Here is a 63,449-nt window from a genome sequence, read left to right on the forward strand (position 1 = left end):
CGAGACTATCCTTTTAAAATTAAGGGTATTACATTCTTTCCCCCTAACAAAAGGAATTTTGTCTTCGGAATTCGCCCTTACCTTCTGCCATTATATCTGGAAATATGGAGTAAATGACATCCTCTCGTTCCCGAGTAGATTCAACCTCATTATGATGACTCTATTGAACACGTACTAAAGGTATAACCTTATTGCGAAGAATCTTATCTCGGCGGTCTATAATACGATACGGCGGTTCCACATATGTTGCATCCGGCTGCAACTCAATCTCACCAACATCTATATGCTGATAACAATCCTCAGCTCATAAAAATTTCCGTAACATGGAAACATGAAACACATTATAGACACAATCCAAATTGTCCGAAAGTTCTAAGCGATAAGCTACCGCTCTAATTTGATCCATAATCATAAAAGGACCTACAAATTGTGGTAACAACTTCCCTTTCTTCCCAAAGTGCATTACTCCCTTTATAGGAGACACTTTGAGTATAACCTGATCTCCTACTTGAAACTTCAAAGTACGAGTACGATGATCTGCATAACTCTTCTGCCTACTCTGGGCAATGCGCATGCGATCCCTAATAAGATTAATCTTTTCCGAGGTATCCTTAATGAATTTAAGACCTAAGAATCTACTCTCTCCAACCTCTATCCAACAAACAGGAGAGCGACACGGTCGACCATATAATACTTCAAACGGTGCCATACCAATAGTCTTCTGAAAACTATTATTACATGCAAACTCCACAAGTGGTAAATAGTCCTCCCAGTGACCCTTAAAGTTAAGGATACAAGAACGAAGCATATACTGCATGATCTGATTAGCCCTTTCGGTCTTTCCATATGTCTGAGGATGATAAACAGTGCTAAGATGCAACTCTGTACCCAAAGCCTACTGAAAAATCTTCCAAAACCCTGACACAAAGCTTAAATCCCTGTCTGATATAATAGATAACGGAATGCCATGCAACTTCACAATGTCTATAATGTAAAGTCGCCAGCTGTTCCGAAATAAAATCAATGCGAATAGGTAAGAAATGAGCTGATTTAGTCAACCTATCAACGATGACCCAGATAGAATTGTGATCCTTAAACAAATTAGGCAACCCCTCCATAAAATCTATAGAAATACTCTCCCACTTCCACTCCGGTATAGGTAGTGATTGTAGGGATCCTGGCAGCCTCTAATGATCGATCTTGACCATCTGACAAGTACTACACTTAGAGACAAAGATAGCAATGTCTTTCATCATCCCTGCCCACCAAAACTGCCGCTTCATATCCTGATACATTTTGTCTCCTCCTGGATAAACAGAAAACTCAGAACGGTGAGTCTCAGTCATCACATCCTTCCTCAACTCATCAGCAGAAGGCATTACTACCCGCCCCTTGTATCTCAAGCCTCCATCAGTCCCAACATGATAGAATGGAACATCCCCAGAAGCTATCTCTGCAACCTTGTCAATGCACTACTGATCTGTTAGTTGTGCCTTCAATACCTTGTGAATGATCGAATTTGTAACAACCATGCAAGCAATAAAAGCATCAGACAACTCATCAACGATCTTCAAAGCATTCCACTCAGTGGTGAATAAAATAGAAAGACTCGCATAAGGTCGGCGACTGAGTGCATCTGCCACCACATTCGCTTTCCCTGGATGGTACTATATAGAGATATGATAGTCTTTCACAAACCCTAACCATCGGCGCTATCTCATATTCAGCTCCCGCTAAGTGAACAAATACTACAGACTCTTGTGATCACTAAATAGTTTGAAAGACTCTCTCAGCAAATAATGCCTCCAAATGCGTAAAGCAAAGACCACAGCTGCCAACTCTAAATCGTGTGTTGGATAATTAAGCTCATGAGGCTTAAGCTTATGACATCCATACGAATTTGGTCATTCCTCCTGCATCAAAACACACCCAAAACCTTGCAAAGAAACATCTGTATAAACCAGATATTCTATCCCGCTCTATGGAGTAGACAGAACCAGTGCAGAAGTAAACTTGCGCTTTAGCTCATCAAAAACTTTTTGACAGTGTTCATCCCATACGAACCATACACCCTTCTTAGTCAAATGATTGAGTGGTCTCGCTATCTTCGAGAAACCCTGAATGAACCTACGATAGTACCTGCCAATCCGAGAAAACTCCGAATCTCCATAGGTAAAGTAGGCTGTCCCCACTCTACCACTACTGAAACCTTGGCTGGATCTACCGCTATCCCATTTTCTGACATTATACGACCCAGAAACTTCACTTTCTGTTGCCAAAACTCACACTTCTTAAATTTGGCATACAGCTGGTGTTCACGAAGCGTCTGCAATATTGTGCAAAGATGTCTAGCATAATCGTCCTCTGTCTTAGAATAGATTAAAATATCATCAATGAAGACAATGACAAACTGATCTAAGTATGCCCTAAAGACTCTGTTCATTAAATCCATGAAGACTGCTGGTGCATTAGTCAATCCGAAAGGCATGACGTGAAACTCATAAGAACCATATCAAGTGAGAAACGCTGTCCTAGGAACATCCTGTTCCCTAACCCGAAGTTGATGATATCCAGAATGTAAATTAATCTTAGAGAAATAAGTAGCACCCTTGAATTGATCGAAAAGATCATCAATCCTGGGTAAAGGATACTTATTACAAATAGTAACCTTGTTCAACTCCCTGTAATCTATACACAAACGAAGTGAACCATCCTTCTTCTTTACAAACAAAACTGGTATTCCCCAGGGTGAAGTACTCCTACGAATAAAACCCTGACTGAGTAATTGTTGAATCTGGTCCCTCAGCTCGCGCATCTCCACTAGTGCCATCCTATATGGTGCCCTAGCAATAGGCGTGGTACCTGAAGCTAAGTCAATCACAAAGTCTATCTCTCGACTAGATGGCAACCCTGGAATCTCTTAAAAAACATCTGAAAATTCCTATACAACTGGTATGTTATCCAGTGACACAGTAATCTCCTCCTTAATCTCCTCCTCCACATAGAACAAATAAGTGCTAGAAATCCTGTTAACGTGGCCTAGCGACGACGTACATATTCTAACCAAGTATTATGAAAATAATAGATTTATCAGAACAATTTACATGGGCATGGTAATGAGATAACCAGTCCATCCCGAATATCACATCATAAGAATGTATGTCCAAGACCAATAGATTGCCTAGAAATATAAGTCTACCAATATCTAATGTCACAGGCCTATCACTCTCATGTAAAATGGCAGTATCACCTAAAGGTGTAGAAATACCATAAGGTCTGTCGCATACTCGCGTCGTCATCCCAGATAATGCAATAAATGATTTTAGATACGAATGAATGTGTAGCACTCGTATCAAATAAAACACGACCATGTGTACCATGAATAAGAAACATACCCTCAACAGCTTGAGGCACCTGAACATCCTGTGGCATGGGGTAATACACCCTGCCATAATGCAACTGTTGCGGTGCCTGTCTCTGAGGTTGTGGCGATGCTGGTAAAGCTGGATATATCTGTCCTTGAATTCGTGGAATCTGTGGAGCGGGTAAAGGTAATGATGCCCCCTTTCCCTGCTGCACATGTTATCCCTGTCCTGCTTTAGAACACTGCCTAGAAGTGTGACCAAACTCTCTACAAGTATAGCAACTACCCTGGAAGGTACCAAATTTCCTCCTCCGTTGGTTAGCCTATGGCTGACCCTGTCTTGCCTGTGGTCCCCCATTCTGCTGCCTCTGAATAGGTGCCCCATCTTTGTGAATATCTAAACTACCTTTGTGCTTCTTCTAAGACTACTATCCCTGGAATCTATCCTTATCATTGTGTCGATGTCTATTGCGTTCCCTTTCTCAGCTGGCTGATTAGCAGAGTCTCTGTTATTTCAAACTCATTTTGCATGCTAGAGGCAAACTTTTCACATAGCATACTATTGGTTGATCTAAAGATAATATCATTAACGCAAATTTGAATAACCAACAAGTTGCTATCGATGGTTTTAGTAAAAAGAGTGTCGTCAAATTTTCCTCTAGAAAAACCATTATCAAGTAGAAATCCACTTAGTCTTTCATACCAAGCTCTTGGAGCTTGTTTCAAACCATACAATGCTTTTGACAATTTGTAAACATAGTTTAGACTATTATAGCTTTCAAAGCCTGATGGTTGTTCTACGTACGCTTCTTCTTCAATAAAGCCATTTAAGAAAGCACTTTTTACATTCATTTGATATAACTTGAAGTTCTTATGGGATGCAAATGCAAAGAGCATTTCTATAGCTTCAAGTCTAGCTACAGGAGCAAAGGTCTCCTCATAATCAATTCCTTCTTCTTGATTATAACCTTGAGTAACAAGACTTGCCTTGTTTCTCACAATTATTCCCGATTCATCCTTTTTATTTCTAAATACCCACTTTGTGCCAATGATGGTCATATCTTTAGGTCTTGGAATTATTTGCCAAACTTCATTTCTTTCAAATTGGTTGAGTTCTTCTTGCATAGACAAGAGCCAAGACTCATTATTTTCGGCTTCATGAATATTTTTTGGTTCAAGTCGAGAACCAAAAGACACATAATTGCATATATTACTAATTTGAGATCTAGTGCTTAAACCTTTGGATGGATCGCCAATAATTTGATTGATTGGATGATTAGGCACTTTCTTCCAAGCCTTAGGAAGTGTGTCCTAATGAGAGTGACTTTCTTTTGGATCAGCTTTGGAAAGATCTTCATGAGATAGATTGTTTAAATCAAGATTCTCAATGATCTTTTAAATCTCAATCACATCCTCATTATCATCCAATGAACATTTGAGAGGGGGCAATGGTGATTCATCGAATACAATATGTATAGATTCCACAACCACTAGTGTTCTCTTGTTAAACACTCTAAATACTTTGCTACGAGAATAATATCCTAGGAAAATACATTCATCCGATTTAGGTTCAAATTTTCCTAGATTATCTTTATCATTTCACACGAAGCATTTACACCCGAAAACTTTAAAATAACCAATGTTTGGCTTCCTTTTGTTTCAAAGTTCATAAGGCATCTTATTGAGAAGTTTTCTAATGATGACTCTATTTATGATGTAGCATGAAGTACTAATGGCTTCGGCCCACAGAGATCTAGGAGACTTGTGTTTATTCAACATAGTCTTAGCCATTTCTTGGAGAGACCTATTCTTTCTTTCAACAACTCCATTTTGTTAAAAAGTTCTAGGAACCGAAAGATTATGATTGTATCCATTTTCATCACAAAATCTTTCCACATCTTGGTTTTCAAACTCTCTTCCTCTATCATTTCTAATAGTTTTAATCTTACACTCTTTTTCGTTCTCGACTCTTTTACAAAATTTAGTAAATATTGCTTGAGTCTCATTTATATGTGTAAGGAAAAATATCCAAGTGAATATAGAGTAATCATCAACAATGACAAATGCATAGAGTTTTCCACCAAGATTGGCTATTCTCTCCGGACCAAACAAGTCCATATGAATTAATTCAAGTGGTTTTGTAATCGTTATGTCCTTTTTCATTTTAAACGATGACTTGATTTGCTTGCCTATTTGGCATGCGCTACAAGTTTTATCTTTGGAAAAATTAGTGGAGGCCTTTGACTAATTCATTCTTAGATAGTTTTGAAATCAAATCCATACTAGCATGACCTAACCTTCTATGCCATAACCAATTACTTTCATTTGAAGATACGAGACACTTAACATCTTGATCATGCAATTCACATTAAAGCAAAGTATACACATTACCATTTCTAAGAGCATGAAATACTTCATTATTATCCTTTTTGACAATGCATTTATCCGATTTAGACAATACATCATATCTTTTATCACATAGTTGGCTAATACTGAACAAGTTATGTTTTAAGCCTTTAACAAGTAAAACATGATCAATAGATAAGGAAGAAGATATACTAATAGATCCAATGTCAATGACCTTGCCTTTTGAATTGTCCCCAAACGTAACGCTTCTTCCTTTATAAGGTTTGATGGATAAAAATTTTGATTGATCTCTCGTCATATGTCTTAAGCATCCACTATCAAGAAACCACTTATCCTTGGATGAAGATGGAGTCATCAAGCAAACCTACAAAAAGAATTTGAGTAATCTTCTTTTGGTACCCACATTTTCTTGGATCCATGAAAGTTAGGAAGAGGCATAAATGTTCCTTTTATTGGCCTAATAGGACAATGATTGATATTATGTCCTAGCTTTTTACAATAATTACATTTGGACTTAGAGAAAAGCTATTAACAAAATAGTTGTTCAAAATAGTTGTTCAAAGGTTTTCTCTTTTTCAATAAACAAGAATCTTTATTGTGAGGATCATACCCTAGCCCATCCTTAGCATAAGCATTTCTTTGTTTTCCAAGCATAAGGCTCAAGTTCTCTCGTCCTTTTGTGAATTTTTCCAAAATGCCAATTTAATCCTCAATTATGACTTTTAATGACTCATTTTCAAAAATTAGATCAATTGATGATGATTCTTTAGCTAATTCACATTCCTTTTTCAAACCTTCATTCTCAAGTTGAACTTTTTCAAGCTTTTAAGAAAGAATAAAATTTTCTCTTCTAAGGCTAGCACATTTTTGAACCATCTTGCCTAATTCATCATGTAATTCTTTAAAAGCATCTAGCAAGTAATTATGCGAATCAACCAATTCATCTTAAGTAGTTTCTAAATCAAAAGAGTCATGGTTAGAGTTTACCTTATCTTCATCGACCATAAGACAAAGATTGACCAATTCATTGAGTTCATCGTCACTTCCGGATCCGTTTGAATCATCATCCTCCCATGTAGCTCGTATGGCTTTGGCTTTCTTCTTTCGTCCCATTTCATTTTTGTAAGCATTGCAATTAGATTTGAAATGTCTCGGTTTTTCACAATGGAAGCAAGTAGGCATTTCTCTTTTTCCTTGCTCACTTGATGAACCATTTCTTTGAAGTTTCTGCTCTTTTGATACTTCTTCATTTGAAGGACTCTTCTCACTGTTTTGGTGATGAGAGCAATTTCTTCTTCTTCTTTCTTCTTCTTCTTCATCATTAAGAGCTTTATCAATTACAACCTCCTTGGTAGTAGCTTGAAGAGCTAGATCTTTCTTTTGAGTTTCTATTTCTTCATCTCAATCATTTATTTCTAGATCGTAAGCCATCAAGGAGCCAATGAGTTCATTTATAGGAAGTGTGTTGAGATCTTTAGCCTCTTGGATGGCAGTCTTTTTGGCTTCCTAATTCTTAGGCAAGGACCTAAGAATTTTTCTCACATTGTCGGACGATGTATACAACTTTCCAAGAGCCTTCAAAGGATTCACAATGTTAGTAAAATGAGAATACATTTCACTAATAGTTTCTTTGTTGTTCATGGTAAATAGTTCATATTTATGGACAATTATATTCAATTTGGATTCCTTAACATGACTAGTACCTACATAGGTAACTTCAAGTTTATCCCAAATTTCTTTAGCCGTTTCGCAATCCGAAACTCTATTGAATTCGTCTTTGCTTAAGGCACAATAGAGATTAGTGATAGCCTTGACATTACATTGTACAAGCTTACGGTCATTGAGGGTCCATTCAATATCGGTTGTTGGAACTTTTTCACCATCAATAATTTTAGTTGGAACATGGTCCCCTTATTCAATAGCTTTCCAAACATCTATATCTAGGTCTCTTAGGAATGCTCTCATTTTGATTCTCCATTATTTATAGTCATTTCCATCAAACCAAGAAGGTCTATTATTAGATTAACCTTCTTGATGAAAATTAGTATTGGCCATGATCGTTCTCTAAGATGATTAAATCTTTCACTAGAGATTAGGCTCTTATACTAATTGTTGAACACTAATTGACTCTAGAGGGGGGGTGAATAGAGTGGCCAATTTTTGCAAATTATAAAAATGATTTCTAACTAATAATCAAGCAATAATCAATTGAGATAGTCAACCAATTTATAGCACAAATATAAAGGAGATGGAGATAAGAAATTGCAAAAAATGAGTCGGCGATTTTAGCGAGGTTTGAAAACTCCAACTCCTCGGTTTAAGATCCCACTTAAGACTTCCCTAATCCACTATGGCTTCTCCTTAATGGTGGAGAGAAAACCTTTAAATGAAGTAAGCTTTGCTTCTCTTCCTTGCTAAGAGAACACCCTTCTCCTAGGCTTCTTTTGGGTCACACAAACCCTTACAAGTTTGTAACAATATAAGTGAAATTACAAAATTGTTTCTCTCTCTCTAGGAAGTGTTACATAAATCAAGCTCACACTAGAGTAAGTAGATTAAATAAATAAAGTTCAGATCTCTAAATTGATATGAGAGGAGTAATGAGGAGTAATGCTCAGATGAAGATTTTTAGGGCTTCTTGAATGCTCTTGAATGCACGAGAATGATTTCTTGAATGATCTCTCAAGTTGTATGTTATATCTTCAGACCAAGCCTTTGTATTTGTAGAGAGTTCGAGCTCCATACAACTGTTAGAGGTGGTTGGGAGCATTAAATGAGATTCTAGCCGGTTGAGATTTGAATCTGCAGAGCTGCAACCAAACCAGTCGACGTATAGTAGAAACCGGTCGACGTCTTTGCATGAACCAATTGACGTGTGGTACAAACCGGTCGATGTCTTTGTTTAAACCAGTCGATATGTGCATCAAACTGGTCGCCGTGAATAAGCCTCTTCTGAAATTCACTGCTACCTAGGTACCCGTCGACGTGAAATGTATAGGCGTCGACGTGAACTACTTGATCCTGCATTTTTGGGCCTTTTTCTGCTGTGCCTTGATGTTTTATATATATATATATATATATGAGTGAATACATGGTTAAATACATGATTAGATGACTTGAGCTCCAAATGATTTTATCTTTTACTTTGACAAGATTTACTATAGCTCTCACCATCCTATCTACCATTCTTCTTGAAACCTTTAGTTGAACATGAACTCTTGTAAAACACTTGCAGCCTTTGGATATGCATCATAGTCCACATAATGTCATGAGGTTCCTTTCTTACCCTCTTCATAACAACATTCCTTTTCCTTGCATTTAAACTCAATTGAAACATTGGTGTATAAAACCCCATTAAATGGTTTGTTATCATCAAAATCAATGGAATAAGATCAACAACAATCCATCTCCAAGCTTGGGTTCATTTTCTTCTTCTTCTTCTTTGGTAGAAACCCTAGAGAGAGAGAGAGTAGATCTAGAATTTCTCCTGGCTTTTCGATTCCTAAATGTCCAACCTTTGTAAAAATGGCTCAATTATGTATTTAGAGGTGACTCTTAAAGGCCAAAATGAGTCAGACCTATACATTTAAGTCAGGAAATCTCACAAACCCTGGCTCCTCAAAATTAGGGCCCAAAACGAGAATTAAATGCAAGATCGATCGTGAATTTCCTACGATTGATCGTGTTTTGCCAGGATCGATCGTGAATTTTGCCAGCCATGATTGTTCTTGAATTCGCTAGGATCGATCGTAGATTTACAGGATTGATCGTGATTTCCCACTTTGGCTATTTTTGGAGCTTCCCTTCTTCGCTGAATCTTGCTTGACTCCAAAAAGACTTTAATGCACTAGAATGAACCCTTTTCTGATGCAACAACATGAAAATGACAATAACGCAAATAAGTACTAAATAATGAATAAAAATAGGGCTAAAGTGCTAATGATCATAAGAATAAAGGCCGAAATGTGCATATTTTGGCACTTATCAGGTTTCATTTGGTGTCTTTAAGGTTTTCACCTCAATGTGAGGTAAGGGTGGCTTATACTTGTAATTTGCCTTTTCTTTGAGTCTTTTGGGATGTGGGGAGTTGTAAAGCATGTATATTTGTTAAATGAAAATGTGAGTCTAATAGTTTACTTATTATATGTTGATGTTTATAATGTTTAAGGTGTATAATTGTTATCATCTTGCCTTAAGCTTATATTGGGGGTTTAGAAACGCCAAGCATGATAGGAAGAAGTAAATTTTGAGTATTTTATTGATATATATATATATATACATATATATATTTGCCTAATCATGCTTTGTGTGTAGATGATATCATTGTGGATATTTTGTGCATATGTGTTTATATGCATTTAGAGGATTTGGTTAAATATCTACTTCTGTAGTTTAGACATCCTTGTTGCATTGAGATTATCTTCATCATATATGAGTCATGGTGTGTGTGCCACTTTGGCCATGGGTTCATTGTGGTTATCTTTGGGTTCATGGGTGCATTGGGTGCGTAGCACGGCATCTAAATATTTTATATTCAAGCGCCATTAATTACATGTTTTAGTCTATTTAGCATATCAATAAAGTTTATTTTATAGGCTTTTGTATATTTTGTCTATTTTCAGTGTTTATCTCCAAAATGGAATAAAAGCAAGATTTTACAGGATTTAAATGAACATGGTTCATGGTGAGCTATAGAATCACCAAAGTGGTCCTAAGTCCCTGAACAAACTCAGCCTAAGGAAGGAAGCTGACCCGGGAAGCTAGGCAAGAAGATGAAGTGCACCATTGAAGATCAAGGCTGGCGTCCGGACGCAGCCTCTAAGAGCATTATTGGTGTCCGAACGCCTTGTGTAAACGTAGCCCAAAAACAACAAAGTCAAAAGAAGATGAATTCCAGTAGCTAAGGAAAATTACGTCCGGACACCATATGCTAGAAGCTTGCAACACAAGCACCTCGGCGCGCGCAAGGCACACAGCTTGACAAGCTGCATTCGGACGCCTACCCTGTCATCTGGATGCCAACCTGCGAGTTAATGAAGAGCTTTGAATTTTCAATTATTTTTCTCTTCTCCAACTTCAATGCACGATTTTTGGGGAAGATTTTGACTGAGTCTGGCTAAGAAGGTTAAATACATATTGCTATATTGTATTTCATGATCATTATTGATATTATATTCAAATTTTGTATCAATCTTGGAGAGATAAAGTGAGGAATAGCTAGGGTTCTTGAGTGTTCTTAAAAGAGGCTGCTATGGAGCTGAAGATAGAGGCTTCCTCTTCTATCCTCGGAGCTTCCACCACCACCAGAATAAGCCAAATCCCCTCCTAGGGGATTGAGGTAGCCTTGACCAATTAACCATGTAATCTTTGTATTTTAATTTAGGGAAATAACATTGTATGTAATGGATTTCATGAATAAGATGAAGGTTTATATTGCAATTGGTGTTTTTACATTAACTTGATGTATGATTTAAACTGAATTCATATATATGAGTATGTTTTATATGCAATTCTTATCTTAGAACCATATTTACATATTTATGCTCTTGATATTCTTATAGTGACAATAAGGATTGATTTCATAAAATGGTTTTATAGGCACGTCATGTAGGAGTTTAGATAAATTATGATAAAGGAAGATGGACCATGCTACACCTTTAGATTAACGTAGTTAGGTAGATGATCCATACCTACTGAAGATAGTTTATGCTAGATAATTTACTTTCATGTGCTAAAAATTACAAATTCAAAACCTTAATAGGCCATGCCTAGGGAAGATGGCTTATACAACAACCTAGTTTAGGTGGATGAGCCATGCAAACCAAAGATGGGTAATGCTTAGTTTTGATTTGTATGATTTTCAGGAAATTGTTGTAGTTATTGTATGCTTCTACACATTATTGTTACATATAATTGTTTTCCCCAAGTTGAGTAAATTGTAGACTGTTTATGAGGTCTCGGTGAACTCGATTCCCTAGTCTCATCTATTTTTTAATTCAATCATTTAATTCATTTTAATTCAGTTTTTAATTCATTAAATGCTAAGTGACAAACATACAAATCTTCAAACCAATCTGTTACACTTTACAAACTCAAAATTAATCTTTAAAGTTTGATTGCCATAAGCTAGCAATCTCCATGGATCGATACCCTTTCTTAGCCATTTTCTACTGAATTTTGTGCTACAATTTTGTGGTTTATAACTGACATGCATCAATTTTTGGGGCCGTTGCTGGGGATTGCAATCGGTTTTGTAATAAAAAAATTTAAAGATTAAATTCAGTTTGGTTGTAATTATAATTTTTGTATATATTTTTCTATTTTTAATTTGTTTGTCAATTTCTTGAGTGCAGATTTGAAGCAAAGGGGCTATTTTGGGGTGTTGAACAAGCACTGAAAAATTCGGAGAATTCGCACCCTTTGTAAGTATTTCAAGTTGATTTTTGTTGCACTTAAAAATTTGGTTGTATTTCTTTTACATGAATGCATGTTAGTGGATGTTGGGTCATAGATCTTTGACATTGCCAACCTTAGAAGAACAAGTTGATCTAACTTCATTCAAAAGAACTCTTAGACAACAAAAAAGGAACCTTAGGGATCCCGAGACTATAAGAGAATTGACAACATGGTTGATAATCTTGAAAATGCTAGGGGCAATGTTAGAGTTGAAAATCCTAGAGTCGAAAATGTTGAATTGCTAGTGAAAATGTAGCACCCATGACTCTTAGGGACCATTTCATTCCATCAACATATACATCTCCATCATATATCGCGATGCCTAATGTCGATGCCCACCATTATGAAATCATATTCGGCACAATGCAAATTCTTCCATCTTATCATGGGTTTAATAATGAGGACCCTTATAAACATCTTGATGAGTTCCTAGAAATCTGCTCCACTATCAGGATGAGGGACTTCCCTCAACAAGCACTCCATATGCGTCTACTCCTATTCTTTTTAAAAGATAGGGCAAAATATTGGTTGAACTCCCTTGTTGTAAATTTCATCACCACATAGGCCCAATTGCAACAAGAATTTCTGAAAAAAAAAAAAAAAAAAAAAAAAAAAAAAATATTCCCTATCCTGTGGGGAAAACCAATCAAATAGGTCGCTTCATTGTTAATTTCTCCTAAATAGTTGGGGACCAATTCTATGAGACATAGGAAAGATTTCAAGATCTTCTTAAGAAGTGTCCGCACCACCAAATTCCAAAATGGCAATTGGTACAAGCCTTCTATGATAGTTTAACTGAACCACATAGACAACTCATTGATTCTTCTTGTAGGGGCATGTCTATGTCCAAAAATGCAGATGAAGCTTAGACCTTACTTGAGAATATGAGTGATAATTCTATTGAACATAATTCTCGTCGGGCTCCTACTTCTAGTGTTGGAAAACCCTCAAATCTGTGCCAACCACGAACTCTAAGGGAATAATATTCTCAAGTAGATGCCATAGCCCACAAAGTTTTTCAGCTAGTGGTATCAAAAAATGGTTTGCATTTGTCGGACAATCTGGATATGAAACGACTAAGGGCTGTTATCCATCCAATTAGGACTTGGATGTCCTTCATGGTCTGTGGCTCTTTACTTTGGAGCAGCTTTGATAGTTAGATAGGGCTAGCTTTTATTCCCATCTTGTTTACCAAATGACCTAGGAACTGGCTTGAGGATACCCTGAATGAGCATTTTACTGGATTTAACCTCATCTTCTTTCTCCTCAGAGTGTCGAACACATCTTGTAGATGTTGTAAGTGGTCTTTTTGTTCCTTGCTCTTTACTACCATATCATTTATATAAGCCTCAACTGTCCTTCCAATCTGCTTTTCGAATATTTTGTTGATCCGTCGTTGATAAGTTGCCCCTACATTCTTCATTTCGAAAGGCATTACCTTATAGTAGTAGGTACCACACTCGGTGATGAAGGATGTCTTCTCTTCGTCTGACGAGACCATCGGGATTTGGTTGTAGCCCGAATAGGCATCAAGGAAAGTTAGCCTTTCATACCCAGTTGTAGCATCTACCATTTAATCGATTTTTGGGAGTGAGAAGCTGTCTTTCGGGGCAGGATTTATTTAAGTTGGTGAAATCATTGCACACCCTCCACTTGCCATTTTTCTTCTAAATAACGACTACATTTGACAGCCATTGTGGATATTGTACTTTTCGGATGAACCCTGCTTCCAGGAGTCGGTCGATCTCTTCTGTAATGATTTTGTTCCTTTCTGGGGCGAATCTCCTTTGTTTTTACTTCACCGGGCAGTAGCTTGGGTTTACATTTAGAAGGTGGCATGCCATCCCTGGGTCGATTCTAGGCATATCCTAGTTATTCCAGGCGAAAATGTTTGCATTCTGCCTTAAGACTCTTACCAAGTCTTATTTCTCTTCTGGTGATTGGAGTGGCCCAGTGTAGGTTATTTTCTGCTCTTCTCCTGTGATCAATTGTACTGCCTCTAAGGGTTCCTCGGTCGGGTGCTCTTCTTCTGGCTCCTTATTCTTCTCGGAAGAAGAGGAGCTCAGTAATTGCTATTTCAATAGCTGTTTCCCTTAGTCATCTATCCTGATAGTAGTATGGTAGCACTTATTTGTTGCCAATTGATTTCCCCAGATGTTTATGATTTCACGTCCGTTAGGACCAATGCACCTTGTGACTTGGTGCAGAGTTGATGGGACCCCTTCCATTCGATAGATCTAGCCTCGACCCATAAGCAAATTATAGGTTGGGTGGATGTGCACGATCACAAAATTCTCCTTCAGAGTTCTTTAGGCTGCGGTGACTGATAGCATGATGACGCCTATGGGTTTCACTCTTCTTCCATCGAATCCTACTAAGGGGTCTCTAGTGGGGCGGATTTGATCTAGAGTGAGTTTCAGCTGATTGTACATCTATTTAGTTATAATGTTGGCACTGCTATCAGGGTCGATGAGGACACATTTGACTAAATAGTTTGTTGCCAGAAAATTGATCACCAGAGGATCCTCGTGTTGTTACTGTACTCTCTTGAAGTCTCATTCATAGAAGGAAATCTAAGTTGAGCTCAATCTGCACTCGATTATGTTGACCTCCCTAATCCTTCGTAGTTTGTGAGCTTGCTTGAGTTGTATCATGTAGGAATTTTCTGGTTGTTCATCTTTTTCTGGACGGCCATGAATCATGTTAATAACCCAAATGGGTTGGCTATCTGCTGCAGCCTTTAGGGTCAGTTTGGTCTGCTCGGATGGCCTCTGATGGCCTGGGTTGGTAAGGTATTCAGCCAACTCGCCCTTGGCTATCAAGGCCTCTATTTGTTTTCGCAAACTCCTGCAATCATTGGTTAGGCGTCCAAAATCACTATAGAATGCACAGTGCTTGCTCTAATCTCTTTGGTTCATTGGTTGCTTGATTGGCGGATGGATTTAGAATATTTTCCTACCCTTTTTTTCCTGGTACAATCTTGTCAGCGTGGTTTTGAGAGGTGTGACATTCTCTGTAGTTCGTAACCTCTTCTCAGGTGCTCTTCCTTCGATACTCGGTGGCTCTCGTTGTGCTCTTGAGGTGCTCGGTCGTTCTCTCGGTCAGCTTTCCATCGTAACCAGCGTCGCCCTCTGTTGCCTTGTCATCTCATTCTCTTCGAGTCTGATGTAATTCTGTGCCCTTATATTCAACTCCGACATGCCCGTTTGAGTTTTCTTCACTAGTGAGGAGTGGAAACGTGTGCTCTGTATCTTAGCTATTTTGAATGCCTCCATGGCTGTAGCCTGGTTGCAGTCTGGAATACCTGAAGACTCCATCTTAAACCGAGTGAGGAAGGTCTGGAGGCCTCCCCTTTTATCTGTCGAATTGTGAAAAGACTGGAGATAGTTTTCTTTTACTTCTTGTTTCTGTAGTACTGGGCTAGGAATGCCATACACAACGTCTCAAAGTTTGAGATTGATTTGTGTGGTCGATTCTTGAACCATTCCAATGCTACCCCTATTAGGCTGGATGGGAAGATTTTGCATATAAAGAGATTGTTTCACACTTCTAGAGTCATTTTCCTAGTTGTAGTGAATTAAATGCTGGAGGGGATCCCCTGTCCCATTGAACTTAATGAACTTCAGCATAGTGAACTTTCTAGGTCTCTTGACCTGTTCTATTTCATATGTGAAGGGAGTCTTAACTATAGAGTGGTAAACTCCCATGCTATGTCCTCAGGCATTTGGGTTTTCAGCCCTTTGATCCACTCGTCTACTTTCCTTTAGAATTTCTGTGGAACATTATTTCCTGGCAATTGGTGATCTCCACCTTGGACCCAAGTACTATTTTTTTCTGACTCAGCATGATCTTCCAAGGCTGGATTCCGTGTGGCTCGTGGTCCTCCTAATGTGGAGTCTACCATGATACAGGATTAACTTGTTATTTCATCCCCGTCGTTCCAATCCAGAGCGTCATGTTGCATATTGAGTTATTACAGAGGAGCCCTCAACTGCTAAGGAGGGTTGTTGAGTCCCTGGACATGAGGTGCTGGAAGCGGATCCATCGGTTCGTTCTGATGTTCTGGTTGAGGACCGAGTGATGGATTGACCTGCTGAACGGTAGCCCGGAGCGCAGAGCATTAATTTTGCTACGTTACCCTCGTTAGCTTGCTTTAACGCATTGATCTGCTCGGTGCTAGCCCCATTGGCTTGTCGCAAGATGTCAAATTGTGTTTGCATCTCCTCGCACATTTTTTAAATGATTTCCAGTTGTTGTAACTGTGCGGCATCTGATCCTATTGTCATTCAGAGCGATGTCGCGTGAAAGTGACAGTGAAAAGTTTTCGTAAAGCTTCCCATAGACGGCGCTAAAGTGTAGGTGCAGAATTTTAGAAAATTATAATAAAGAAAGTATGACTAAATAAAAACAAGTTTGACAGAAGAAAATTAGATAATTGAAATCGATGCCTTTTCTCCTCTCATTAGTCTTTTATTTTATGTTTATATAGAGCTTTCCTTGGGACTGTTATTGACGGTTTTGGATGTGGGCATTCATGGTCCCTTAATTCCTGCGATTTCCTTCATGATAGACGTTATGGGTCATTTGAATCCATCTGTCATGGCCACGTTGCGTCTTCTGTTTGGGCCGACTTAAATGTTTTGGTGCCTTTCTTGGTGGGCTTTTGGCTATATTGGGCTTATGGGCTAGTCATTCTCATGCTGGGCCTTCATTGTTTTGTGGACACGCAGCGTGCTGTGAATGGTGGGAGAATTTCCCTCTACATTCATCAACTCCATTTGTTGATTGGGTGCAGCTTCTCTAGTTGACATCCCATAATGGAGTCGCATACAAGATCAGTAATCACTTGTAGGGTATATTTCTATCCGTTTCCCACAGACAGCGCCAAAGTATAGGTACAAAAATTCATCAGTTGTATAAAGTTGAAGAATAAGAGCAACACACTCAAAGAAAATAACAATAATGCAAACAAGAGATTGAGATTTCAATGTATATCCTTTATTGATGGTCTATGCCTCTATTTACACAAGTTTTGGTGGAAGAATTAAGGTTGGACTTGTATTATTTGCCTCCCACGCAACTTCCATATGTGATAGTTTCCTTATACAATTCTTCCATGTAAGACTCCTTCTATAATTTGTAATTTGCATGATTAATGAACTCAAACAGATGATCCTTCTAGATGGCGAGATTTGGGCCGGGCTGATGATGGGCCATCTTTCCAATTGAGCCAAAAAACCAAACCCTTCTATATCTTTGGGCCTTCTTCGTTGGGTTTTCAGAGTTGGGCGGCCCAGAGAAAGTATTGTGAAAAGTTGGGTGGTGACGTGGTCAGTTGTAATTGGACCCCCCCCCCCCCCCCCCACCACACACACACACACACACACACACACACACACACTGATGAAATGCTTCCTACATGAAGAAATTACATAGATTGTCAGGATTTGAACACAATATGATCCCACATATTGAAGCCCAACCTAGCAATTACTCGATTCACATGATCGACCAGTGGTTCAAAAACTATAGTATTGATCTCATCTATTATTAAACCGATAGTAATTTTTTTCTTTCGAAGTCCAGCGTGTGACTGACCTTAGCAATACCTAAAGATAATATTCCATATACTTGAACGAGAATGAGGATTTTTCCTTTTGAAATTCGGTATGTTTTTAACTTGAACTTGAATATTCCAAAGATTTTTTTTTTTTTTTTTTTCTTTTTTTCACTTCTATGTGGTCTATGTTGTATCTTCCACTTTTAACTTCCTGTTTTTTTTTTTTTTTATTATTATTATGTTGTCTCTTCTTTTGATCCTCTGCTCTTCAGAATAAGCAAATTATACCCAGATTTCAAATCTTAAGGGTCTTTTGATTAAGCTTAAAAAAAAAGGTCTTTTGATGAATAAAAAAAAAAAGTGTCCAAAGTACGAATTAATTGAAAACCAGGACCACTTGTTAAATCCTCAAAATTCAAGTACACATCTCATTTATCATTACATGCACAACTTTAACCGACCAAATGATGCTCTACCAAGTACAAGAGTTCCCTACTTCTGTCTAGTTGCACTTAAACACCTACCCTTCTTCTTCATACCAACAAGTAGACAAGATTGACATCTTTAGTATTTCCAAAATTTTCCACAATGACCAGAAATGCAATTACTTGTTTTGAAACAGTTGCAACTGGTGACAATTCACCCTATCATAAGCATCTTGAATATCTAACAACATCAACAGTGGCACACCAAATGAAGGGAGTAATTGTAAGTTGACCTGTTTTAGAAACTCAAAACACTTCACATAATATCCCAATATTAATTATAAAAGACGCGCTCCTTTGAGCTATTTCAATGATGTATTTATAAGAGAATCAAGCAAGTGAAGAGCCATCTGGTGGGATGTTCAACTGATATAAGGCAAGAAACAAGATGCTGTCCAGCCCTGGCTCAACTATGGCAATATGAGAATCCAAGACCGAGGCAAAAGCGAAAACAAAGATTTTTGGTTCCTTGACTGAAATCTCCCAAAAATGATACAAATACTAATGCAAACAAATTTAAGATGGAAAAGAGAGTTTGAATCAAGGTCAATGGTATACAATAATGTGTACAATAATAGCACGACAGACCATATTTGAACCAGAAGAGAGGAAATATTGTAAAGTTCATGGATAGCATAACATGATCCTCACCTGCAAAGCCAAAACAAAAGGTGCGTGTAACAGATTTCTATTCATCAAGTGTCCAAACATTTGAATTGCAATTTTAGAAGAGAGCGAAAATTTGCTAAATGAAGACAGGTTTAAATTGAGAATAATAAATGAGCAAGAGAATTTAGACAATACTCGAAGACATGGTAGAATTGGTGTAATTAAAGTTGTAAAATCCCAGACAGAACAAATTAGTTATTACGTACCCATGGCTTGGCCAGTTCCTATTTGGAAGGCTGAAATTTCTTAACTCTCGCAAAGTCTACTCCTGCAAAAATAGTTTAGCTTATGGGGTCCTGAAGCAGTTCAGGCCAACAGCTCGGTCCTTCAATCAACTCAACTCAATTCAAAAAAAATTCTTATTTCAACAAAACTTAATACAACAAGTCTTGTTCCAACAATGCAACATCACGATTACATGAATCTTGTTTTGCTCTGTTCTACTCTATGACCAAAGCGTCACAATATCTTTCTAATTCAATCCGTTTTAATTTTTGATCTTTCCCTTTCTCCAAGTATTAGCAATAATCTTAATGTAGACCATCACACCATCCTTGCTTGAGGAACCTAGAGCAATTGGAATTAACCTGCTATTGCAGTGTTTTAAATATCACAGCCTGCTGTTGCATTCCTATAATTGAAGCTTCCACAGTCAGCTTTAGTTATATGTTGCTTCAAGAAATAATTTAACTTACACTCAAGTAAAAGAAAACAAGATAAGAGAGCAAGGGAAGTTGGTGAGGGAGTAAAAGATGCAGCTTTAAGATAACTTATTTACATGGTTATAAACATGTTGGAAGCAGAATCCCAAAGAAGAAAACTACTACAAGGGGATTGTTTGCAATTTGGGAATATGATCAAGAGTTCCAGTTTCTGGTGGACTTCTGGCATCCTGAAGAATGAGCACTTTCAGTGTGCCTGATTCTCTCAACCAAGCAGCCACCGGAGCTCCAGTCGATATAAACCTGCCAATATTGCACTTGGCAACCTGAAACGGTGCACCCATGCCAGTGAGAAGTGCCTCAATAGATCGCTTTAGTGTGCCATCACCAACTACTTTGCTGTGTTTGCCCCATCCTGTTAAAATGCTGCACAATGACCATAGCTTTACTCCTCTCTGTATAATCAAGGTGTAATCAAAGAAATTGACAATCATGTATATAATGGTCTCAATGTGATATACCTCAATAGTTTTGGCAACTCCTGACCTTCAAAAACAATAGAACGTATGTTGAGTAACCAGGCATGAACCATTGCACGTGCAGCACCAGAAGACATCAGATGCAGATCTAAGCAAGAATCCGACCATGGGTTCTCCCACACTTGACGCCGCTTCCCTTCAAGCACAACAAGTTGGGCCCCTCGTTTCTGGGGAAAAAAATCGATGAACATAAGAATCAGGTACAAGTTCCTGGAGAAGTGCAGGAGGTTCTTTGGCAAAACCCTTTTTTTCATTAGTAGTTGTTGGTGGGTTTTGAATAGCGGTCCCGAATTCAAGTTGATTATATTTGCCTCTTCTCCATAGAAAGGGGGGGTGAGGGGAGGGGGAAGAATAGATATGCCAAGATCTAAGTGAAAGTTGATTGTTTTATCCACTAAACAAATATTATACTCCGTTAAAACAAACAGGAACATAGCTGTTATAAGGGACATAGAGAAGGGGCCATGCAATATGTATTAACCAAAATTTAACAGTCAATAGAAGAAAACATATTGCCTAAATTAAATGAGACCAGGCTGCAAAAGGTTGAAAAATGAAATTGATAATAATTTCTGCGATTTCTGTTTTCTCCATCAATAAAATCAGAATGTTGCAAGACAGCATATGAGAAACCCTTTTGAGGACATACAATCCGTTCATATCATTCACCTGCTTTCCTGTATTTGTCTATACTACTGGTGATATTTTAATTTAAGTCGTCAACTCAATAATTTTCCAGAAAAAAGTTCTAAAATTCATCCTACTGGCAAAGGCACACACTTGTATTTCTAGAAAGACAAATAAGATGAAAGTTCTTAGAAACAACTGATAGCAGTAACTTTCGAACAAATTACATATTCTCTAACCACAAATCAGGATTTAATCCCATGGAGATGATAAATCTTTTGCCTATATATTCAATGGCATTAATTGTTTCGATGATGTTGAATCGGATCGATAACATGAATAACAATATCTAGGCTATCAAATCGATTCATCATCGAGGGATTATGTAAACTGTCTCTATAAGGCTTTCTATGCACCTTTAACTTTTAAGTATTTTTTGTTTTCCCTTCCAGAATGGGGTGGTTATCATTAACAATAAAACATCAAAGTACAAAGATTAAAAGAGGGCATTCCCCAATGTAATCCTATATACTGTTTTTTTGAAAAGTCAATGTAATCCTATATACTGTATTGAGCCACAACCATAAAATCCTTTGGATTTGTGTTCTAATAGGGCAACCATTTACCATATAATGTGTTCCAATTCAGGAGCAATCAAGCACGTTTGATTAACAGGAATTACTTAAAACTTACCTGACCAAAGTGCCACAGCATGTCAGTCAATGCATTATAAAAGGCAGACGCCGTTGAAGAGTCCATTTGCTTCACCTCATCAAAAAGGGATAGAGCTTGCATCCATATATTTTCTCTGTGGCCCATGAGAAGTCCATGTGCCACACCATAGACTTGATTATCAAATAAACGAAGCTCCTCCAATAACAATGAAGCTTCTTCGAATGAATTACAACGGCTGCAACAGAAGCCAAATTCTAGTATTAGATCACCCATAATTTTCAGCCAAAATTGCTTTAAATAAGAGTAAGCATGAACGTAGGAAGAGAAGACAAAGGCAACAAGCAATAAAATTCTAACCAAAAATCCAGACCTTTAAGTTAAAGGTTGTTAGAATATTAGGTATTTTACTAAAAGGCAATATGGTCATTTCATTGTAATAGCAATTGTATATATATACATATACGTGAGAGGAGAAATGTTGCACTCTTACTAAAAAATTCCCAGCCGAGTTTTGCTTTTCATCTTTTCTGCAAACTCTAAATTCAATATGGTATCAGAGCAGGGATGCGATTGATCCCGCTAGCATGTAAGATTGAAAGCCCTTTGTTGTTCTTGTCATGGTCGTGATTATAATCGTTGTCACAGTCATAGCTGCTAGTCCTCTTTATCGCCAGCATCGTCATCATCACAGCCCATTGTTGCCGTCGCATCTTGTTGTCGTTAGTATCATCGTCATCGTCGTCTCATTCAGTCGTTTTTCATCCTTCTTCAGTCGTTGCTGCCATTGTTGCTCGTCATCAGAGGTTACTGCCACCGTCACCTTCTGGTTTGTAGATCGTACAGCACCATGAGGAAGACATGGTGTGTTTGGTTGTGGAAGTGTGCTGCCCCAGGTCTGTATAATTGAATACAATCCAAGTGGAGCATCTAGATTCAACCCGGTAAAGTGACTTGACCCAATCCAAGTGGATCTTCAGGATTCGGTTAATCTGAATCACCCGGTTTGAACCGACTAATGTAATTGGGTCAACCCAAGTTGAAGAACATGTTTTTCAGACCCATTTTGATCTGTTGCACCCTTCTTTTTTCCAAAATTTTCTTTTTCTTTCCTAACACCGGTCGAAGTCCAAGCTATTCAGTATCAATCAGTTTGCTCTCATCTCAGTGTTCATCTCAGCCTATCACTGCTGGTATCAATCAGTTTGCTCTTCATCTTAGTGTTCCCCTTCCCTTGGTTTAATACAGTATGGCATCCAATGCAGATTTATTTTATTCTACTACTTCCTTCAATTCTCCCATGACTTCCATTAAGCTTAATGGTAAGAACCAAATTTTATGGGCCAAATCTGTAGCCATATTTCTCAATGGCAAGGGTCTTGGTAACCATTTGGTTGGGAGATAAACCGAGAGAATCTAATTCTTCCTTCAGTGCATGGGAAAAAGATGCTGCTAGATCATCTCCTTGATGCTATCTAGTATTGAACCCCAAATCAGTTCCACTTTGCTTTACTTAGATACTGCCAAGGAAATATGGGAGCGGTTGCAGCAATTATATTCTGGGACAGGTAATGTTACTCATGCATATGACTTGTGCAAGGAGTACTGGAGTCTTGAACAGGGTAACCAGAGTTTAGAGGCGTACTATTCGAAAGTTATGGGTGTCTATGAGGAGTTGAATATGTACCAACCTATCACTGTTGATGTTCAAAAAATGCAGAAACAACACCAAGGCCAAAATGTTGTTTGATTTCTTACTAGTTTGTCATCCACATATGAGCCTGTTCATGCCCAGATTTTGGGCGGTCCAACACTTCCTTCTCTTGCTGAAGTTTTTTCCCGGCTTCAGCGAGCTACATTGTCTAGTGGTACATCGGAAACAAGTACTGATCAAAGTGGTGAACGGTCAGTTTTAACAGTCTCACAGTGGGCCCAATGTCTCTTGTTGTTGTCGGGGTAGTCGTGGTGGTCGTGGGGGGCGTTCTACCTGTGGTGGCCGTGATTCAGGGGGAAGACACGGTAGAATATAACAACAATGTACACATTGTGTCTTGACTAATCATATTGTGTCCACGTGATGAGTATGCTCAACTTTTGTCTCAAAAGAGAGCTTTTGTTCCATCCTCCACGGTTAATTTTGCCCAGTCAAGTATTGCACCTACGTGTCTAATGTCCTCCACTCATAATCCTTGGGTCATTGATTCAGGAGAATCTGATCATATGACTGGATTTTCTCATCTTTTATCTTACTTCCATTTTGTAGCTCCCTCTCAGAGTGTTACTCTAGTTAATGGTTCGTCTACTATGGAGTTGATTATGATGAGACGTTTGCTTTGGTTGCTAAGATTTCATTTGTTCGTGTTTTGATTTCTCTTGCTACTAATCTTAATTGGCCTCTATTCAGTTAGATGTTAAAAATGCTTTTCTACATGGTGACTTAGCCGAAGTGGTCTATATGGAGCAACCACCTGGGTTTGTTGCTCAGGGGAGTATTGTCGCAATGTTTGTCGTTTAAAGAAGGATTTGTATGGTTTGAAATAGTCACCAAGGGCGTGGTTTGGCAAATTCTCTGAGGCAGCATTAAAGTTCGGCTTCACCGATGCCTCATTCAATATTTCATCATCGTACTAAGGTAGGTTTTATATTTCTTGTTGTATACACGGATGACATTGTTATCACCGGTAATGACACAGAGTATTGCCAAAGTAAAACAGTTTTTGCAGCAATGTTTCCATACTAAAGATTTAGGCACACTCAGATATTTCTTGGGAATTGAGGTTGCTCGATCTAAGCAAGGTATTAGTTTGTCTCAAAAGAAATATGTACTAGACTTGTTAGAGGAAACAGGTTTATTAGGTAGTCGTCCGGTTGATGCTCCTATAGACCAGAATCATAAACATTTATCCGGTGATGGAGATCTATTTGATGATCCTGGTAGATACCGTCGACTAGTTGGGAAGTTAATCTATCTTATTATTACTCGACCAGATATCTCATATGCTGTCAGTGTTGTGAGTCAATTCATGGAAGCTCCTTGGGTATCACACTGGAGTGCTGTTCTTCGGATTATTCGATATCTCAAGCAAGCTCCAGAACTTGGGTTGTTGTATTGATCAATGGACACCTTAGAGTGGACGGTTTAACAGATGCTGATTGGGCTGGTTCTCCCTTAGATAGGAGATCCACTACAGGTTATTATACCTTCGTAGGAGGTAATCTAGTTACATGGACAAGAAAGAAGCAGACAGTCGTAGCGCAATCTAGTGCTGAAGCCAAGTATAGGGCAATGGCCCATACTTCTAGACATGGTTACAGCATTTCCTTGAAGAACTTGGTTTAACAGTCAAAACTCCTCTTCTGCTATTTTGTGATAACAAAGCAGCTCATTGAAGTTGACTGTCAGTTTATGTTATTGAGTGGGAATATCTCTACCCCATTTGTGAAATTTGAAGATCAATTTGCTGATATGTTTACTAAGGCTTTCAAGTCATAATAGGTTGAGGTTTATCTGTTCCAAGATGGGATTACATAATATATACTTACCAACTTTGAGGGGGGGAGTGTTACTTTACTAATGGGAAATATGGCCATTTCATTGTAATAGCAATTGTATATATATACTTATGTGTGTGAGGAGAGGTGTTATACTCTTACTCACAAAATTCCCAGCCGTGTTTTGCTTTTTATCTTTTCTGCAAACCCTAAATTCCAATAAAGGTTTGAGTGTCAAGAAAGCAAAACGGTGAGGACTCTTACAGGTATTACCTAACTTGGAGAAGAGGGATAAGGTAATGCAGTTTTAACAGCTTGGTTTTATTTTGTTCTAGATGACATAGAAATAAGGCAAGTAAATGACATCCCCATCAAAAGACACAAAAAGAGTCATTGTTTTTAAAGCTGCATTATTCAGATCTGACTATTATCAGAAAAATTATTTACAGCATTAACCAAGCCATTGAATTGATAAAGACTGTTTAAAACTCTTAGCACGATCTAGTGCTGAAGCTGAGTAGGCAATGGCCGATACAGATACTTCTAGTGAGTTAACGTGGTTATAGCATTTCCTTGAAGAACTTTGTTTAACAGTCAAAACTCCTCTTCTGTTATTTTGTGATAGCTAAACAGCACTTCACATTGTATCGAATCCAATGTTTTATGAGAGAACCAAGCTCATTGAAGTTAGACTGTCATTTTATTCGAGATAAGATATTGAGTGGGAATATCTCTACCACATTTGTGAAATCTGAAAATCAACTTGCTGATATGTTTACTAAGGCTTTCGAGTTATAATAGGTTGAGGTTTATTTGTTCCAAGCTGGGATTACATAATATATACTTACCAACTTGTGGGGGAGTGTTAGAATATTAGGTATTTTACTAAGGGCAATATGGGCATTTCATTGTAATAGCAATTGTATATATGTACTTATATGTGAGAGGAGAAGTGTTGTACTCTTAGTCACAAAATTCCCAGCCGTGTTTTGCTTTTTATCTTTTCTGCAAACCCTAAATTCAATAAAGGTTAACAGTCAAGAAAGCATAACAGTGAGGAATCTTACAAGTGTTACCTAGCTTGGAGAAAAGGGGGATACGGTGGTGCAGTTTTAACAGCTTGATTTTATTTTGCTTTAGATGATATAGAAATAAGGCATGTAAATGACACCCCCATCAAAAGACACAAGAGTCATTGTGTTTAAAGCTGCATTATTCAGATCTTATTATTATAAGAAAAATTATTTACAGCATTGACCAAGCCATTGAATTGATAAAGACTGCTTAAAACTCCCGACACTAACTAAAAATCAAGATTGTCTATAAGAGACGGAAGATGTCCTTCTGATTCCCTAAGTTTCAAATATAATGCCAATTAGTATTTCCAAACCACATACGTAATGATGTCAGATCAGAATTACGAAGTTGATGTGGGTGGCAATGGCTCAAAGGTGCAACCACCCGATATAAACATTCTTTTTCTTTTTTTCTTTTTGGATAAGCAAAAAATCTTGAAGTAAACAAGAAGAAAGTTGGCCCAAAAAAATAGAACCCAAATGACAGAAAGCAACGGAAGCACCAACGGAAAAGCAATCTCAAAATCTCTCTTAACCTACACACAGACAAGTTAAGAAGCACAAATACGGATATGAGACATAAATACAATACAACACGGGCATGGAGACACAGTAAATCGTACAAAATTAAGATACAAACATGGCGACTAATAAATATATCTTTTTGTGTATATGATTCAGTATTTTAAGAGTAATATTATTTTTCATCAACCTAATGATAAAAATTCACAAATCATAATAATTAATAGCTATAAAAATAAGTAGTTTATGTTTAAAGAACAACAATTGAATTTACTGCGTGACGACACTAATAATTGTGTTTTTAAACCAAAAATTTTAAATTCTTTATGTCATGAGTACCATATTATTAAAAATGTTATAGAAGTAATTATATTTACACTTTAACTCGTCTTTCTTTTCAGAACTTCCTTAAAATTCCCTTACAATGAACATGTGTGTCAGACACGTGTCCATGCGTATCTGAAAATTTTAAAATAAATAAAAATAATAAAATCCGAAAACGTCATCTGGTGTGTCCAACACGGATTCTTTGACCTTTGAGGTGTTTTTGTGCTTCCTAGCCGACAAGACAAAACAGAAGTACTCACATAATATTTTTGGCTCTTCTATCAGTTTTGTTAAACTACGGAACATCCCAATTAAATTGTGTACTAGGCATTGCTAAATGACTCCCAGCATCAACATTTAGTTTTAGCATATTCTTCAAGATCCTTTAAAAGCATCCTTCATATAGCTCTGTTGTTAAAAGCCAAAAGTCGAAGCAATATTTCCAGAGACATTCTTGAGGGATGCCTTGATGTGAGGCCACAGCAGTAAAACTACAAGGCAAAAGATATAAGAGCTCAACAGCTGAAAGTGTACATCTTCAGAGCCCAGAAAGTGTACATCCTTGGGTCCTTAATTCCCTCTTTTTTTTTCTTTTTCTAGGCTTTGGCCTTTGTGTATTCTTGGTATGCATTCCCCTCTTGAACGCTTTCCAATACATCTTTACTTATCAAAAAAAAAAAAAAGAGCCCAGGACAGGAATAATAGAAAACACGCGCTTTGCACCTCTTAACACCATTTCTTAGATATTTTGGCCTTCTTGCAACCTTTTATGGTGTTTCGACAATGGTTTTCTGAAATTTATTGTTTAAATCTTGTAAATGGGACACGTTCCCCTTTTGAAGGCTTTCTATTGATTCTTTACTCATCAAAAAAAAATTTATTGTATTAAATAAAAATGCACTGCTTCATAATAAACTACTAGAGGCTTAAAAAGTAAAGAAAAAGCTCTTAGGCACAAAAGAAAAGTTCTCAGGTCCCATAAAATGTAAGTTCTATAAGGCTAGGGATTATAGGCAACCTCATAGCTTTCCACTATAGTGATCCACCTTTACGATTTGGTTACTTGGTATACTTCCACTAACTTTATGAGGACAAGTCAAATGTAGCCATATTCCATGAAAGAAGCTTGCTATAATTACAATTAACTAACACGTTGATTTTTTTTTATTTTTGATAAGTAAAATGTATTAAAAAGCGTTCAAAAGGAGAACGCGTCCCGAGATATACACAAAAAGAATCTATGAACTCAAAGAACCCAAAAAGTCCACAATGTCCTCTAAAGAAGAATAATCCCTCCCCCAACCCCAACAAAAAAGGGTACAAATAATAGAAAATTTCAGCTCTTTTATAGAGGACTCCTTCCCATCAAAAGATCTTCTGTTACGCTCTTTCCAAAGACTCCACCAAACGCAAAGAGGGGTCACCCTCCAGAAGTCTCTAGCCTGAGCCCCCACCCATTGGCCCCTCCAGATATCTAGCAATCCTCGAGAAGTCTGAGGCATGACCCAATGGATGCCAAACAAACCAAGCAAAAGACTCCAACATTCATAAGCAACAGGACAATGCAACAGAAGGTGATCCACGGACAATGAAGAGTTCTATTTCAAGATTTTGAAGATGGATTGCAGAGTACTTCATTACGCAATTCTCAAACAGTTGATCACAACATCTTTATTATCTCAACTTTTCATAAACTAGTACTCAAAAGCTTCACGTGTGCACCCTCAAACCGGTTACTATAGCAGGTTCACTCATTTGAGAGACCATTTTTGTTAAGTAAACACTAGGTTTCACAGATTCTTGATCATCCATCTCTATTTTGTTGGAATTATCATTATTTTGGTCCTAATGCTTGAAAGAGAAGAAAATAAAACTGAGATGGAATAGCTTGTGGAATCTTTCCTTGGGAACATGTTGATTTACTACTTCCATCACCAAATCTATATCTTACATTATATGAATCTTTTGCTCCTCATAACAAATAACTCTAAACATGAAAAAGTTCAAAGTTGTTTCTAATAAATGTTTGCAGAGTCTCTTAAATAGAGATGGCAATGAAATCAGAGGTCCATTACCCAGGCCCTAAGAGGTCAAAGTACGGAGGGTTAATTAGACCTAGAGAGGAGATGAATACGTTTTATGGATATCAATTTGCAACTAACTAATTTTTTGAATTATCATTAATCCTTGTGAAATAGTTTGATTCGCAATAACAATCATACGAACACAAAATAGTAAATCGAGTAAAGCAAAGGTATAAGACTTTTATGTGGAAACCCCTAAAAAAAAAAAAAAAAAAAGCATGGGACCTCGTGCAGCAATTAATAATCCATTGACTGAGAATTTTTTTTTTTTTAATAACTAAAAATGTAACTGAGAGATATTTTACAACCAAGTTAAAGGTGGTTTTTCAAATACCACCTTATCGGCAGCATCTGTTACTTCTGTTGTAACCCATCCCTTCTTAGCTGGATCCATGTTCTTTGTTGCCGATTCAGCAGCCACCACATCTTCGTCAATGGCCTTAGGTGGTTCTTCCGTCTTAAGGCTTTCTTCCACTGCCATTGACTAATATGGAGTAGCCTCAAAGACAGCTGGTAGGACAAAAGCCATGTTACAGGCCACTTCGTCAGGAAAACTTCCAAAACGAATTCTGTACTTAGGAGCATGCTTGGGATCCACGTCTGTATCAGTCTCATGCCTCCCGAGTTCAGCCTCATCACCAGAGGCAATGGCTATATCCATGTCCTCTAGTTGATGCTCTATTTTTTTGTCTCTGTTTTCCGCCCCTCAGCCCTTCTATGCTGTAGCCTCCTTTTCTGGGTCCAGGTGAGGCCATGCCTAACCGAAGGCCTTTCTTACAGGAACTTCGGATGTTCAAGTCTTCTCCATCTCTAGGGCGGAGTGATAAGTGGTCTCACCATTTGGAACTTGTCTGAAACATTATCTTTCTGTACCCAAACCTCATATTGAATTTGAGGAATCCTTTCGAAAGTATAAGAATGCTAGCTTGTGCGTACCATCGTGACTCCTTTCTGCCGGATAGACAATGGTCGTACATCCATCAGCCTGTCATGAATACTTCTTCTGGAGGAATGAGGATCCCTTTTATAGTTATGGTGATGCCTTCCATTATCACGGCCCCAACAGTCTGGGCATCAGCCGTGATTGATGAGGGTAATTTATGCTTCTCTTCGCCTTTTTTCCGAATCTGCTATCACCTTGTTGGAAGCAACTGGTTTCGGCCTAACTGGAACTTTTTGCATCTTCTTCTCGTCCCCCAATATCAAACTTCTTTCTTGGAGCCTTAAGAGCAAGGCTGATCATATTACTACTAACAATGGTAGGAAATGGGTCACTGTCCACTCCCATTACTTCCGGTTTCTTTTCTGGGAACTTTAGCGTACCTTCATCAATGGCTTTCTTCAAAACGTTTCGGAATACAAAACAATTATTAGTACCATGATACCAAGAATTGTGGTATTTGCAAAATTCTTTTCCATTCAGCTCATTAGCCGTAGGAATAATATGACCCTTAGGCAACGATATTTGGTTATCGGACATAAGATGATCAAATATCTGTTCTGTTTTGAACAGGTCGAAAGTGTAAACTTTTCCTGAATCGGCTATTCCTTTCTTAGCCGAAGAGGTAGATGCCTGTCCACCACTTATGGAAGATTTTGATTTGATCAAAGCCTCACAGACATAAGGCTTCTTGATGTGAACATCTGCCACATTAGCTTCAAAATTATCTTCCACCTCTGCTGAGAAAACTTCGTAATTAGGATCTCCGTAGTAAGTCCCTTTGGAATAATTCTTTCTTTCTTTTTCCTCTTTAAGTATGGACTCAAATCTATTGGCTCTGTCAGCCAATTCAAATAAGTCTCAGAACTCTATTCCTTCAAACCTCTTCCGGAACTCAAAGTCAAGGCCGTTAAGGCCAACCTAACATACTCCCTTTCTGGAAGAGAAACACGACACTTAAGTTTGGCCCTTCTAAATCTAGCGATAAATGTCTCCACTGATTCATTGGCATCTGGTAAAGCCAAGATATATCGGCCAAATTGCCTCTTATTATGTCCGGTAGAACTGTGTATGGAAGAGCTCCTCCATCTGCTGCCAAGAATGAATAAAATCTGGTGGTAAGTTAATGTACCAAGAGAAGGCTGGTCCCGTAAGGGAATTCGGGAAAAGCCTCAATTTCAACCACGGGCTGGCTCTTGCCTCACCACGTTGAACAGTGAACCTGTCTATATGTTCTACGGTAGACTGGTTACCTTCCTCATTGAAGGTTACAAAATCTGGGACTTTGTATCCTTTAAGGAATTCAAATTCATCAATTATTTCCGGGTATGGCTTCCTATAAGCCGATCCGCTTACTCTTCTGGCAGCTAAACCAAATTCCCGGTCTATCAATTCTGTTAACTGACCTCTATCCAGAAGAACTGGTAAGACGGTTGATTAGCTCTCGACAGCTGGTTGGCCGCTAGTAGAGGATTATTCCCTGGCCAAACTGGTGGATTGGCCATTGGTTTGCCCCCCGGGTACCACAGGTGGCGGCACTGGTGGGAAAGGCGGGTTATTCTTCCATCTTCCATGATTGCCCCCCAGGTCAGGATAATCTCTTCTAGGGAAATTTGGAGGAAATACCTGTGGTCTTTGAGGTGGCTGATACAACGGCTGCTTCATTAATGGCTGTGGAAATAGTGGAAGTTCTGGCCAAGTCACTTGCAAGTTTTGTGGAAGACTCGTCACAAGAACTAGCTGAACAAACACCATAGGTGGAGGTTGAGGAATCGGTTGGGGCACCGATTCTTGTGCACTTGAACTTCCAGCCTAAGCCGGTCGATTGTAAACGATGATTGATAGCTGAAAAAAAATTCTGAGAGAACTTATGATCCAGGTCATCAAGGCGGGCAATCATTTTGCCCAATGCCTCGACCAATGGTGCAACCGGCGATTGCATCTCGACGCGTACTCCTGATTCTTCAGGGCAAGATTAGAACTTCCAGTCTGCACCGGCTAAACTTCCTCCTCTAGCTCTTCATCACCAGTTGCAGGTAAACGGGTAGTCCTTGATTTTGGTGGCATTACAATCTTACCGGGGTCCAGCCGAGTGTGCCAATTAATGTTTGCACAAAATTGGGACACTAGAAGTGCACAGGCGTGCCAAAATCTAGGAAGATTCAGAAAAGGTCGAACAAAAAGGAAATACTTTTGGAATGATCAGGCCATTGTGAAGGGTTTTGATTTGCCTTCGATGAAAGGACTTTGATAAAACTACAATGCTAAACTAGAGAATTGAAGTGCAATACTAAGAAAGTAAGTGCAAGAAAATAAAGTACTTGTATTGAAATTGCATGAAAGTAAATGACAATGTATTGAAGTTTGTTTGATGTCGTTGAGAGAGCTTTACATGTAGTCCTAAGTGCTCTATTTATAGGCATAAGCAGCCTTTACATGAATGACCCATGTCCTATCACAAACTGCCCATTCCCCTTTATCATCTTTTTACAAAACAGTTGTCCCATGTCCAGTAAGCTCAACTTCCAGACCCACGAACTGTAGTCTGTAGTCTTCTTCCAGCGATGCCATGTGTACCACGTTCTGGTCTGTTTGCTTGCCTTCATCGCCTGTTTTATACCTAAATATATATACATATATATATGTGTGTGTGTGTGTGTGTGTGTGTGTGTGTATAAGCCACGTTTTATAATAGGTTTCACCCTTTGGCTTTCCTTTTGCAATTGCCACGTATGCTCTTCCTTTATTTAGGGTTATATAAATCCCTACAAAAGGTAACCTTCAAATTGTTCCCAAAACCAACTCTCTTCCTAAATTTTAGGTACAGACATATCCCCTCCTCTTAAGCAAGTAATTGGCCCACTTCCCTTGTAAATAGGAACTCCAAAAAATAAATATACATTATATTTGCAAGAGTTCGCATTCATGTAGACTTATTGCGCCAATTTCCTCCTTAATAATAGGAAATAAACTAACCATTTTTGTAACAAAAATCCTATTCGCCAACTGTCAATATCTTAACTTGCCACATATAACCTTCTTAATCGTGCATTGACTGCCGAATCAATTTACACGTGTTGGAATCCTGCTTTCTTCCAGTGCTGACACGTATTGACTCAATATTGGACCATGATTTGGTCCATTTGTTCTCTTTTCACTACTCCACGTCATCATTGAAGTGGCCGCCACTTCAGCTGCCAATTTTATGTGCCAACAGGAGGCTATTGGCTTTTTGGAGTAGTTGTATCGCCAGGATATATGTATTTTTTTTTTATAAGTAAAAATATATTAAAAAGGCGGTCAAGAGGGAGTGAACGCTTAACAAAGCAAACAAAATACGCAAAATGCGCCATTACAACGATAAGTAGTCAACAAAATCCAAAAAGCTATCCATAGATGGGCAATTTTTCCCATTAACCCAAGAATAAAGAGAATGCAAAATATTCGCCTTAATAACCCACGCCGGCGACTCCTTTCCCTCGAAAGATCTCCTGTTCCGCTCGTGCCACAGCCCCCACCAAATACAAAGAGGTGCAACCCTCCACGCCTTCCTAATCCGACTGCCCATTGGTCTCCCTCTCCAAGCCTCTAACATATCCATCGTGTTACTTGACACCACCTATTCTACCCCAAAAACATTCAGGACCAAACTCCAAACATCTGCTACCACTTTACAGTGCAACAAGTGATGATTAATCGATTCGCCCGCCTTCTTACACATGCAACACCAATTAATTGTAATTTGGCGTCTTTTTCTGAGATTGTCAAGAGTAGGAATGCTGCCAAGCACCGCTATCCACGTGAAAAAAGCCACCTTCAGTGGAGCTGAAGTCCTCCATACAGCCTTCCAAGGGAAACCGTTGCTTATCAAATTCGTAAGGCTTTGATAAAACAGCCTCACCTTAAACACCCTTCCAGAATCCCCCATCCACACCATTTCATCCCTTCCTTCCCCCTCCACCACTTGACTATAAATTAATCCCATTAAATCGGTAAACTCCAACAACTCCCAATCATTAAAATTTCTGCAAAATCTCACATCCCAACAAGCTCTCCCATTCTTTAGCCTAAAATAATCTGCCACCACAAGCCAACACCACATCCCCACACCAAACATCCGTCCAAAACCTCACATAACGACCATTCCTAACTCTAAATAGTATCCTCTTAGAGAATTCGTCCCAACCCCTCCTAATACCTTTCCACGAACCCATACCTACTGATGAGGACACACCTATAGACATCCAACCTCCCTCCTCTTCCTCAAACCGATAAGCAATAACACGCCTCCAAAGCACGGACCTTTTGCACCCAAATCTCCATAGCCATTTCCCTAACAAAGCTTTGTTAAACATTTCCAACCTGCGAAGCCCCAAGCCTCCTCTTTAAATCGGGGTGCACACTTTCTCCCATTTCACAAGATGGTACTTAAAATCCCCCTCCCCCCCCCCCCCCCCCCCCTCCCTCCCTCTCTCTCTCTCTCTCTCTCTCTAAATCACTATTCTAGGAATTGGAAACAAAGACATAAAATATGTAAGAAGATTAGAGAGGGTACACTTCAGCAATGTAAGTTTACCCCCTTTCGACAAGTATTGCTTCTTCCACCCAGATAATCTCTTTTGAAAATGTTCCACCACTGGATCCCAAACGGCAACTCTCCTCGTGGAGGCACCCAATGGCAGCCCCAAATAAGAAAACGGAAAAGCCTCCACTCCACAACCCAAAATAGCTGCTGACCCATGAATATGATCCACCTCCCCTACTGGAGCAATCACACTCTTCCCAATATTAATCTTCAGCCACGAAACCACTTGAAAACATGCCAAAACACACCTCAAGTGTCTCACTTGATTCACACTCGCATCGCAAAAACCAATAGTGTCGTCAGCAAACAGCAAGTGAGATGTTACAATCTTCAGCAAACAGCAAATGAGATGTAACAATCTGATTTGGCACACGCCCCACCGAAAAACATTGAATAAAGGCTTCCATTACAATAATGAATAGAAAAGGGGACAATGGGTCCCCCTGACGTAAACCTCTCGAACTTGCGAAGAAACCTATTGGTGACCCATTCACTAAGATAGAAAAATGAGCCGTCCAAATACATTAATGAATCCACCCTCTCCATTTAGTTCCAAACCCCATCCTCTCCAACACAGACAATAAGAACACCCAATTCACATGGTCATATGCTTTTTCAATATCCAATTTACACACAATCCCCGGATCACCACTCTTGGCTCTTGCATCAATACATTCACTAGCAATAAGAACCGAATCGAGAATTTGCACACAAACGCATTTTGAGACTCCGAGATGACCCCATCCAACAATATCCTTAACCTAATAGCCAGAATCTTCGCAATAAACAGAACCCACCAAACTAATTGGTCTGAAATCCTTAGCTTCAACCGCTCCACCCTTCTTAGGTATAAGAGTAATGAAAGTGGCATTCAAACTCTTCTCAAAACAACCTTCCTCAAAAAAGGCATGCATTACTCTCATCACAGCCGCTCTCACCACCTCCCAATTCTTTTGGAAGAATGCAATTGTAAACCCATCTGGCCCCGAAGCTTTATCTCCGTCACAGCTCCTAAGAGCTTCCAGCACTTCCTCCTCCCCAAATGGCTTCTCCAAACCCACTCTATCCTCATCAGAAATTGTATCAAACGCAATACCATCCAACCCCGGCCTCCAAGAGACAAACTTTATGAACAACTCCTGATAAAATGCCACAAAACCTGTTCGGATCTCCTCTTCAGTTTCAGCCATGACACCATCAAAACTTATCCTCCCAATGTTGTTCCCTCTTCTTTGAGCGTTAGCTAATCGGTGAAAAAACTGAGTATTTCGGTCACCTTCTTTAAGCCACAAGGCTCTCGACTTCTGTCTCCACGAAACTTCCTCCATCACTGCAATCTCTTCAAACTCAACCTTACACTCCTCCCTTCTACTCCTCTCCAACACTGAAATCCCCTCAGCACCTTCCTTCCTATCCAACTCTGAAATTTCCAAAAGTAGATGATTTTTCCTCCACTCCAACTTACCAAACACATTCCTTATTCCAGACTTTAATGTCGCCCTTTAAGTATCTCTACTTAGCTGCCAATTGAAAGCTTGGACTACCCCTAACATCATAGGCACCCCACCAGTTCATAACCCTTTCTTTGAAGCCATCCACTCGAAGCCACATGTTTTCAAATCTAAAAGGGGATCTTCCTCTCCTAATCCCTCCACAATCAAGTAAAATAGGAATATGATCAGAGATTGCCCGCACACACGCCACTTGTGACACATTTGGAAATTTCTCCTCCATCTCCACTGAAATAAGAAATCTGTCCAGTCTAGAAAAAGAAGGAGAATCCCGCCCACTCAACCATGTGAATGCGCCTCCCACCATTGGAAGATCCAACAACCTGTTAACTTTCACAAACTCAGAGAAATCAGCCATTGCTCCATCCCATGCACCCCTAGAAAATCTCTCACTCGTGTTAAGGACAGCATTAAAATCCCCCCAACCCCCCATCTGCTTCTAATTGTACCCAGTTCCTCCCACATCTCTCTAAGCTCCACATCACCTATAGGCCCATAAACACCCAAAAAACACCACTTCGAACCATCTTCCTCAAACTCAAAAAGTAATGATAATGAATGCCTCCCTTTCCAAACATCAACCTTCGACACCCATCTCCTATTCCCCCAGCAATCTCCACTGCATCAATAACCTCCCAATCCACAAATCTAACAACCGCCCCCCCCCCCCCAACAACACAAACCCAAAAAACTTTTCATAACCTTAGACTCCTCCACACCTAACTTGGTTTCCTGCAAGCAAACCACATGCACTCTCCATTTCCGAGTCAAAGCCTTCACCACCTTCCTCTTCTTCCTCAGCTCATTTAGTCCCCAAACGTTCCAAGACACAACATTGAGCTTCATTGACAACCATCGAGTCTTCCACTCCCCCTCCTTCCCCCACTCCTCTTCACTCTCCCTGCTCCACTCCTTCCCTCATAGTTGACTTCAGAAAACAAGCCTTTCAGCTCTCTCACCACTTTCAAAACAATCAAGCTCTTCTCCTTTCCACTACTTGAAACAACTCCTTCACTTGCTTATTCTCCCCTTTCCAAGTCAGCCCCAGAAACTTGCTTTCCTCTTCAATACCCTTCATAAACTAGTTATCATCTGAACCATCCAACTCCGAGAGCCTCTGACCATCTCTGATCACTGCCAAAGGAGAGTGAAATCCCACCATACTCTCTCCACCCTTAGTCCCGATATCCCATAAAGGATACGAATGCTTCGCAACAACATCATTGTCATCTAAATCATCCTTTTCACTGCCTGCACTGAACTCTGGTCGCAAACGTTCAGATCCTCCATCATCAATCAACATACACCTGCACCCCACCCTAAAATAAGCATTCCTTTGTTCTGTAGCACTCGCCATCAGCTTGATCAAACCCCTCTGTTCCACTGAGTGTTTATACCCTCCATCCTCCCTGACTGAAGGTACTAGACCACTCCCTTCACCATCCACTTCAGGTATCGTCGCAAGCCTCTGGACCACCGGTGGCCTCCCCCTTCCCTCCCTCTCACCCACTATCCTCACCACCCCAGAAGGAGTAGTAGAAGAAGAAGAAGCATGTGTAGAGAGAGAAGAGTTCTCCGAGTTCAAGGCAGAGGACATACCTGGGCCACCACCTCCAGCAACCCATTTCTGTTTCTGAAATCGCGTCTATTTTATGCCTATCAACTGGCTACGAACCAAAAAATCACAGCGTGGTCGGAAATAGTGTCTTGATTCCTAGCCTCTCGCCTCTTGTCCTTCACGCCCCTACCTTTGATAATCGTTGCGAAGAACCCTTCACTGTAAACATCCTTCTGATGGTCTAAAGGCAGCCCTAAAGTTACTCCCATATTGGTCCAGGCCGAACAACTGAGCCCCTACTTGTGCATCATCAAGCCCAGCACTACGAACCTCCCCCACAGGCCCACAATCATTAACCCCAGGTAGCCCATATGACTCCAACCCCACTCCCCCAAACCTTGGCCAATACAGCTGCCCATATCATTCAAACTTCCTTTCCGGCCCACATGAGTAAGCCCATCCTTATACCTCACCCTATCCCTCACCTGGCCCGTCCACCCATTGGAGGGCCTTTGCCTAAACTTCCTCCTCACCATGGGCTCAACTTGAGCCCACCCTACCAACCTCTGGCCCAACCTACCACCTTCCCCAGCCCATTTGAAAACGGCAGACTGGTCACGTGCCCACCTAACCTTATCCCCAACCCCATCAGCTGAAGATAAGGGGATACAATCTGGTTGAGCACCTATACGCTCTCCACATGGATCCATACTCCACTCCTCTTGAACGCTCCTGTCCGGCGCGTGACACCCCCATCGTCTTCCTTCCACATACCTCACTGCTCTCTGCCTTTCCCTTTCCTTCAACCATTCTTGAATTTCAATAACCCCTTTCTCTCCTTTGCTAAGAATCCTGACCCACTTTGCCTCTGTCATAAGATGAGCTGCATCGCTGCCTTCTAAGCTTTCCGTTGTGGGAACAAGCTCTAGCAATACCTCTTCCCAAATCGAAACTCCGTAACAGAACCTATTGCCATGTATGAACACAAATTTTGGGCAATTTGTTCCAACCTTCACTGTAATCCTGACACTTTCAGCATCTCTCGTTTCATCCGCCTCCACACTGGCAAAACCGCCACATAAATCCTCCAATTCAATGAAAAGTCCCTGACACCAGAGATGCAACGGAAGCCCGAATAGCCAAATTCGCTTAAGCCCTCTGTCCTTAAGCACATCACAACAACCGACCCTAAAAGACCATACATCAATCCTCAGTGTAACAGATCCCCACTGTCGCCGTCCTTCCTTCAGCACCCTTTGCGCCTCCGCAGGAGATGGAAACCTGAACAGGAGAAGAGAGTCCGATAATGGCATCACACCCACCCCACAAGACGTATTCCACGCCCGCGCCGCCCACTCCTCAATTCGATCACAACCTCCAACCTCTTTATCTCCGACCAAGCAGGACAACAACATCGATCTTCTCCCTTCAATTGACGCCTCATCAAGATACAGCAATGGCCCTCGATGAGGGATCGCTGCCTTAACACTTCCCCCAATGATCCTCGGGAGCCGTGCAACCTCAAGAAAAGACTTCATTCCATATCATATACGCACATAGCCCTCACAGCCCAGGACAAGCCCTAACCCTAATCTACCAAAAGTCTCCCCTAAAATCGCCCCTAGCATGGTGAAATCACCCCTACAGGCTAGTGATTCTTGACTTTTAAGCGATACAATCGCCCCAACAGGCTAGTGATTTAAAGGCTCTTTTAGGTCTTGTTGTATCGCCAGGATTTGTAGACATAGTTCCTGATTTTATGGTGTGGATTCCATCTTCCAGGGGTCACTTTGAGGTTTCTTTGGGTGTCTTGCTGAGGCTCCAGGGGAAGCGTTCCCATGGAAGGCTATTTGGTGTTCTAAGGCTCCTCTCAAAGTGGCTTTCTTGGCTTGGACATCGATTTTGGGGAAGATCTTGACCTAGAATAATCTTAAAGAGGAGGAGACATGTTGTGGTCAATTGTTGTTGCGTGTGTTGAGAAATGAGGAAACAGTTGATCATCTTCTTTTGCATTGCCCAGTTGCTTGGGACTGTTGGACTTTGATGTTGACTTTGTTCGAGGTTCAGTGGGCTATGCCTAGGTCTTCTAGAGGTTTGGTTAAGGCTTGGAGAGGTTGTATACTAGGGGCCAAGCTCGCGACTTCTGGAGGGTCACGCCTTTATGTGTTTGGTGGTGCTTATGGCTTGAAAGAAATAGGCGATCTTTTGAAGGAAAGGATACCCCTATTGGCACGCTGAAATTCTTCATTATTAATACTCTTTTTTGTTGGGTTATTGGGAGAAGTTGTAAATCCAAGGATGAGATTGTTGAATTTGTGGACTCTTAAAGGCCCCTTTAGGCCTTGTTGTTTTGTGGGATGCGTTCCCCTTTTGAACACTTTGCAATACATATTTACTTATCAAAAAAAAAAAAATAACCACCCAATCAAAGACTGAATTTTCTGATTGAGTTTGGGTTAACCACAAACTACACTCGATTCAACCCCAAGCCTGCCTCAGCAATGGCATAATGTAATTATCTATAGGTAATAGGACATATGTTTATATTCCATTTTAAAATTTTCTGCCTTTTTGGAACAGCAAATTATTTGTTTGTATTTATGTAATTCATCTAATGCAAAGTGAACAGATCATCACCCTTGTCATTTATTCCAACTTGGCAATTATCCACCGGCCAGGGCCTCCTCTTAGGTAATGGACTAAAGGTGGGAAGGAAGAAATCAGTGTGACAACATTGATGATGGATAAAGCTATGAAATCAAGAACAGGCCAACAAGTCTCTAAAGCAGGTATAAAGATTATAGAAACTGCAGATTGTATAGTAAATGTGATAAACTTTTACGGTTTTAATTTTCTGTACTACAACGAACAAGGACAGCATTTTTGAGAATGATGTAAGGGATCAGAAAGAGAAACACACCTGCAAGCATTTAGAATTGCCGAAAAGGTGACAACATTTGGTTTTATTTGCAATTCGTGCATCTTTTGAAAAACTCCCAAGACACACAGAATCTCCTGTCTGCCCCTGTCACTATCATTTGCATGACATGAATTTTCAGCAGCTAACTGCTCAAAAATCTTTGCGATCCTATCATCCTCTGCATGTACATCTCCAAAAACAATCAAAGGTGAAGATTCCATTCGTGACTCGGTGGTTCCAATAGCACCGCGAATTAGACATTCTTCAGCTGCTGACTGACCAAAGGCATTAATTATAGAATTGTAAGTGACGACATTAGGTTGAATCCCTTTCTTCGTCATCTCATCAAGCAATAACACACAGGATTCTACTAATCCTTTTTTACACAAGGCATCAATAAGTTTGCTATAGAAAACAACATCGGCCTTCAAGTCTTCCTGCTTAAACTCTCTGTAAACCTCCATTGCCTCTTGATACAAGCCACCTTTTGAGTACACACTGATTAACGTTGAGTAAGTCAATAGATTAGGTAAAATATGTTTTGCTTTCATCCCTTGTAACAGTTCTTTAACCTTGTCATATTTCCCTTGTTTCCCAAATCCATCCAGAAGCGCATTGTAAGTAACAACATCCTTCTTAATCCCAACATTCTCCATCTCCTCACAAATATTTAGAGCCTCTCCAAGCCTACCGAGGCTCCCATAAATCGCAATCAAAGTGTTATAACAAACTCTATCCGCACTAATTCCTGCATATTTCATCTCATTAAACAAACTCACCGCCTTTTCTAATCTTCCCGCCGTGGCACACCCGCGAATCAGAGTACTGTAAGTCACCTCACTAGGCAAGATACTCTTCGTAGGCATTTCCGCCATTATCTCAAAAGCCGCATCCATGTGCCCACCAGAACAAGCAGCATCCAAAAGGGTATTGTATGTATATATATCCTGATCAATACCTCTATAAACCATCTCACTGAACAAATTCTTTGCCGTCTCCCACAACCCTGCTCCACTACAAACAGCAAGCAGCGAATTATAAGTAATCCTATCTGGTTGAACCCTATTCTTCAGCATCTCATTGAAGAATTGGGATGCCCTTTTAAAATCTGCACCCCCTTTTCCACAAGCATCAATCAATGCATTGTAAGTAACTGAATTTGGTTTCAAACCAGAATTTTTCATAGCCTCAAAAACCCTAATGGCGTCGTCACAGAACCCACTCTTGGCATAAGCACTTATCAAAGCCGAATATGCATAAACTGTGTTCCCATACCCCTCCTTAACTGCGGTTTCAAATACTTTCTCTGCTAAATCAACTTTACCTAATCTACCAAGAATACTAATCATTGCACTGGCTAGCTTACCCTGCTCGCTACGCCTTCGATCGCGACCTACAGCGAATTCAAAGCATCGCATCGCCATGGACCATTCACCCCGATTACCGAGCTCCCGAAGCAAGAACTTGTAATCATCGGAACCACAAAGCTTCAATTCGAAACTGACCAACACACTGTCAATGTGTTTGTCATCGCCGCTGTATCGAATCGCTTGTTGCAGAGCCTCTTCCGCAGCGAACGAGTGTCGGCTTGCGACCGCATTCTTGGGGCGGCCGAAGTGCATCTTGGAAACGAAGCGAGTCGATCTTCGGCCGGAGAAATCAGCAGAAAGTTCCGATCTTGATGGAGCGACGGGAGCGAGAGAAGGGAAATTAGGGTTTGCGGAGAGAGGCGTTGCGGCAGCGAAGGCTGATGGTGATTTGGCAGCATTTCGAGGTGGCGGAGGGCCGTTGAGAGAAACATTTTGGGAGATCAATTTGTGGTGCTGGCGGTGGTTGTGGTTGTGGGGATTCTGACGCTGATTGTTGTGGTGGTGCTGGTGGTTTTGGATTGTTTGGTGGAGCTGCTGGTGGTGGTTTTGGTAGGGCTTTGTGGTGGTTAGAGCGTAGTTGGGTGGAGGAGTAGAAGAGGCCATGAGGGTTTGGGCTAACGTTTTAGAAAGAGAAAGTGAGAGATGTATCTACCATATCTACAAGGTCTCTCTCTAGAATCTAGACTTATAGTATATAGTGTATGTCTGTCTCTCTCTAGATTTAAGAAGGCAGCTGAGCTGGACAGTGAGCTGGGTCGATTGTGGTTTCATTTCGGACCGCGTCATCGTATACGAAGTTTCTTTACTTCTTTTTTTTTCCTTTTTTATTGGCGTGAAATCTCACGCACTCCATTTTATTCTTTTGTGATCCGTCATTTTATTCTTTTGAGATCCGTTTAGTTAGACAAAAATGTGTAATAAAAAATAATAGTGAAATAAAATTCAATTTTCAATATGTATTTGGTTAGCAGAAAAAAATTTCATAAAAATTACAAGAAAATATTATTTTATTAATTTAAATAACATGAAAGAGAAAATAAAACGATTTATTTACCAAAATTATCCTCCTAATTTCAAATATTTAAAAATAAATTAATTTTGTATTAGATGAATTCTCTTTATATCTAATTATTATATTAATTTTTAACAAATAAATAGTAAAATGATTGATTAATAATTATTATTAATTAAGAAGGATTGGATTTTAATTATCAGAGTCTTTTTATTTTGTGTTTTAAATAATAATTATTTATATTCATATGTAAAATGTAGTTTATTTATCATAACATATTCATGTTTGTATTGGAATATTAAATATATCTTTTTTACAAGTCCTCCAAAAAAACACTAAATGGCAACACTCAAAGATAAAAATGATCATGCAAAAGTAGGGGTGGCAAATGGGCGGGTTAGGCCAGGTTTGGGTTGGGTTGAAAATGGACTGGTCAAATATGGGTCAAAATGTATAGAGTCAACCCGTTATAACCCGTGAACCCCATTAAATTTTTTATTTAATTATTTTTTTCCCGAAATGTTTTAAAATTTTATTTAATAACAAATTAAAAAAAAACAATCTCAAACTCAACAATATTTATCGACTCGTTTTAGAGAGAGAAGTGAAGGAAAGAGAAGAAATATTGATGTTTTAAAAATAAATTTTTCTTAAAAATTTTGATCTTTACAAATATGGAAAAAGAAAATGTAATTTGCATGTTTGAAAAAAAAAAAAAAATTTGACCCGTGAAACCCGTCCGACCCGTCCAAAAAATTTATGTTTAAAAAATAAAAATTTCTTAAAAAATTTGATGTTTACAAACATGGAAAAGGAAAATCCGAAAATGTCATTTGTATATTTGTAAAAAATAAAAATAATGACACGTGAAACCTGACCGACTCGCACAAAATTTTGATGTTTTAAAAATAAAATTTTCTTAAAAATTTTGATGTTTACAAACATGGAAAAGAAAAATGTAATTTGTATAGTTGCAAAGAAAAAAAAAAAAAAAAAAATTTGACCTATGAAACCCAACCAACCTGCCCAAAATATTGACGTTTAAAAAATAAAATTGTCTTAAAAATTTTGATATTTACAAACATGAAAAATGAAAATATAATTTGTATATTTGTAAATAAATAAAAAAATTGACCCGTGAAACCCGCCCGACACACCCAAAATATTGATGTCTAAAAAATAAATTTTTTTAAAAAATTTTGATACAAATATGGAAAAGGAAATTGTAATTTGTAATTTGTAAAAAACAATAAAAATAAAAATTAACCTGTGAAACCCGCCCAACCTGCCCAACCCACCCAAAAATTTGATGTTTACAAACATGAAAAAGGAAAATGTAATTTGCATATTTGTAAAAAAAAAATAAATAAATAAAATGACCTGTGAAACCCATCCAAAATATTGATATTTAAAAAATAAAATTTTCTTAAAAATTTTGATGTTTACAAACATGGAAAAGGAAAATGTAATTTGCATATTTGAAAAAAAAATATATAATATAAATTTGACCGTGAAACCCGACCGATCCACCCAAAATATTGATGTTAAAAAAATAAAAATTTTCTTAAAAATTTTGATGTTTACAAACTTGGAAAAAGAAAATGTAATTTGTATATTTGTAAAAAAAAATTTAAAAATTGACCCGTGAAACCCGACCGACCCGATTTCGGATTGAGATTGGGTTGGAACTGGGCTGAGTTAGGCAGCCCAACTTGTAGGCTTAATCGTCAGTGAGAGAATTTTAGAGAGAAAATTGAGTGAGTGCAATATAGAATAGACGTGTATTGTGTGTCTATGTAATGGGTGACCCTCAAATTAAGTGGTTAAAAATTACCCAACCAATTTTTTACCCAGCTTAAATACGGTTCACCCAAAACCATTAAAAAGCAGGCAAATATGGGCAGGTTGATGGTTTGTGACCCATTTTGCCATTCTTAAGCAAAAGTAACATATTTTATAGTTAATGCATAATAATTTTTTGGTTCATCCATAATTTACCAATTTATGAGCGCTGAAAAGTGCGTATTTAAACCCCTTAAGCTTAGGTATTCTGGAACATTTATCTACTTTATTTTACCATTTTGTATTGATTTTGTGTTATATCCATTTTCAGGTACTTATTCCCAAAATAAGCTAATTCAGCCAAATAAGAACATAATTGAAATAATTCTGGGATTAATCAAAGAAAAGAGCAAAGTAGAGCAAAAGGAAGCAAAGGGTAGAATTTCAGCAACTTCGATCGATCTCAAGAAAAGTTCAATCGATCCAACTTTCATCGATCTCAGCACTTCAAGATAGATCTGAGCCATGTTTGTCTCTGTTCAAAGATCTCAAAAGTTCGATCGATCCAACTTCCTTCTTCGATCGATCGAACATTCTTGTCCTTATCCAAATGATTGATCTTATCCAGTTGTACCATCCTACCAACCACTTTTATCCTTTTCCCAAAAATATCTTCAAAATATCTCATATTTGTTTTTATCCAAAAAGGCGCCGCCATTGAGGATCGATCCAACTTCAGTTCGATAGATCTCAGCCATGTTCAATCGATCCAAGTCCAAGGTTCGATCGATCGAACTTCCTCCAGTGCGAAAAAGTTTAATTTCCAGCCACAAAATTTGTCCTTTATCCAATCACAGGGGAATATTTGTTGTACGACCCCAGCTCATTTTGGGTGTCATTTGACCTACCAATATAAGAATAAGGATTACTTTTTGTATCAATATAGAACATAGAGGATCATATTGTATTATCTCATATCATATCATACTTAAAGAACTCTTCGGGAGGAAGCAAAGAAGAAGAGGAGGCTAGAGACACCATTAGAGACCCTTTATCAACCAAGGAGCAAATTTCTTCCATGGAGCTTGCCCTTGAGGGTTGAAGGATATCATCCATGAGTGGCTAGACATCCTCTTGGGGCTAGAGTTAGCCCTAAGCATGTTTTCTACTTCTTGATTTATGTATTTTTGAGGGGATTTGTATTGTGATTCATGTCTTGACACTTATATATATATAAATCTTGTTTCTTCAATGATTTATATGGTTTAATGCTTCTAATTGATCATTTCATTCTATCCATATGTCTATGTATGCTATAATAGATATTCATGTGTTTGTCTCTATTCCTTGTGTTATTGATGCATGTCTATGTGTGTTGATACTTTGGATCTAGAGATTGTCAAGACTTAGTGCTTAATGTTATGTTCTTATGGTTTATTTGATGGTTCATACTCATTGCTTGATGGATTGTGCCTCTCCCTTAGTTTAATTAGTTTAATTTCATGCCATTAGCTTAGTTGTAGTATAGTTGTTAAATGGGAGGACAATCCATGCTTGTTGTTGATGTTCCATACTTATGAAAAGCAAGTAACATGTATCTCTAACCTTGTGATGTGTTTGGATTGTGAGCTTAAAGAAAGGATTAATGGCTTAATTTGATATGTTGTACTATCTACCATGTTGTTTAGACAATATATGCTTAATTTGTCATCCATGCTTGTTGAAACAACCACACACACACACTTTATTGCAATACATGTTCTTCCCCTCATTAATCATTCATTAAAGGTGTAGAAAAGTTATGCTTAGTGGTGATCTCTAAACCCCAAGATCTCTCTCTATCTTTTATTCTCTTTATTGCAATATTACTTACTTTAGTTTAATTTGTATCTAGTTTGATTCAACCAACCAACCGCTATTTTGATCACTCGACCTACTAACCCTAATTTTGATTCCTCAAGCTAGTACGACAACTCAATCCCTTAGGACGATCCCTTCTCACTCATACTACATAGTATAGGTGTTAAGCGGTTTATAAATTTAAATTATGGTACCCACTTGACTCTAATTTCCAAACTCAAAGTTTTATGCATTGTTTTATGCGACCACCGAGAAAGACACCACCAGCTGTGGAAGGAAATTTTCCCACTGATCATAGCACACCACGTATCCACAGAATAAGAATAACCCATCATCGAAATAACCAACCCAAAAACCCAATGTAGTCGAAAACTGTAATACCCCTAATTTTAAAAGGATAGTCTCGGTATTTTAAGTTTTATTTTATTGCATTTTTATTTGTTTATGTGTTTGGTTGCCTGGTTATTTTAATTAATTGATTGTTTGTTTTAATTGAATTGTTTGTTTCATTGTTAATTTAATTGTATTGTATTTTTTCTTTACTTGTTTTAATTGAATTGTTTGTTATTGTTAATTTAATTGTATTTTTATTTTTTTTAATTGGATTAAATTAGAGTTATTAATTATAATGTGAAATTAGGGTTTTAGTTTTTTATGGATCGTATTGGCCGACTAGGGTTTAGTTGGGTTTCCATCTCTAATTACATCTCTAATTACAAGTAGACTTAGGTTTTATATTTGCCTATATATATACTGTTATAAGTCTGAAAAGGGTTTTTGGAACCCTATTCACGTACAGAGATATAGAGATAAACAGAGAGGGAATTGTGAGAAAAACAGAGAGAGTTCAGTTAGGGTTTTTGGCTGTGGATTAAAGGACGGACCTAGGAGGAGGGAAGGGTGAGCAGAAGGAGGTTGACAGTGAACGGACGTCGTCGGAAAACTTAGGAAGACGGCGACGAGGTTTTGATTCAAAATCTCAGGCAAGTTCTATTCTGTCTCTTTCCCCTTGACTTGTGTTTTGTGCATGCCTAGATGATCTCTAGGGTTTTAATCAGATATTAAATAAATCTCGTATGTTTTAAAATCAGTCTTGTATGTTTTTAAATTAAGATTAAATAGTCTATGTGTTGAAAAATTAATCCGTTTCTTCGTATCAACTGTTGTTTCATATGTGTTCTAAGCTTCTGTTGATGATGCATACTGGAGTTTGTGTAACGACCCGGTCATTTGCCTCCCTTTCCTTTTTCTTGAAATTTTACGAATGAATTTTTTTCGTTTAATTTTCTTTTCTGAGCTCTGTTTCGTGTTGCTTAGTGTCATCTCGAGTGCTCAGAATTGGTTTCTGAGACTCTTTCATGTGAATTGACAACTTCCTTTGAGGACCGAGTCATTTTCGCATTTTTCTTTTTTCGGATACTATACGCTATTTCGTCTTTTCCCTATTCTGTCATTTTCCCTATTTCGTCTTATCTCTGCTTGTCAGTTTTTGGCACAACCTCACTTCTCATGTTCGGAGTTGGTTTTTGACTTCACGTGCCTTCATCTTGAGTGGTTTCCTCGAAATACGTATCTTCACTTTTGCAAGAAAGTACTCTGGTTGCTTCCGGTGTCCATAGGGGCATGGATGCAAAGTTCTTTGAATTTATTTTCTTTTCTTGGGGTATTTTTCGTAAATATCTTTTGAAGATATTTTATTTCAGGAGTTTTTAAGAAAATATTTTTGGAAGATATTTTCATTCTGGGCCATAAGTGCAGTTTTCACTTTTTGAAGGGGCCATTGTGCAATTAATGAAAGTTATTGCAAAATGTCTTGTTTTGAGCCTGAATCCTCGTACAAGATTCATTTTCACATTTCGTCGAGTTGTGTACTCTTGGAATTTCCTCCTGGACGATGTTTTCCAGTTTCTGGCCCCGGTTAGCGCCAAACTTGTTTTGGGCATAACTTTTTGTTCGGGACTCGGTTTTTGACGCCGTTTCTTCCGTTGTTCATATTTTATCATTTTGAATCTTTTTTGTTCACAAAGTTTTGCCATTTGAGAGCGTCTGCTCAAATTTTACTTTTTCGGACCCGGCGGGGCCCGTTCGGGGCACTTTTTGAGATTTCTATAAAAGGGGGGTGAGATATTTCATTTTTCATCTTCTTCCCTCTTCATGCATGACCCGGAGCTCCCATGGTAGCTCAAGGGGTGCTGCCATCTTCTCTCTCCTCTTTTGGTTCACTTTTCCTTGATGGAAAGTTTTCGGCCTTAACGTTTGTTGTTCCCCTCGCCGTGCTCTACCTTTCCCCCTTATTAGAATTCAGTTTTGACCATTTCTTGAGTTTGGTTTTGAGGTCAAGTTATGATTTTGATGGGGCTTTCATGGGGGTTATGTTCACAGCGTTGTCCCCGACAAAACCTAGTAGTTTCGTCGGATTCGGAGCCATTCCATTTTGATGGCATTTGAGATTTTCATCTCAAATTGAGGTAGGGGATGTTTTAGGTTTAAATTCTTGTTATATAGCATGCTTGTGATGCTTATACTACTTATTTGCATGATTAAATATAAAATCTAGAGATTTTATTATTTATTTTTCTTGTACAGGATCTAATTTTCCCAGTTGCTCATGACTTGGTTTAAACATGTAGCATGATTTTATATTGCCCATTGATATGCTCATTGTCGTGTATTAAAATTGGAACATTTGAATAAGTATTAAAGATTTTATTTAATATTTATCTTAGGTGAAAGATTAATTCACATGGCCTTAACTAGCTTAAAATCAATATGTGTTAGTATATTAAATTAGGCCTTTGCATGCTCTCCAACATAGTTGAATTTGAAAGTAATTGGAGGTGTTTTGAAAATTAGTAATTATTAATTAATTTGATTAATTAATTTGCCCCGAGTGCACTATTCACTCTATTTAAATTCCGACTTGATATTCTTGACTTACATGCCATATAGCTTCACATATGTTTGATTTAGAATATTCGGTTAGGTTTTCAAACCTTTCATTTAATTAAATTCCTTGTTTAAGATTTAATCCTCATGGTGATATACAACTTGGAATTGAATTGTGGCATGCTAGAAAATTAAGCTTTAGTGTGGTTGTTCACATATATTAAATTGGGATTAATTGCATGAGAATTGCAACTTTTAATTTATATTTAACTTTAGTGAAACGTTAAGTCACATGGTCTTAAATTGAATGAAATAAACTTGTAATGTGATATTACATTAGTCCTTGGCATATTCTCTAAGATATGTTAAATTGAGAGCATTTGGTTAAGTTTGAAAATCTAGAGATCTTAATTAAAAGAATTAATTAAAATCTATTTGGTGATCCCAATAGCTTAATTAAGGTTTTAACTTGATATTTGTATTGGCCATGACTTGTTTACTAGTATATATTAAATTGGGACTATCTGAAGTTGTTTTAGAACCTTATGATTTAAATTAGCATGATTTAATTAAAGTTCTACTTTGTTGTTCTAACAACCTAATTGAGTTTTAGAATGGATATAGGTGATGACCTTGCCATGCCCTTTAACATGTATTAAATTGAGGTTAATTGAAATTGAATCGGAAATCTAGAGAATTTAATTGTGTTTATCTATTTAAATTCTATCAATTTGCTCCATGATCTAGTTGTGTTTTAGAAGTGGTTTCTATATTCAAATCATGGACTTGGACTTGTTGTATATTCATTTGGTTATGTTTTGAACATTGGATAACATAGTTGCTATGTTTGTATTCATGAGAATATGTTTTCCTTATTGAATATATTTGTTGCCTTGTGTAATGATTTGCACACTTCGTGTTTAACATCTTTCATGCATAGCGTGCAACGAATCACACATTGAAAATTCGACATTCATCATATCATATTAGTTGTGGATTTAGAGCATGTATTGTATAGGTTTCCAAATTTGGTTGTGCTTAGTAGATAGTTGATTATCTTGCATATTCCTGTTGATATATGCATTATTGCACAACTTGTTGATTTTGGAAACTTGGGGATGTCGTTGTTTGACTATGGCTAGGACGTGGTTCTAGTACGGGGGATAGTCCCTCTATATATAGTCTAGTGCGCACATAGGGAGGTTACCCATGGGCTAGTAACCCTAAAGTAACTATGTTGTCGGTCTGATCCGGCGTGACGTCCGAGTATCCACTTTGTTTGATTTCGCATTTCATTTTCAAGTTGATAACTAGATGATGTTGTAACTTGTTGTTTCTTATTTGTCGTTCCATTTTAAGTTACAGGATGTTAACTTTGCGAAATTGTGCTTTATGCGTTGTATTGGAAGTTCCAATGTTGGTTAAATTGCATCGATATTGAAAATCGTGTTTTGAGATTCTAATAAAGCTTAGGATTGATCCTATTGATTCATTTATAACATAGACGTTAGGTGGCATGAACCACTACTGTTATTTTATGCTTTAGATTCTAAGTTGATGGCTTTGAGAACTTAAACCTTGTTGCATTGTATAACATGCTCTTTTGTTGTTGAATTACATGGATAATGTGATTCTTGTTAACTTGTATTCAAATATGCTTTTGTTATGTTGTATGGATTACTCTAGACCTAGTTCAATTGTATTGAAAATGCAATTCATGTTAATATATGTTCAAGCATTCTTCTTGTTGTGTTCTTTAGATTATCCCAACCATGATTCGTTTCATACACGTATGTATATCACGATTCTTGTTGCTTAGACTCTAAGGTAGCTTAGGATGCTCCCCGAGTCTCACTTGGACATAGACGTTAGGTGGCATGAGCCACTTTAACATGTTTCACCTTAAGGTGATAAATTTGTAAAATGCTAGGTCGATGCATGCTCATCTCCTACGAGTAGCTTTATATTACTCACCCCTACGATACTGGGGCATATTTCAGGTATGAAGACTTGGTTCGTGAAGCCTAGCATTCCTTGGATGTCGAGTAGCTTTCAAGTTTCCATTTCATGCAAATGTTAGCATGAAATGTCATTTTATAGACTTGTATGTCAAAATATGTATGTTTGATTCCATGTATGTAATGTGTACTTAAGTACACTCCTTTCAATGTATTTGATATGTATGAGATGAGGCTGGAAGCCAATGACATATATATTGTATTCTATGCAACTTTTTAACTTCATGAAATGTTATGAAAAACTTGAAAAATCGTAAGTCATTGCTTCACCATGGTTGCATCGGGTGTGGGAATTCCATTTTCATTCTTTTATAGGGTCTTATTAATCTTGTATTAAATGTGGCCAAGGGCCAAACTCATTTGATCCCGTTTTGTATTTTTGGATTCTATGTTTTCCATTCCAAGTCCATTTTTGCCTTTTTGCCCGTTGGGGGGTCGGATTTTGCATCGGCTATATTTTTAAGCCATGGACCATTGTAGCGCGTCTAAATAGGTAAGTTACATTTGCGTGCATAGTCGTTTCCGGGCAAAACCTCATCGTTTGTGTTTTGAGCCTCTTGTGAATTCATTTCGCATTTTTTTTGCATATTCTGATCTAGGGGCATTATGGACCTTTCACCTCAGTTTTATTTTCTTCTTTCAAAATGGTCGCTTAGAAAACGTGATTTTAGGGGGGGGGGGGGTTTCTTTTTCGTGTTTTTCCAGAAAAGGTTGTCTTGGTGCCGGAAATCGATCGCAAAGTTTAGTTTTCTGTTATGCATATAACAACTTTTTAATCCTCTTGCCCTTTTCTGATCTAGGGGCATTCTGGGTACTTTATAGTGTTTATTTTTCATTTTCGCCCTTGATCCGAGTAGAAAACGTGATTTTAGGGGGGGTTTCTTCTTTGTGTTTTTACCAAAAAAAATCATCTTGATGCCGAAAACAACTCGCAGATTTGGAAAATCTGGTCGTTCCAGGTTTTTCCGGAAAAAGTGCTGATCTAAGGGGCATTTCGGGTATTTCACTTGTAAAATAAAATCTCCTCTTGACATGGTCATGTAGAAAACATGATTTTGGGGAGGGGGGTTTGTTCACAACTTTTTGCCAAATAATGTGGTTTAAGTCCTCAAAACCACATTAGAAGTCCAAAAATCTGGGCAAGTCCTGCCCAGATTTGAACCCAGAAAATTGTTTTTTTTTAAACTTTGAGGCTTCATATCTTTTTCGTCTCGACTCCAAATCAAGTGATTTTTGAGTCTAAGTTTATTAGTTTTTGCTGGTCTATATAACGGTATGCACGATTGCATCAAATTATATCTTAAAAGACCATTTTACACCTTGTAAAGTACCCTTGCCGCACTTATTTTAAACCCAAAAGTTGGTTTTTATGAAACTTTGACGTTTCATATCTTCTTCGTCCGGACTCCGAATCAAGTGATTCTTGAGTCTAGATTCATTAAATTTTCCCGGTCTATCTAACGGTATGCTCTGTTGCATCCAATTTTGTCTGAAAAGACCTTTTTACCCCTTGCGAAATACCCTTGCTGCATTGATTTCAAACCCAAAAATGTGATTTTTATAAAACTTTGGAGTTTCATATTTTCCTCATCCGGACTCCGAATCAAGTGATTCTTGAGTCCATCTTGATTAGTTTTTTGTTGTCCTTCCAGTGGTGTGCTCGGTGGCACCCGAGTCCACAGTTTTTAGAAATGATTATTTTGCCCCTGGGGGCTTATTTGTCATATTTTTGGTCTTTTGCTTCCGCGTCAGTTCTCATTGAGTTCCACGACTTCATGGAAGGTCATTTTAATTTCTTAGAGTCTTGTTTTCTGTTTTTGCTTCCGCATATCGGATCCGTTATCGGGTCAATCTTCGGTTCATCACAGGACACGCTGGCCTAAAAACCAGGGTCGTCACAGTTTGGATGCCTCTGGGACATGAATTGAACCCTAGGAATTGTATTAGATATCACAGAACCTTCTGTAACTGCGTCAGAAGTGAAGAAGACGAACCAGAAGAGGAAACGGAGGAAGCAGTTCTCTATGAGAGAGAGAGAGCCGGCTCCATGGATTGAGGGAGCCGGCTCCCTAGACCACAGAGCCTGCTCTCAAGGTGTGGGAGTTGGCTCCCAATGGTTGATAGCAGGCTCTCAACTTATGAGAGCATGCCCTCATGCCAAACTTGCTACTGGACGTGGTTTAAGGGTCTGTTTTGGGTTTTTGAAGTTCCTGAACTGTTTTGGATGATTTGTAGGGACTCTAAACATTATATTATACTGTATTAGAACCCATATTGCATAATTAAAGTTTTTATGCAAATGGATTTAACAGTAGGGAAGTTTAAATAATCATCTGTACTGTTAACGGATAGAAAGGATTAAATTGTGTATTTTTGTTTTAACAATTTAATGGACTGTAACATGGACTCTAAACATGCTATTAAGCTGTATTAGAACCCACATTACATAATGTCTTTATGCTAGGGGATTTAACAGTAGAGAAGTTTAAATAATCTTGCATACTGTTAACGGATAGAGAGGGTTTATTTGCTTAAATTGTGTCTAGCATTTTAACGGACTGCGATATGGTTTATAAACCTTGTTTTGGATGCATAATAGGGGCATTTAATTATCAGACTTGTTTTATGCTTACTCTGGATTTTAATTACTGAAATATTAAACTCTATTTTGCAATTATGTGGACTTATGTTTTGGATTTTAATTGCTGAAATATTAAACTCTATTATGCAATTATATGGACTTATGTTTGGATTTTAATGGCTGAAATATTAACTCTATTCCGCAATTACATAGATTACCATTTTGGGACTTTAATTGCTGAATTATTTTATTAAATTCTGTAATTACTTGGATTATTGATTTGGACTTTAATTGTTGGACTATTAAACTATGTCTATTAATTACATGGATTTTTGTGTTGGATTTTAATTGCTGAATTACTATAATAAATTCTGTCAATTATATGGATGTTATGGATCGTATGCACCGGTATGGGACGGTGGCATACTAGGGATGGATTAGCTCAAAATGCTAAATCCTACCTTCTTGGAATAAGGGAATGGATTGTAAAATATTGAATCCTACTTGTATTTTAGTCAGATCAACTGAGTAAGTTGAGTGACTTCATGGATTAATTGTTAGTTGTAGTTAAGTCAGATCAACTAAAAAAGTTGAGTGACTAACTGGATTGGTAATCTTATGTCAGATCAATGAACAATTGAATGACATATTCTGGTTTTGGACGGACTTTAGATATATATTTATGGTGCCACGATATGAGCTTGAGTCTCAGGATCGTTGGTTATGGAGCGTATATGCATTGGGATGCATAACTGGTTATGATGGTTGAGGTATACCCTGTTAGGTCTAAATACTTATGCCCACCTTTGGGTGCGTTTTTGCATATTGCCTTCTATTCAGGTTGAGACCCCCATTGTAGTCCAGTGAGAGTCCTTTAGTGTGGATATATATATGTATGGACTAGATAGCGATTGTTGAGATATCTAGGATGTATTTGCGTATCGGGTCTCTGTTTGGATTGTAGTTAGAATAAAACTTGTTCGTGGGCCTGACCCACTATTATTTTTCAGGTAGCGGATGGTTCCAGTCTTAGAGCTTGTTCGTGCTGAGCAGAGACGGTCACTCATTCTTCCAACTACGTAGGACTGCTGGTTGTATTTAGTTTTGGATTTTCCTTTTTAATTTAGTGTATCTTCAGTTGGGTTTTGAATAGAGGTCTACTAGATGGATTCCCAAGTTATATTTTTATTAGAAGTTTGGATGTACCGGAATAGTTATTATATATAAAATTTATTCTGAGGTTTCATTTTTTGGATTATCAGTTTAGCTTTCTTTCAGTAATTTTATTTATTACTATTTATCATAATTGTATTCTGTGTTCGTTTATTGCCATTTGTTTTGATATCCTCAGGTGTTCGGGCATGGGTCTGGCCAAACTACATCCAGAAATTCGGAGGTATCACAAAAACCCACCAAAGAAAGGCACTCAAACATTCAAGTCAGCCCAAGAAGAAGAACGCAACACAAAACATGGCCCAGGACAAGTGTATTCAACGACCCATAACGCATATCATGAAATAAATCGCAAGAAATAAGGACCGTGAATGCCCACGTCCAAAACCGCCAATAAACGGCCCCAAGAAAAGCTCCGTATGAACACATAAATAAAGATAAATAAGAAGAGAAATTCATGGATTCCAACTATTTAATTTTCTTCTATCAAACCTATTTCAATTCAATGATATTTTCTTTGTTATAATTTTTTATTTTTCTTAAGTGTTCTGGTGTTAAAATTCTGCAACTACGCTTTAGCGCCTTCTGTGGGAAGCTTTACGAAAAGCCTTTCACTATCTCTTTTATGTGACATCACTCCGGAATGGCAAGGGATCAAATGCCGCACAGTTACAACAATAGGAAATCATGCAAAAAGTGCGCGAGGAGATGCAAACACAATTTGACATCTTGCGGCAAGCCAATAATGCTAGCACCAAGCAGATCAATGCGTTAAAATAAGCCAACGAGGCTAACGTAGCATAAATCAATGCTCTGTGCCAGGAGAATGAAGGACTCCGGGCTACTGTTCAGCAGGTCAATCCATTACTCGGTCCTCAACCAGAAAATCATAATGAGCCGATGGATCCGCTTCCAGCACCTCATATCCAGGGACTCAACAACCCTCCTCGGCTGCAACTCAATATGCAACATGACGCTTTGGACCAAACCGACAGGGATGAAACAGTAAGTCCATCCCTCATCATAGCAGACTCTATATTGGGAGGACCATGAGCCACGTGAACTCCAGCCCTAGAAGATCATGCTAATTCGAGAAGAAAGAGTACTTGGGTCCCAGGTGGAGATCACCAGTTGCCAAAAATCGACATCCTGACAAAATTCCAAAGGGAAGTAGATGCCTAAATGCCCGAAGACATGGCACAGGAATTTACCGCCTCTATAGTCAAAACTCCCTTCATAGATGAAATAGAACAGGTGAAAAGGCCGAAGAAGTTAATGATGCCAAAATTCATCAAGTTCAATGGGACTGGTGATCCCCTCCAGCATTTAGATCATTACAGCTAGGAAATGACTTTAGAAGCACGAAACGACCCATTTATGTGCAAAATCTTTCCATCCAGCCTAATAGGGGTGTCATTGGAATAGTTCAAAAACCGACCACACAAATCAATCTCAAACTTTAAGACGTTGTGAACGGCATTCCTAGCCCAGTACTACAGAAACAAGAAGCAGAAAAAAACCATCTCCAGTCTCTTCATTGTATGGATTCAAACTTGGTTGTGCATGGAAAGTGATTAAGTGCATTGTATACTTATATATGCGTTGTTATATCATTTGTCGATTTTGGATTCTTGGGGCATAGAGTACGGCTCTAGTGCGGGAGGTACGAGTTCTCCCCAATATGGTGCGCACTTAAGTAGTTATCAACGGGCTAGTAACCCAAAATAGCTAATTCCGTTTGGTTAATAACCAGGGTGATGTCCAAATATATTCTTATTATTTGATTTCGCATTTTAGTTCAAGTTGACAATACTATGAAATTGTAACTTGTTCAGGATGTTCTAATATTGGTTTAAATGCATTAAATATTGTGAATTACGGTTAAAACGCTTCAAAGTTAGTTTTAGGATGATTTTTTAGCTTCACCTTGAAATTAGACGTTAGGGGGCATGATCCACATGTAATTATCTATATTATACTTGCAAAGACTTTAAAATTTTAGGTTATACGCATATGCGTCATCCTACAGAGTAATTCAGATTATTCACCCTAGTTGATTTTGTATTTTTCAGGTAAAGAGGTTCTCTTTATGGATGGCCATTTCCCTTAGTTGGTTATGGATTTGGTGTCATGGACACTTTTGTTTTGGATGCATGCAATGTGTTTAGCATGCCCATTTTGTATATTTTTGCAACCATGGATGTATGGTTTATATTTTGAATCCTTTCATGTAATGAGGCCTTAGAACCACTTGTTATTCAATTCTCACATGTTGTGACACTTGTGTATGTGTACACACACCTCTACATTTTTAAATTTCTTATCAGACTTATGTATGTTGGGATTTTGAGACTTGAGAGGTGTGATGACCCTGGATTTTTCAACCCAGTGTGTCCTGTGATGACCCAAAATGGATCCAAAATGCGGAAGCAAAAGATAGAACAATGGTCTTTAGAGATACAACACTCCTCTAAGACACCAATATGACCCTCGACGAGGTCACGAAACCCAAAGGAAGAAAATGCGGAAGTAACGTTTCAAAAATGGAAAAGAATGAACCTAGGGTCAAAATGGTCATTCCACACTAAAATGGGTGCCACTGTGCACACCATTGGAAAGACAATGAAAAATTAATAAAGATAGACTCAAGAATCACTTGATTCGGGGTCCGGACGGCAAAGATATCAAGTTCTGAAGTCGAAGGAAGGGATACCGTATCCCGGTTCGAACCAAAAACAGACACTACCTTACTAAAACTTGAATAACTTGAGGCACAAGAAGAATCTGAAGCTCTTATTAGTACCATTGGAAAGCTTATTTCGACATGATCAATTTAGACTCAAGAACGGACCAATTCGGAGTTAAAACGAAGAAGTTATGATGATTTAAAGTCGGAGGTGCAGTGCTGAACCAAGACACACACACCCGTGAACAGTACTTTGAGCGCTCGAACAAGGACTTCGAGCGCTCAAAAATTGCCCTAAGAAATCTGCCCAAAGTTCGAGCGCTCGAACTCCTGTAGGCTGTTCCTGAAATGCTGACTTGAAATGCAATTTTGAGGACTTTCTGGGCCTTTTTGAGAAAAACACAAGGAAGAAACTACCCTCAAAATAATGTTTTCTAGCCAACCATGCCAAAAGAAAACTTTATTTTTCAAGTTAAAACCCCAAAATGCCCTTATGCTCAGTTTAGGCTCAAAACGGCAAAAAATGTAAGTTTGCACCAAACATACTTTTGACTCCAAATACACTTCTAGGCTGAAACGAATATGCACGCAAACGTAATAAGTGATTTTGAGCATGCGGGAATGGTCTGCGGCTCCCGGAAACGACCGATGCAAACATAGTGAGACAATAACTTGACATTTTTCAATATTTTCATAATATACCATAAAGTCAAAACTACATAGGATACAAATACGTGTCATTGGCCTCCGGCCTCATCTCATACATGTCAAATACATTGTAAGGAGTGCACTCATGTACACATTACATGTTTAAATTCAAATATACATATTTTGACATATAAGGCTACAAGTGGCTTTTCAAGCCAACCTTTACAAGAAATGGAAATCTTCAAGTCCACCAATCATCCAAGCGTGACGAGAATCGCAACCTTGATTCTTTTACCTGAAATATGCCCCAGTATCGTAAGGGTGAGTAACATAAAGCTACTCGTAGGAAATGAGCATGCATTGACCTACGTTTTACAAGTTTGCATGATTTAATTATTGTGGTTCATTCCACCTAACGTCTATGTCAAATGTGAGACTCAAGGAGCATCCTAGCTACTTAGGATCATTTCTAGCATCAATCACCTCATTCATGCAATTTTAGCAACATAGGGTCATGCTTACACAAAGCAACAATATATGAGCATGCTTACACAAAGCAACAACATATAGATTCTCAAGGTAATCAACTTGAAGTCTAAAATGCAACATCAACTAAATACAACAATTTAGCATAATTAGAATATCTAATACCACACATCAAGACACAGGTTCTCTAGGTTATCAACTAGAAATCTAAAAGTGTGAAATCAACTAAATATATCAATTTAGTATGGATGTACTTAACAACATCAAAATGATTCATTAAAATCATAAACATAGATGTACTTAACAACATCAAAATCGCCAATAACCTACAATATAAACATGATTGTTAACTTGGAATTGAATGCGAAAACAAATAGTGGAAGACTTGGACATCTAAGCTCGGAATTCTGCTAAGACCTCAATGGTTATTCCGGGCACTAACCCGCAGGGAAGACCACCCTAAGTGCGCACTATCTCAATGACTTAGAGGACTCACGTCCCCGTACTAGAGCCAAACCCTAGCCATCTTAACTCAACAATGTTCCAAGATTCCAAAATTAAACCAAATAAGTTCACAACTTATATAATGCATGAAAACACCTTCCATGCACAAGTAGGTTGAAACCACACAATCCATGCCTTAGAGTTTCAATTCTAAAATGACATACATAATGTCAATTATAAAGTGTGCAATTCACTACACATGGCATCAATATATTCTATAAAGAAAACATGTTCTCATGAATATAAATATAACAACAAAGTTGTCCAATGCTCAAAACACAATCAAGTGAATACATAACAAGTTCAAGTCCATGATTTGAATATAGAAACAACTTCTAAAATACCAATAGATCCATGGAGCCATTAGATAGAATTTAATTAAACGAGGTGATTAAATTCTCTAGATTTCAAATAACCTCAAATTAATATATATTAAGCAACATATCATGGTCTTTACATATATCAAATCAAAAGTGCAAGATGAGCAAGATATCATCAAATAGAATTTAATTAATTTAAATCAATTAAATCTCTAGATTTCAAAAGTTGTCCAAATGATCTTAAATTAATTTATGTCAAGCACTAAGTGATGGTCATACCATATATCAAGTCTAAGATGGATTACAAGTAAAACACAATTTACTAGAATTTAAACCAAATTAAATCCATTTAATCTCTAGATTTGAAAACTCATCTAAATCATCTCAAATTAACATATGTCAAAGATCAACTCATGGCCATGCCATTTACCAAGTCTAAAATGATTTATAAGCAAACTACCATTTCTCAAATTAATACACTACATGCATACAAGTTGTATAAGTATCAAAAACATGCAAGACAATAAACATATAACCCTATAACATTTCCTACCTCACTAGAGAAATGTCTCTTTAGAATCCAAGACAAAATCAACACAAAATGGCAAACCCTTCTAGGGTTATGAAGAGGAAGATAAGGGGAACAAAATGTATTCCCAAGTTCAAGCTTGGAAATCAATGGAAGGCTCTCAAAAATCGAGGTCAAAGCTTAAGGCTTTAGGCTCCATCCATGGAGGCTAAGGTTTTCTTTACAAAAGAGGGAGGAAATGAAAAATGATGAAGATGAAATGTGAGTGGAGGGGATAGAGATCCTCCACTCACTATGTGCTCTTACACTACCTCACACACACACACACTAATGCAAGATCAAATTGTGAGCCTACACTTGTCACAAATCCAAGGCTCCATCCCAGGCTAAATCTCAAGCCTACACTTGTCAACCATCCAAGCCAACAAGTGCACCAATCCTAGGCCAACAAGTGTACCAATCCTAGGCCAACAAGTGGTTAAATCTCCACCCTCCACATGTCCTCATCCAAGGCCCCAAAGTGTTTCCACACACATGTCAACAAGTGGACCAATAAGAGTGTGACACTTGTCACGCTTTCTAAAAATTGCAAAAAAATCCTTTTTGAAAATATCTTCCAAATTAAATTGCAAAATGGTCCCTAAGACGAAAAATAATTACTTTACAGTAATTACACAAAACCCCTAAAGTTTGAAAAAATTACAAAATGGTCATGCATCTATACCCTTTATAAGAAAAGTAAGCACTTAGCATGCTCTTCTACAAAAGTAAAAATACACATAGTATGGAATTTAAATATCATGGATGCATGCAAAACCGGAATCAAATCCGAACACGAAAAGTGAGGTTATGCTAACAAGGTGACAACCGAGAAAAAGACGAAAGTGAATAGTGTCACAAAAGTGAAAATGTAAAAATGACTCGGTCCTCAAAGGAAGTCGTCAATCCACCAACAAGAGTCTCAGAAACCATTCCCGAGTACTCAAGATGACACCAAGTGATGAGAAACTGAACTCATAAAGGAAAAGATCAACGGAAAAAAAATATCCGTGAAAATCTGAGAAAAGGAAAGGAAGGAAAATGGCCGGGTCATTACAAAAGGACCCTTAGCATTTTCTGGTTTTCTACAGAAATTCGAGGTATTTTAGTCGACCGAAATTCCATTTTGGACAACCGGTATCTTTTGGAACAGTTAAATTCATTTTCCAGTAGCTAATGTAATGTAGGGGTTACAACCGGACAACCGATTCTTAATTTCAGACGACCAAAGCACTGGTCTATTTCGGACGATCGAAATGCTGCTGTTTTGCAGACCTTGTTTGGTTAGTTATCTTAGCATGTTAACACCATTTGTATGCTTCCATTTTACACAATTGACCTTGTATGATCCATCTTATGGCGATCATGATCTAGTGTGACCTAGTTCATGTTTCTTGGAGCGTCATTGGTGCTGTAAAGTACCATTTAACCCTTATGACTTAGCTTTTGCATTTAGGATCCATTATCAGGTCAGGCTTCACATTACTACAGTTGATGAATCGGATTCCACGAATTTCGGGTGTCATACCCTGCCACATGGCAACGTCCCGCATTGGGAACATCTCCTTGATTTGGAAGCTACCGAGTGTCAGCGTCCTAGCTGCCTTCCACCCTGCCACGTGGCAGCATTCGGCATCACCATGTGGCAACATCTCCTTGATTTGGAAGTTGCTTTGACCGTGCCACATGGTAGCATCCCGCTTTGCCACATGGAACCTTCTTTGGAAGTTGCCCCTACCATGTGGCAGCATCCCACATTGCCCATATGGAATAAGCTTCCATCCTGCCACGTGGCAGCATCCCGCCTTGCCGCGTGGATCATTCTTCCACCTTGCCATGTGGCAGCATCCCGTTTTGCCACGTGGAACATTCTTGGAAACTGCCTTCCGTCCTGTCACGTGGCGCTACCTTCTATCCTACCACGTGACAGCATTCTATCACCTTCCTATTGGTTCCTTTTAGAGGTGGCAAAGTTCGACACGACTCGCTAACACGACACGTACACGACACGAGTTAAATGGGTAATGGGTTTACCATAAACGGGTTTGTGTCGTAAATGGGTTGATACGAATAACCCATTCAGTTAAACGTGCTGTGTTCGGGTTTTGTGGCTCAGCCCATGTAATCCGTTTATACTCGTTTAATTAAATGTATCACCCGTGAACTCGTCTAACCCGTTACCTATTTTGACCTAATTAGTAGGGGACATTTTGGTCATTTCATGGTTACATAAGAGACCCTATTATATAAATATATATCATACGATTTGGACTCATTATTTACGCAGCGCCTTCACTTTAGTCTCTCTCTCTGTCTCTCCTCTTTCCTCTCTCTCTCTGAATCAGTGAATCGACAATAATCCAGACAACTCCCTCTCTCTCTTAAATCCACACCACACCTCGAGCAACCAAGATCACTACAATCTACACTTTGAGCGACCAGCGAAGAACATAAACCTTGAACAATCGAAGTAAGTTTTCTACTTTTCTCTAATTTTTTTTGTCTTTTTTCTTTCAGATTTACTTTGAAACAACAAGAGTTCGATTTTTTTTGTCTTTCCTCTTTCAGATCCACTTGGAAACAAGTTTTCTTTAATTTTTTTCTTTTAGATCTGCTTTGAAACAAGTTTTATCTAATTTTTTTTCCCATTATTACTGTTGTTTTTTTAGAAAGTTTGATGTATATATGTATCATGCTTCTGTCCTTTCTAATTTGGGGGTGTTCACTTAGTGAATCTAAGAAAAACAAAATTAGCTTGCTTTAGTGCACTTCAATTGATAATGGAAGCGGATAAATCTCTGTTGCATGGATGAAATTATTGAGGAAAGTAGATGATTTTTTCAATTTCTGTCATAAACAGATATTTTAGTGCAGGGTTAGTCATCATGCTGGTGACAATGGAAGTTATTGGGTTATGTACATAAAGATTCAGACTGATTTTGTCGTTTTGCTAAAAAAAAATTAAGATATGCATAGGCAGTGAGAGACTTGACATGTTCGAACTCCTCTAAGGTCCATGGACATTACAGCAATTGCTCATTGGGTTGGCTTTTATTAAATATCCTGATGGAGTAAGCTATTCAGACTATTCAGATGTACATATTCATATTGTTTATGTGGGAAAGAATTACCTACCGTT

At 38.3% G+C, this 63,449-nt stretch overlaps 1 protein-coding gene across 1 annotated transcript; it reads right to left on the reverse strand.

The window, feature by feature from the left end:
- Positions 1-19,455: 19,455 nt before the first annotated feature.
- On the reverse strand, positions 19,456-42,474 carry LOC132306089 (pentatricopeptide repeat-containing protein GUN1, chloroplastic). Its single transcript, XM_059803308.1, has 4 exons — positions 40,417-42,474; positions 21,423-21,639; positions 20,085-20,269; positions 19,456-19,989 (listed from the first exon to the last, which is right to left on the reverse strand). The coding sequence occupies exons 1-4, from the start codon at positions 42,387-42,389 to the stop codon at positions 19,725-19,727; spliced, it is 2,640 nt and encodes an 879-aa protein (XP_059659291.1). The 5' UTR covers positions 42,390-42,474; the 3' UTR covers positions 19,456-19,724.
- Between the last annotated feature and the right edge of the window lie 20,975 nt (positions 42,475-63,449).

The sequence above is a fragment of the Cornus florida genome, unplaced genomic scaffold (assembly GCF_030987335.1).
Source record: "Cornus florida cultivar Cherokee Brave unplaced genomic scaffold, ASM3098733v1 CherokeeBrave_3.0.0_Hap2_Chr05, whole genome shotgun sequence".
Taxonomy (NCBI): domain Eukaryota; kingdom Viridiplantae; phylum Streptophyta; class Magnoliopsida; order Cornales; family Cornaceae; genus Cornus; species Cornus florida.

Excerpts from the sequence above, each read along its gene's own strand:
- LOC132306089 (XM_059803308.1), bottom strand. The coding sequence starts at position 42,389 with ATGGCCTCTTCTACTCCTCCACCCAACTACGCTCTAACCACCACAAAG. Across the intron at positions 20,270-21,422 it reads TGCTGTGGCACTTTGGTCAG|AAACGAGGGGCCCAACTTGT; the intron begins GTAAGTTTTAAG and ends TTTTTTCCCCAG. Across the intron at positions 19,990-20,084 it reads GAGTTGCCAAAACTATTGAG|CATTTTAACAGGATGGGGCA; the intron begins GTATATCACATT and ends GTCATTGTGCAG.